The sequence below is a fragment of the Nesoenas mayeri genome, assembly GCF_963082525.1.
Source record: "Nesoenas mayeri genome assembly, chromosome: 6".
Lineage (NCBI taxonomy): Eukaryota > Metazoa > Chordata > Aves > Columbiformes > Columbidae > Nesoenas > Nesoenas mayeri.
In genome coordinates this window covers 5,513,684-5,585,772 of record NC_137545.1, presented here as the reverse complement: position 1 = coordinate 5,585,772, position 72,089 = coordinate 5,513,684, and positions in this window count along the sequence as shown.

Sequence of the window (72,089 nt, the reverse complement as noted above, 5' to 3'; positions counted from 1 at the left end):
CTCATAGAGCAGTTCTAGTTTCTTTTAGTAATCCTTATTTAGATTGGGGACGCAAAACATGTCAGAACAAATCTCCACTGTGTATATATGCTGTAATCAAAGGCACAGTAAAGATGTTCCTGCTCATATCACATTAGTAACTGTGTATATTTAAGGAATGACTAGAACATTCTCCGCAGGAGAAAGACCAACATCTGCTCATTTCTCATCATCCAAACAACTGCCAGCTCAATGGCCGTATAGAGACTGGACCTTAAAAAAAAGTTTTGTAATTGAAACATTACCTACAACACTACCTAATTCTGTTCTGTAATCCTCCTTCCTTTAGTACATGTGTAATTTGTAGAACAAAATGCAGGAATTCACCACCCACCTCCCTCCCTCAGAGCAGTGCAGAGCAAATATAAGCATTTCTTGTTATGCATCTGTTTAAGAGTATCTGGTCTCACTCCTTGTATTCCACCTACTTCTGGAATGGGCTGCGCTCCCATTTATTACAGTAGCGAAAGTACTTTGAGTTACTGCCAGAAAAGGACGCAGGTGTCTCCCACTCTGCTGATCAAGGCTTCGTCCTGGCGGTAGGCTGATGTGAGTTTGAATTCCTTTCAAGAGGACTGAGAGAGAAAGGAACAGAAAAGAGAATTCCCGCTTCCTTGGTGTGTTCTCGAAGGAGAAGCTAAGATGAAAATAGCAGCAGCAGAAGTAGGTTTCTGAGAGAAAACTGACCTCCATTTAGCCTTTGAAGTACAGATGGTAGTGCTCTGGAGTCCAGAAAATGATTTGGGGATGTGAATCCTGCATGTACAGAAGCAAATTTCTATAGCCTCAGAGGAAAGCTTAAACTCCCCGGAAAGTGGCAAGATTTACAATACATGGAAATCTTAAGGCTGACTCTTGGCTACCTCTGCTGGTTCCTTGGTCTGTGTGCTGCCATCTCTGACTCTGACTTTAGGAATGCATTCAAAACCGATTTACCCATTACTCCATCAGTTGTGTAAGGAGGAAGAACGACTGAACTCCACAGGTCTTGGAGCTGGGCAAAGAAGCCTAAACACTTTTACAGACCAAGCTTTACACAGTTCCTTAAAGCTTCCACTGGTGTCAAAGCAATTGTGACGACCTCTGAAGATGAAGCTGAGAGAGCCACTACAATAACATTTTTAGTGAATTTAACTCCTGTTTAACATGTATGCAATTTAGCTTTTGGCATTTACAAAAGGTTTGTCTCAAGTGCTTTTTAACTGTATTGACTGTGGTCAAAGTTTAGAAATGTGTGTGCTGGAAGAACTTATGCACACATTTGCCCAGGGAATACTAATATAATGTCCAAGTAGCTTGGCAGATCTGGACTAGAAAAGAGGAATTTGGCAAAAATTGTTCATAATGAACTTATAACATCTTCAAGTGTATCTTCAGTATCATAACTGTATGATTATTATAATAACATTTTCAATAACCATCAGACTTTGATTAATTCTGTATTTTCTAACAAAAATAAAAAAAATATTTTTATTAAACAGGCTATCCACAAAGTGAAAGAACACTGATTAAACAAATGAAAAATCTTCACTTGCAGAAGGACCTCATGGTTACAATTGTTTGATTAAATCTAGGAAAGACCAGGGAAAAGAGATACTTGCTAAGAATGGAGTGTGCCTAAAATCCACATGAACTCACCACTGAAAGGGACTGCCTGGGATAACCGAACACTTGATACATAGATACAAAAAATTCACACATGGCATGCTTCTTCACGTGGTGTAGGCTGTAAAACACTTTCCAGAATCAAAACTTAAATATATAATAAAATATTAAAGGCTACAACTATAATGTTCCAAACGAAGAGAGTTTAAAATTGAAAGAATTTGAAAGCATTACCAATGTCTTAGGGTCCTGCAACAGCTAGGAGGTGATAAATTAAAATCCTGGAAATTCTAGGAAGCTTACCACATGTAAAGCCTACTGTATGTGAAGTATTGCTGTTAATAAGATCATACAGACAATGCTTTATGATGATCTATTTCTTCTTATTATTGGAATTTCTTTATTCCCTGTGTCTGCCATCTATAACTTTCACAAGTTTATACTTTGTTGTCCCCAAAGTAATGAATTAATACACTGAAAACAACTGGTCTCAGGGCTGTCACTGCCAATGTCTCTATACCAAGAATCATCTTTATAATAGTATTTGCAACAGTGTTGCCTCTGGCCATGCTTCTGGACCGCCTTAGAACTCCCTGCACCCATCCTACCATCTCTGTTCCTATGTTCCACACAAGTTGTGCCAGGCACTGTACCAACCAACTTAGATTTCAGGTAAGCATTAAAAGCCACTCTAGTAGTTCTAAGAAATCAATTATCTTACTATCTCTGACATAATCTTCCTTTGATAAAACTATGTTGTGTTTTATCTTTCCCTCCCATTCTTTCCTTCAAGGCTGTTATTCCCATGTCCCATGCAGGCACAGCAGTCTGTGAAGCAGTCTCTAGGCTTTGCTTTGGGAACCTCTGGAGACAAGGTCAAGGATCATCAGTGAACTCTTGGAAACTCTCTGAGAAACCTGAAGGTGCCTGCTGCTGTCAGGGAAGGATGGAATTAGGGGAGCCATAAGGGTCTTGGCCTGAGGAAGCTCTAGCATCTTCTAAGGAATGTGATCATAGAATCACAGAATCATAGAATGCCCTGGGTTGGAAGGGACCCACAAGGATCATTGAGTCCAGCTCCTGTCCCTGCATATGACAACCCCAAGATTCACACCATGTCTGACGGCATTGTCCAATCACTTATTGAATACTGTCTGGCTTAGGGCCATGACTACCTCCCTGGGGAGCCTGTTGCAGTGCTCCACCACCCTCTGGTTGAAGAACCTTTTCCTAATGTCCAACCTAAACCTCTCCTGGCACATCTTCCTGTCATTCCCTTGGGTTCTACCATTTTTCGTCAGAGACATCAGCTCCTACCCATCTTCCTCCCCTTGTGAGGAAGCTGTAGACCATGACGAGGTCTCCCCTTAGTCTCCTCCATGCTGAACAAACCAAGTGACTTTAGCTGCTCCCCATACAGCTTCCCCTCCAAACCCTTCACCAACTTTGTGGCCCTCCTCTAGACACTTTCCAGTGGCTTTATATCCTTTTTATCCTGTGGTGCCCAGAACTGCACACAGTCCTCCAGGTGACACCGCACCAGTGCAGAGCAGAGAGGGACAATCACGTCCCTCACCTGGCTGGCAATGCTGTGCTGGATGCACCTCAGGACACAGGTGGCCCTCTTGGCTGCCAGGGCACTGTTGGCTCATGTTCAACTTGCCGTTGATCAGAACCCCCAGATCCCTGTCTGCAGAGCTGCTCTCCAGCATCTTGTCCCCCTGTCTGTGTGTACAGCCAGGGTTGTCATGTCTCAGGTGCAAAATCTGGCACTTGTCCTTGTTAAATTTCATGCAGCTGGCGATTGCCCAGTTCTCTAATTTGTCTATATGACGATGCCCTTGACCTAAGGTACCTGGAGCCTTTTTTGCAGCTGCTTTTTAATTACAGAGGATCAAGAACCCTTTCAGATGACCCTGCAAGGCTAGAGGCCTCAGCCCACATGGTGCTTTGGATGGTGGATGCAGCCCTCCATGTTTCAACCTGCACAGAGTGCCTGGACCCTCTCTCTGATGCCAGCAGAGATGGACCTCTGTCCTGTGGGAAGTATGCTGTCTTTGAAGGGCTGTGTCACCAAGCAGAAGAGTTACAGGAGAAAAATCATCAGTCTGCACAAGCTCAGAGAAGATGAAAGAGAGTCTGGGTCTTCTTGCAGACATTACAGTTTGAATAGCCCTGGACCCCAAGGTGCACTAGAGTTGCAGGCAGTGTCCGTTCCACGTTGGTGACCTCTGGCACCAAGAGGAAGGCTCCTGCTCCACCTAAAGGTTTACCACCATGAAAGAGATTCATCACCCTCAAAGTTGAAGAGCAGCCAGATGTACTTTCAAGCAAAATATCTGGGACAACGGATTCTAAACTATTCAAAACCGCCATGAAGAAGTGGCAAGAAATAGTATTGTGTGGCTCCTTGGTGCAGAGAACAGAGGAACCCATCGGCAGACAGGACCTATCATCTAGTCTGCTTGCTGCAGACTTTGATCCAGGATGTTGTGGAGAAAGTGCCAAAGCTTGTCTGATCCTTTGACTATTACCCCCTGTTGTTCTTCCATGTGGGCACCAATGATGCAGACTTGAGAGAATCCAAAGTGACTTCAGAGCTCTGGGGGCAATATTTAGAGGCATGGGGAGCTAGGTGATCTCCTTCCTCCTGACAGCGAGGGTAAAGGCTGTGAGGAGGAGGCAGCTGATAATGCACATCCACAACTGGTTGTGGAGCTGATCTTGACAACAGGGTTTTGGTCTCTACAACCATGGGACCCTGTTGGCAGATCAACATCTGTTTGGAAGAGATGGGATCCTTCTCACTAAGTGGGGAAAAGGTATCTTTGCCAGTAGAATGGCTGACTTGGTGAAGAGGCACTTTGAACTAAGAATGACAGAGAAGAGAGAGTTACGGGCAGCCCTTTGAGGGCATGATGGACAGGGACAGTCAATGAACAAAGGGTCTGGCATGATGTGACCAAAAGGGATCACAAAATTAACAAAACAGGGCTTAAGCAGGGTTGCCTCTGCATATAAGCAAGGAAGAACCTACATGACATCACTATGGAGAAATCTCCCAAATCCCTTCTGGGATATCAGCATGCTGGGGTGCCTCTCTGAAGTGCCCATACACTAATGTGTGCAGCATGGAGAATAAACATGGTGACTTAGATATCTGTGTACAGTTGCAGGGCTATGATTTTATTTGGCTCACAGAAGAGAATGGATGATCACATAACTGCAGTGCTGCAATGGAGCGACACAGGCTCTTTAGGAAGGAGGCTGGGAAGATGAGGAGGTGGAGTTTCCCTTAATGAGGAAAAACAGCTGGAGTATATGCAGCTCTTTCTAGGGATGGATGATGAACCAGCTGAGGGCTTATGAGTAACAATTATTGAGTACACCAGTATGCGAGATACCAGAGTGGGTCAATAATCTTTGAACAATCATGGTGATTGGGAGAAGTGCCTGAAGACTGGAGGAAAAGAAATTTCAGGAAACTACAGGCCAGTCAGCCTCAGCTCAGTCCCTGGGAAGGTGATCAAGCATATTGATTACCTGGATTTCAGCAAGGCTTTTGACATTGTGCTATAATGTCTACATAAAAAAGCTAATGGAACATGGGCTGGACAAGGTCCCTTTCAACCTCAACCATTCTGGTATTCTTTGAACTCCTAAACCACTACAAACATTACTGATGTCCTGCATGTAGTTACCTCAAACAGATATTGGACATCTTCAGATACAGCTAAATCAGATTTAAAGTCATCTCTTGTGCTTTAGAGTAATAGTTTAGGTTTCAGAATGTTCCTATAGTCCATAGGTATGTCTAAACTGCTTTGAAAAATAACAGTTTTCTGGGATTTGGAATTAGACTGGTAATGTCAACTTGAAGTTTTTTTTGGTGCAAGACCAAAGGCACAAGATATGGAAAGAGGAAATGTCTGGTCAATGTGTCCTGATTTTTGTCAGCCATAATTTGGAGTCATTTTCCAAGCTATGAAACTGTTTAGAAAGTCATTTTCATGTGTACCATTAGCTTAGTGCCAGTCACAGGCAGCAAACAAGCTAAGAATATGCCAGCAGCAAACAAAAATTCATAAGAAAAGGTATGGTAATAAGGAATGTCATTAAATTCACCAGATCACATCTCTCATTCAGGACACTTTCTCATTCAGATAAAAGGCATTCTGTTTAAACATGTAGGATACTTCTTACCTGCAAAATACCCCCTACTGTGTAACTGAATGTGCGCAGACAATTTCCTATAAAGTGGGACAAACATAGCCTAAGCCTCTCTGCTTTCTCCACATTTCCTATATCATAATCCTATGACCTTCCCATAGTCTCATGGCCACTAAATATTTACCGTGACCCAGAAGAACCATGCTAAATCTAGTCATTCAGCAGTGTTCAAAACCTCTAGAAGTCATGCAACTATGACAACTTCTCCCTGTTTAATTTCCATCATTTTGTCATCACTTTGGCAAAGAACAAAGGAAATTCACCACGGAAACGCTCTTCCTTAGCAAGCAGAAATACCTAGATCCACTACATGGCCCACTCTCTCTTGGAGGAGAACAAACTTCTCAAAACCAAAAAATGTTTCCACACTGGCTTTCACACTCCCGCTATACAAAAATCTTCACTCTCCACCTTGAGTGATGTCACAGAATCACAGAATGGTTGGGGTTGGAAGGGACCTCTGGAGATCATCTAGTCCAGTCCACCTGCTAAAGCAGGTTCACCAGAGGAGATCGCATAGGAATGTGTTTCAGGCAGGTTTTGAATCAAAGAGACTCCGCAACCTCTCTGGGCAGCCTGTTCCAGTGCTCTGGCACCCCCACAATAAAGAAGTTTCTCCTCATATTCAGATGGAATCTCCTGTGCTTCAGTGTGTGCCCGTTGCCCCTCATCCTGCCATTGGGCACCACTGAAAGGAGTCTGGTCCCATCCTCTAATTATGTCCTATAACTCTCCATGAGGGTGAAGTTCCCATTTTTCCAAAGGACATGAGAACTAAAGGGAAAGTTTTAACCACAGAGCTGGAATTACCCTGCAAATAGAAGATCAGCTTTTGACAGACAAGTTGATTAATGACATGGTGGAATAACTGCTAAGACTGGGTACAACAGAGAAGGCAGAAACTTGGAGGGGGAAGAGGACTGCCCCTTTCATCAGCTGCCTGCAGTTAAAGGAGAGTAAATAAAACAGGAAACTGCACTGGGAGCCAAACTATATGCAGATCAATCTGTTTGCTCCAGACAAATGAAAAAGATGGGCCAGATGTTAACAGCTTAGGTTCTTATTTCTCTGGGAGGCTGTCTGCCTGAGTTACATACTACAGAGTGGTCCACATCACCAGTTCACTCAAGATCCCCAGTGCAACACTGCAACACAAATATTCAGAGGATGAACTGCACCGTATTCACGTCAGGGCAGATACATGTTTTGGGCATGAATGAGAATATGTGAAAAAAAAAAATCTCAGAAAAGCAATATTAATCCTCATCTTGGACCCCTTCTACCTTCTCTACACAGTAAATTAATAACACGAAGAAAGGGCAGAATTGTGACTGTGTGACACTATGTATGTTCTCCTATATTTCTAGAAATGAAGCCCAAGAGGCATGACTGGGCTGTCTTTTCTTAAACCCTTTTCTTAGGGAAAAGTTATGTCCTACCCTGCAAAGGTTCCACTCTCCATACAGGGCAAAAGAAGTTCTGCAATCTACTGAAACTCAATCCTGAACCATCACAAAAAAGCAAAAATCAAGAGAGAGAAAATATGCTATAAATTTCAGTTGGACACAACCAGTATTGAAATAATCACAGTTCTTCGGAAGATATTTTTTTAAAAAGAAAATCTCAGTAAATAAATATATCCATGAACAGGCAACAGCACTGAAACAAAACAAAACAAAACAAACCAAACCAAACCAAACCAAACCAAAACAAACCACACAACACAAAAGAGCACTTGTATCCTGAGCTAATTCTAGCTTTAGTCATTCACAGTGAAAGTGATAGGAGATGGACATGTTTTTGAAATAAAACTTAAGTAATGGCTCCAGTCCTGCAAATGCTAACTTCCAGCAGTTTAAGAGCTGCTTTATTTTCTTGACTCCAGTGCTTGCAGATTACCTTCCACAGGGGAGTGGATTCTATTAAATTTGCATACCTTTCCAGGAAGGTTCATAATTCCAAAAGACATTCCATGACTTTTCCGGGATTTTATTTTAACCTCTTCGCAATCAAGATCCTGAATTTTGATAAATTGTTTCAGAAAATGTTATTTCAGTGAAGTGAGCTTACTCTCTTCTGATTTGGTTAGTATCACGTTTTCCTGCTACTCATCTGCATTATGTGAACAACTGTGCCCACTTTCAAATTTTATCACTGCACCATCAATTTTAATTTGAAAATATCCTGCAATTGCCTGATGAATGGAAGATAATTAGATACTCAGTCAAAACTATTGTGTGTGGGAAATGCTTACAAGCTCAATGACTGTTTAGAATCATATGTCATCCTTGTATTATCATTAAAAAAAAAAAAAAAAAGACAAAACAAAAAAAAACCACACAAGGACCAAAGCATAGCAAAACCCGAAACAGAACTAGGACAATGCTGTGGTATAAGCAAAAACCAATTTCAATGTGCAATCCTAACATCTGTTAAAACAAGCATTGTCTTGAAACATTTTTTCAATATAATCTAAAAGGGATTTTTTTTCTTTGACTCTGGATTACTATTTGTTTCAGATAAAGTGATGATTTTTGTATTAGATCCCCTAGGAGACTCTTAACTATACAGAGGTTCTCAGCCATGAAGTACAAGAAGTATAGAATTTACTTATCATTCTACTCCTTTATCTTGTGTTGCAAATACCAACCTATCACACACACACAATACCAGGTTTAAATATGAAGGAATGGTGAGAAGTTCTCTAAAAAAAAAAAATCTTAAGTTTGATTTGGTTATGTTCAAGACACCTGAAGTTTGACAAGGACTTAGTTCACGGGAACCTTGGGGCCTTTTAGAGTGATAGCAGAGTGTCAGTCTTCAGTGCAGGAAGACACAACCACATAATAACACTGTATAGCTTTCGTTCTCTGCCAAGTGATATTAATTTTTTTTCCTTTTTTTTTTGTTTTTCCTTTTTTTTGGGGTGGGGGGGGGCGGGGAAGGCAGTGGGTGGGTGGTGAGGTTGGTGAGGTTGGTTTTGGAGGCTAAGATGTTTAAGAAATCTCTTTGGAAAAAATAAGAAAAGAAAAATATTAGATAAAATACTACTGCCATGAGAAAAGTGTCCTAGCATGGATGACATTTGCACAGGCCAAAAAGACACTTGTGCATGCCCTATATTTTGTGTCTAAATGTCTCCCTTTCAGATTCAGGAATTTCTTACTGAATGAAATGTCTTGGTCACATCCATCTTAAATTATTGCAGTGATTTTTCCCCCTTAAAGCACTTATAGACACCAGCAAAGATACAGTTTCCCATTTATAAGGGCTATATTTATATATCCTGCAATATTAGCACAAGTCACTTCCAGAGGCTGCCTTTCTGTAAAGATCATAATGTATTAACTTGATCATAGGAAAGTATAATTGTAAGACAGAATGGGAATTCATTCTCCTTTCCAAGCTCGACAGAACTTTAAGTCAAGTTGTTAATACAATTTTGCTGTACAAATGAGGCAAGAACTGGGAACAGGGCAATGTGAAGGAAGATCTTGGGCAATTCTGTGCCTGTACTTCTGCTTTGCAGGACCATCTAGGTACCACTAAGAATGGAACCTCTATATTTCTGTTTATAAAACTCACTGGAACTATCTTTGGGAAAGGAAGATTGGGACTTGTTGAGAATAGGAACCTAAAACACATTGCACACACAAAAAACAAGCAAGCAAACAAAACCTCATTTTTTCATAATGTGTGAAGCTGGATTAAATACAGACTTTGTTTTGCTAGCATTTTTTTACATCAATAGTTCAGAGTTTGAGGTATATATCCAATCTTGGTGAAAATTGGATTTTTCTTTCTTTTAAACCAGTGAAGGAAAAGTTTAAAAATACCTCTTTATTTGATACAGTATGTATTTCAACAAATGCTTAAAGAATATTTAAGGCCATATCAAGGCATCTCAAGCATTCTCCAGACACAAGAACAGACTATGTGAATAACTGTACAGTAACAACAGAAAAGAAAAGATAAGTTCTGCCTCAAAAACTTCATATTGATATTCCAAAGAAGGCTTAACAACTTATTACCAGTTGGCTCTATAAATAGTATTGAATACTGGGCAGAAGTTATCTGCTTATTTTGTCCCAACTATAGAACTTTATATTAGGAAAAGATTTCTCCTTCCCCAAAAGCAGATGAGCACATGGATATAGGAGAAAGACCTGGGTGGCACGTGGAAGGAAAGACCTAGCAGACACAGATCTTTTCTTTTTCTTTAGGGTTCAAAATATGAACCAGTAAAAGCCATCTGACACAATTTGTGAAAAGAATGAAATTACACAGAAAACAAACAAAGAGAGACAGAATACAGGAAAAAAGACACAACACCTTGAAAAAATGATAAACAGTAGGAAGAGACAGTTTGAAAGACTTCTAGAGTTAAACAATAACATTTATAACATTTCCATTTTCCTTCTCTCATTCTCTTCTCTCCATGCTTTTTCCCATATATTTCTTCGACTGCCTTCTGTGTCTCACGTCTCTTATCTTCTACCTCTCTTTACGCTTTTCTGCTCTCGAAGCTGAGGGTACAGGGCTCCTTCCAGGATGAAGTCACTGGGTATTATTCGGAGCTTTCAGCTTAAACATTAATGTTATCTGGTAAATTTGATGCTTCCAAACTCATTCTTGAAGAGAAAGTAATATTTTTCTTGCTGCCATAAAACCTCTTTGAAACCATGATGGAGAGTGGAAATCTCTGCTTTTCTGTCTCTCCTCAGAAGCCAAGCCTCAGAAGACAGAGTGCAATGGCACCTTGAAGTCTGCACAATGTATACCTACAAGCACCAAAAACTGGTGTCTCAAGTTTGCTTTCTGGCTGAAATTTAAAGGTCACCAGATATCTCATTTCTTTTTCCTTCCTAATCCCTCTCAGCCCCTCAGTAACTCACTCATTGTATCTGCTTGTCCAAAAAATACTTATCAGAACTGAGCACTAACTCAGACCCTAGTTTGTAGACTCTACAGTGAAAGTACAAGGTTATAATAAATAAACTTCTAGATTAGACTTCTACTCTGCTTCTTCTACAGGAATAGGCATATACTACATTGAGAAGGCTTGTTTACTAGCTGCTTTTCATTGGAATGATTTTCTTTTTTTTCCAGTATTACATTTCCTAGAATGAGAACTGGCATTTATGGATGCTAAATGCTTTTCAATTTAGGTAAATTGGACCCTGATAACATTTTTGAAGTAGATGTCACTGTGCAAAATGTAGCACAACCTTAAGAAATCCTGCAAGTGTTAATCAAGACAGTCAAAAAAGTGCTGTTTTGTCCACTCGCAGGGGATACTTCTCTTAAGTTTTTGTCACCAAGGTATTTTTAGGTTATTAAACTCCATGAAGACTGTGATAGAGTCACTAGAGAAAATACTTTATCTTTTAGTTTTCATATTGTTAATCCATTTCATTAGCTTACTGCACACTTCTCATTTCTTCTGTCTTTTTGAAATGCCACCTACACTGATGAAATTACATTAGGAGTTCTTAATATTTCCAAGAAGCAGCAGAGAAATCACATAAAGAGATGACTACTAAAAAGTAGAGAAAAACAAAGAGTCACTTGAGACGATCACAATTTAACTTGTTTTAAAAACCATCTCAGACAAGTTACTCAGTGGGAGGGAAAAATATATATTTAAAAAAAATCTAGAAATATCATGAATATGGTACCAAATGTGAAGCTGAAATGTAGTTTCACTGTATTTTAATGTGACAGGGGAGCAAAAAGAAACAGCTGAAAAGAGTCTGGAAGAAGCGTCTTGCCACAAAACAAGGAAGCCAGAATCCTTCTGAGTGTAATCAAGTGCTAACTTGCGGTTTGAAACATATTATGAAACAAAAGGAGTGAATAAATAAAATGACCAATACGCAAGAAAGAACAGTAAAATACTGAAGTAAGATAAACTAGAATTACTCATTCGCAAATACAGCATTACCTGAAAACTAGCACATGACTACATATTTTTCTGTTTCACTGTCATATTCTGAAGCCTCTATATCTTCTATAATACTGGTGGCTCCCAACAGTTTTGAGATATTGATAGCTAAGTGTGGCTTTATTCTCGTGAATCTCCATACCAAAACATGAAGCTCAGCAAACACAGACCACAAGAATGTTGCTTGGTTTGCCTAATTCAAAATACAATGCCAAACAGGTAGTGCTAGACAGCAGCAATATTGGAGGCACCAATTACTGCAAAATCTCCAATCAGCTGAAAACTCACTTGGGAATTGGAAAGAGGAGAGGGTCAGGACTTTTCTGAGAGCTGTGTGTGCAAAAGCTGTAATTCTTCAGAGATGATAATCATTAAAGCTAGCTTAGCTTTGAGCAGCAGGTTGGACTAGACAACCTCGTGAGGTCTCTTCCAACCTAAATTATCCGATGATTATATATCATAGCAAACACTTAAAGCTGAAAATCCTGAACGTATTTTGTAACCTCATTTATGAACCTCTGCCACAGAATTATTAACTTTTTAAACAGAATTTTCTCCCAGAGGATGAGAATAGGGCAGCAGCGCACAAAATCTAGGACATAGAAGCACAATGGCTATGAATTTGTCCTAGATAAGTAACAGAACTGATTCAGTTTGTGTATTACCCTTATACCAAGACAACTTACACAATTTAAACATTAATGCAGTGGAAGATACATTGCTGCTTGTACAAACAGACTTGAATAACTTACAAAGGATACTAACAGTGAGCTGTGGTATTGGCAAGCATGGAATTCAGGTCACCTGAAGAGTCATAATGCTTGAGACCCAAGAAAGGGAGTCTCAAGCCATGCTAGCAGAGTCAGATATACAGATATTGCCCATGTGCTTCAAGAACTGAAAGTACATTGGCAAAGAGAATGGTAGTAAAACATGTACTTTTCTCTTCCCTGAGTAGTTCCTACTTGTTGTATTTTGGAGCTGTATACGTGAAATATGGATAAGACTAAGTCATATAGCGAGTGGCTGCTTTGACTGCAAGAAGTGTGTATGTCAGCTGGTATTTTTGGAGCTTCAGTCCTTATGTAACACAATACAACAAAGACCTCAGCCAATGAGCCAAACCTAAGTCAGATTCAGTTGTATCTCCTTTTCGCGAGCTTCAGCAATTGGATCAAGAAAAAAACGTTATACACGAGATTAGCCCAATTTCACCTGTCCATCAGCCTTTGTCTGAGACATCGAGCAGAAATGAGTTTTATCCAGAAATGAGTTTTATCCATTTTATCTACCTGCCTTTTGTCTCTCTATGTGAACTGGAGAATAAGGAAGATGTACTGTTTATAAGAGAGTTTTTCCACCAAGTAGAAACAATTGGGTGATAACACAAAGTGTCTAGAAATGGTTCCCAAGGGAAATGGCTGAAACAGAAGCAAGAGATCCTCTGTAATTTTTGCCTCCAGAGATAAATTGGAGCAAGACTGATAATCCGAGCAACTGAGACAACTGCCTCATTACAAGGCAAGGTAAACCAATAAACAGCTTTTTGACTTTCAGGATCAGCTAACTTGTGGACAAGCTAGGTAAGCTTTAATTACCAGGATGTAAGATCATAGTACAAATTGCAAAGAGACAGCAAACAATAATCCAACTAAAGAAAAAAGTTATCAGCTCAAAAAACCAGAAGTTAGACGGCAGCTGAAGAGATACAATTGAGTTCCTATTGACTAAACCATACAAGTATGAAGTCTTCTCTATATGACATGAACAAGAAGCCAATATCTAACCCCACATGTGTTTAGGTGGAAGGACAACTGGAAGAAATTAAGATGCAAATTGTTCTAGATTAAAAAACAAACAAACAAACAAACAAACAAAAACAAAAAAAACCCCAGTCTTTCTGGAAGACGGAAAAATGAGAGAGCACAGTTCGCTCTTGCTGCAAAGAGTAAACCTACCTGATTTAGTGCATAGGCTTCTCTTAAGACCCCATTAGTTTATTTTTGCTTATGTTTGCTTATTTTATATGAGAATAAACAGAGATGACATTCAGTTACTTCTGGTCTAGTGGCTTGTAATGCATTTTCAGCACAGAAAAGAAGAATCGTATTCTAAACTCAGTGGCATTTTACAACAAAGAGTGAAATTTTAGATGTTATTCAACAATTTTGTCACTTTCAGAACATGTTAGAAGGATAGTTTTGCCTGACGTTCCTTTAGAGGGAAAATTCTCGTTTCAGCGGATGTACAGAATCAGTCACAGAATACCAGCTTGGAAGGGACCGCAAGGATTATCTGTTCCCACCTATTTTAGCAAAAGCACAATCTAAACAAGATGGCCCAGCACCCTGTCCAGCTGAATCTTGGAAGTGTCCAATATCGAGGAATTCACCACTTTCCTGGGCAGATTACTCCAATGGCTGATTGTTCTCATCATGAAAAACGTCTCCAGGAGTACCTTGTGCCAATTACTCCTCATCTTTTCCATGTGACTCTTTATAAAAAGAGAGTCTCCATCTTCTTTGTAGCCAGCACCTGGAGGTCACTAACAGGACTTTATGGTCCCCTGTCTGGGAACTCCACCCACACCTTTACTCCTGTGTCTTCAGTCTCTGACAACGGATCTGCTCAGCAATCTCTAGGCCTGACTCTAACCTGCAGATTAACTTCCCAGCTTGGCCTCGGACCTGCCTCCTCGCCATGAATTTACTTGTCTGACTGGTCTGCATCCTTGGCTTAGCCTGTCCTCCAGCTCTGGGCCTGCTCTTCTCCCTTGCAGTGGGGCTGGGCTCTGCCCAGCCATTGCATGTTCTCTCCCTCTGTTGCTGGTGGCTCCCACCCCCCACTGCTACCCGACAGCCTACTACTTATTTCCTCCGGTTCTTCCTGTGCTTTCACTGTTTGCACAGGGAAGGAATAAACTCTGCAGGGAGCTGAAAACGAAGGATGGAACCTCCTATAATTTCAAAGACTCAGGACTCAACATGCTCTAGAAAGATCACTCGAATTCAAGGAAGTTTTAACTGAATCGGTCATTACCTGAAGGCTTGAATGAATCACAATAAATTGAGTTTACAGTTTGACACAGAATGTTGTTGCTTACCTTTCAAGAGGAACAGAAAAAACTTTGAACTCAAGTGCAGCACCCTAACAAACCCCTGGAAGCTGCAGTTTTAACATTTAAGCAAACCTGACAGACATGAAGTCCATACCTCTGTCCTAAAGGAAGACCAAGAATCCCTATGTTGTGTTTGCTTGGTCTTAGCTTAATAAACTCTCCATGATGAGGGTTCAACAACCTTCCCAGTCTATTCTACTGTTTTCCACTTTTAATCTTTCTCATGAAACCACTTTTAATATTTATTCTCTTCAAGAAGGAAGTAGATCAGAGACGTCTGTAAAAACATTCAGCAATCTAGAAACATTTTACAGACGTCTCTGATCTACTTCCTTCTGGAAGATGATACTAGACTGAGGTTCCAACTTATATCTGAGAACTAAGAACTGTTGAAGTTCACTCTGTGTGTTTTAAGTGTCAATATTGCATTACATTGAGAGTGGTGAAATGAGAGCTGATTGTTTGCTTCCTTTTTACTTTTTACAGTAGGTCAAGCAGTTTGACTTTCTTGACCCTTACGCAGTTCGTGGTTCATCACAGCACTTCCTGTATCTTCCACTGGAGATCTACTGCCTAGATAGCCATTTGCACTTTTTCACTAACGTATAATTTATATTAAAACATTTCTCTGCTTGTCAAGATCATTCTGAAACCTAATCCTGTCCTCTGCAAAGTGCTTGCAGCTTTTCCCAAGTACATATCAGTTGCAGATTTAATAAACATTTTTTCTATCCCACTATCTAGAGAAAACCTTATCTCTTTCTAGAGAAAAACACTTGACAGAATCCCATCCTTCTTGTTTGACACTGAACCACTGATAACTGCTCTTTGAAATTATAATTCCAAGCCAGAGAAGGATAAAGCATATCTTGCTTTTTGGTGACTTTTTCCTTCAGCATTTGTTTTAAAAGAAAATATTCAACTGATCTGATGTCAAGTAACCCTGGTGGCAGAGACATTGGTTAAATACTACTCTTACAGTATCATTGTCAAGATTAAGTTTCCCTACCTTTTTTTAGGAACACCCTTAACATTTTTAGAAGTTAAAAAACATCACACTTATAACCTACTCCATTTCTTTGAGACCCTGTTATCTTAGCACAGACAGAAACTAGATTTCTTTCCATGATTTATTCTTGTTAATTCCATTTTGGTTATTGCTTAGCATCTTTTTATCTTCTGGGTGATTCCAAACCGATTATCTACTCAAGTGTCTTTCCAGGAATTAAATTTAGCCTGACTGGTCTATAATTCCCGGGGTCCTTATGTGTTTTGGGCAAAAACAGACACAAAGGTTTCTTCCCTCCTCCTACAACTCACTTTTTATCTTTTAATTCTCAAAGCATGTAAGGGAAGACTCTTAAGATCTCTTAAGTACTCCACAATGAATTAACTGCGCCACACGATTTGAAAATATCTGACTCATCTAAGCAGACTCCAACCTACTGTTACCCCTGTTCACTAGTTTCAATTATGCTAGTCTTCAGAACTCATTTTTTTGTTTGTTTGTTTGTTTGTTTGTTTTTTAATGCTGAGGAAGGAAAAGAAAAACAACAACAATAAAAACCAAAACCCACACAACCACAAAACTGGCATGCCTCTATTAATTTTGCCTCCCTGCTAATTAATGGGCCAACTCTTTCCCTTGTCTTGCTCTGATTAATTACTTACAGGATGTTTCCTTTTAACTACTTCTAGTACTTGGCCCATAGTTTATTGCAATCTCTATGACCAAAATGTTGCTCAGGGTAAAGCTCATAAGATCTGGAGGGTGCATAATATGTGATCTTATCAGTTCTGGGGGCTTCAGTCATTTCTGTCTCAGTAGGCTCCTCCAGTATTTTCCACCACAGACTTACCACACTTTGAGCCTTAAAGTTCAGACTGATCAGATTGATGCTTATAATATAGCCAAGGAAAAAAGGAACACAATGACATTAGATTTATTCTCTCTTTTAAGTGAAATGATGTCAGGATACAAGCCCCTTTCAAAATCAAACACTTTGGCAAGCCAAAGAATATAAAGAAACATTTGCTACACAGAAAAAAAATAACAGCTTTTCTTTTGCGCTTGGGTGCAACGTTCTTGGTGCAAAAAACAGTAAAGGAAAAACATTAGTGTTTTTTACTATAGGCAGTTAAATAAGCCTCGGAAAGGAATTAAGTTTACTCAGTATAGCAAATGTGACCTAGTAAGACGAAGACAAACAAGACTGAAACAGTGAGTCTGTTTCTTTTTACTTAATTGCTATTAATGGAGGAACTAGCTCTTCAGAAGCCTGATATTAGTACTTCTCTTTGTGTACTGGAAATATGCGAATCTTACCTCTGAGAACCTTTGTACATCCTGGGTCAAAGTTCCTACTCTCTTCCACTGATAATATTTGAGTAACTTCAAAATAACTGGGTTCACTGCATTATCAGATGGCACTGTCTGGAAGAAATATGGATATTTTTTCTTATCGGCCAACTCTGGCGTTGTTGCTGCAAACGAAAGCTGAAAAAAATAAAACAACAACAAAAAAATGAAAGTCACTATAAGTCATCTATCATCTAGAAGAAAAACATTGTTCTTCTCAGTGCAACAAGACACAGCCCATGCATTGTAGTAATGTACAGAATTTTCACCATCATACAGCTTGGAAGTCCTACCAGAATCACTTACTAATTTACTTTTAAAGTAATTACTTTCAAAAGAAATACCTTAATTATATAAACCACCTGCTACAAAATTAAATGAGGGAATCTTCAAAGTCAATGATGTACAATCAGAGCAAGAAGCTCTAAGGGAGTAAATCTCTATGATTAACTCCCCATAAACTTCCTTCTACATTTTCTTCACAAAAGTTGAGAATTGTTCCAAGGAGATTTTCTCAAACTCTTACATACCTCTGAATTAAAGAGTAAACCTCTAGTAGCCCCTCTTCTTATCTTTGGGTATGTACCAGAAATGGAAAGAATAATTACAGCAGCCAAGGCTGCAGCTCAGAAGTTTACCTGCCTCCCAGTTTCCTCCACTAAAGCAGCCCCCTGTGATCTCTCTTATCAAAGAGGACTCAGTGGCTAATTCTATGCACCTGAAGACACCAGAATTTGTATGTGGTTTCAGAATGCTTATAATAAAAGACAAAATCTGTTAACACTAAAAAATCAGGAAACTTCGCTGAATTCTTCTGCCCGAGTTAAAGGCAGCATATTTTTGTGTAATCTGTTCTATTCTATTTATTTTTGTGAATGGTTTTCAGGCAGTGTTGTGAAGGGAATGCCTTTATATTCACTTTCTGAAAATATTCCTACTCCAGATACTTGTGGTTATTTCCTCCAGTATTTTTTGAAGTTGCTAGCAATGTTTCTAAGTTTATTTTCAGCCATGCATAGCAGTTGAGCTTTGTTTGAAGTACCAATTTAATGCAAATTGGTGCGACTGTTGAGAAATAGGCTCTTTAATACAGTTGTGTTAAGTCTTTCAGAATCAACAGTCAGAAAGTATAGGGGAATTCAAGCCTATATAAGTATCTCCAGCCATAGTATTAAGTTTATACCTTTTTTCAATCAAGCATACAATACATTTGGGCTGGAAAACCTCTTTTGAATTTCGAAAAAGAAAATTTTGATCTGAAATAGAAGCTTTAACTTTTTCTTCATGTTTATAAAATCTAGATTTTGCCTGTCAGAGAGAGAACTCATCCTGTGTTTGACTTTAGACTCACAAAGAACATATTACGTTGTTATAACCTCCTAAACCTGAAGAGAGTTTATTTTCTTAATTAAAATGCCTGAAAGCCAAACAACTTTACACGTTATCATTCAAAAAGAGAAGATTCTTTCTCTTCACCCGTCATTAGCTAGAGGTTTGCTGCCATGTAACTCTAATGTAAAGTATTTTTAATATACCAACTGCTCTTTTCTCAGATTTTATGAAAAAAGCACACTAAGAGGTATGGTGCTATTGCGGTCTTGATTTTCCAAAACCGTATTTATAGGTTTACTTAGAACTTCCTAATATTTAGTAATCACCAGTGAGTTTGTGAAGAGCTGATTTCAAGGGCAAAAGAACAAAGGGCTGCCACATAGACCGAGCCAGTAATGTTGAACATCATGCATCCACTGCATCATGAATGAGGGAATTAAGGACCTCTATCCTCTGACTGAATCAGAGAAAATTTGACTTTGAAATCCAGGTTGAAAAGAAATGCCTCTCAGCAGCCTGGCTACTTGCAGCCTAGTGACTGCAAAGGACTTGTTTTTCAAGTTATTACGGTTTTGGATCAAATCTAATTTGATTGATCCATAAGTGAAAAAAGTCAAGAGCAATGCTGAGACAACGGTAGTGAAAAGCAACATCAGTAAGGTTCACAAAATTGAACAGTACATTTTTCTTATCAAAAAAATCCCTTAGTAACTAGGATCATCTCTGTAGCCACGAGCTGGCTTTGGAGTGGAGATCTGTGATAGAAACAAAGGCAATTCAGATCCATCTTATGACATTTTAGTGACTTCAACAAAGTGCATATATGAGTATCCTCATTGACCACATTTCCTTGGAAAACACTGAAGCAAAACTTTAGCTCTTTTCATTGATTAAAGGAAGATAAAGAAGACTCATAACTTAGATTTCTCAGCCATGTAAAGTGAGGTGAGGTGAGAGGACTCCAGGTTTATGTGTAATACTAATGACACCTGAATTACAAAAGAACATTCCTCTTAACTTTCTTTTTGAAGAATGGTTTTATTAAAATATAAAATGGGAAAATTTCATGCCCAAAAAGGTCTTGGAATGTCGTATATGTTCAGAGGCCTTTCAAGCATCACATATAACATGGTTGGTCTAATTCTGCATCACTTTGCCATTTTAATAAAACATCCATGAGAGATGGATGAATAACCTGAAGTAGATATGTGGTTTTTTTTTTCTTTTTTTCTCTTCTTTCTCACAAAGGTTAAGTCATTGAAAAGATTTAACTTTTCACAAAATCATCCCTATGAGAGTTTGGGGACATGCAATGAATTTAACCCAACAATCACCAGCACTCAATCATATATTTTGAGAGGGAAAAACAAGAAGAAAAAACTTATTACATTTTAAAAAGTGATGATGAAAAGATCTTGTTAATAAATAAACTAACACAATGTAGACTTACTGAAAAAGCCCATGATATAGCATAGTGTCCTGGTTTTGTTAAAAACAAGTTTCTCTTTTAGTGAATTTTGCCTGTCAGCTAAAGCCTTCATATTAGCTGCATTTTCCTGGAGAACCAGATACATGTTTTGGTAAACACAGCAATGGAATGCAAACTTATTGATAAGCACGGATGGTCATCTCGGGAGAGGGACAACGAGAGACAGGTGACCAAGAAACTGACCAACTATGTATAACATTCCATTCACGTTAATACTTCATATAAAAAGTGGGAGATCACAAGGATCTCGTCCCTTTTTTCCCTATGGCCGACATTAGGAGAGGACCTTGCTAGTTGTCCCTGCGAACTGAGGCCTAGTGAGAGACTGAATGCAGCTCCGGTTGGCTGCAGAGTCTAATCCAGGACTTCGGGTGCCGGCTCTGCAGTTGCTGGGACTTTCAAGATTGGGTTTGTATATTTTGTATTATTTTCTCTATTCTTATTAGTAGCATGAGTAAAACATTTTTAATTTTTCCAACTCTCTTCTCTCTGTCCTTCTTTCCCTCCCGATCGCCTGTCCTTAGTGGGAAGGGGGGAGAGGGAGGGGCAATAGGGGGAAGTAGGGGGGAGAGGAGGTTAACAATACATCTGCCAGGGTTTTATTGTCACCCCGCATTATAAACCCTCGACACACAGCTATAAAGACATATCAGTAAAATATTCATAATAAAAACATTGATGAACCTAATAAAACAACACAGTCCACTCACACATGCATTGAGATGGTACAGGCTTTGCTAAATGAACATAAATCCTCTGCATTTTAGGGCTAAAGTTGTTTATTCGTTGCTGATTTGAAACTTGAATCTATTAAAAGGCAAACTTCTTAGAGTTTCTTTACTTCATTCTGTAGGATTGAAAGCGATAGAGATCTGATTCTGCTTTTTGTTGTAGGAATTTCTTCATCTAACTTTTAGTTAGTTAGTCAAGAATCTGGATGAATGGCAACCCTACTGCTCATATAACTTTTTGCAAACCACAAAGGTACTGTTTTTCACATTACTATATTTTCAGAGCATACATATTCATGCATCGTTAAAAAAAAAATCTTACAGGTGTTACATAGCTGCCTCTCTGCAAAGAAGATGAGTGAGATATAAAAAAGTTATAAGCAGGATTATAACTCAGTAATAAATGCCTGTGGGGGGTATGATGTCATTAATTCACAGAAAACTATTTTACAAAACTGTCAAAAGACAAACTTCAAGAAGTCATGAAAGGCAGGAAAAAAGGTGTTTTTCAAATTGCTATAAAATGAAGGACACAGTGGACATATACCAGGTGATAAATTGTAACTGTGTGTGTGGTGTTTGTGTATGTGCATTTGCAAACAGACTCTGTGCATATGTCTGTAGATCTAGAAAAAAAAAAAATCACTCATATTTATTACATATATATCGGTTTTAATAATGTCAGAAAAATTGAAGCTACTTCTCAGGTCATCTCTGAGAAATCTCTTTCTTTAGAATATCTGCCTACAATTTGATGCAATTTGTGAGCAACTGCTTCTGAACTTAAAATGAGTATATGTAGGGAAACATGTAAGCTATCACTCAGATGGAGATTTCAGGGATGAAACAGAGTTTAGAATTTTTAAATTGAAAAGAACATAGCATTTACCATCCAAGTAAGAATAACCATAGTACAAACTCAAAACCAAATAGGCCGAGGTATTGAAAACCTACTGTTTATTACTTCATTAATGTCATAAATTAGTAGAAGTTCTGCTGCTTAAATATGACAAGTCTGCTCAAATTCTAACATGAAAAGCTCTATTTAACAGCTAAAATGCCCTCCTTCTGACTTTTTAAATGATTCTTACTTAGCAGTTTTGTTAGAAAGTATTTTGTCTGCATCTGTTAAAGAAAAACAATAATGTTAATACCCCAGAGATCATTCAAATCTGGAGTGAGTATGAAAGGAATCAGTGTAAAAGGACTTTCAAGGATGTCACCTGAAGCTGAATAACTTCTACAATGTTTAGCTTACTGTGGCATTCTCCCTGCCATATACCCCACAGACCAAGTGGCAGCAAAAGTACAGCTGACTGGAGCAGTCCATAAAGGGTGACCACAAGCTGGTATTTCAGACAAAGTCCCAGTCCCACCAAGTTAGTGTCAAAACTTCCACCAACTGCCTAAGAGCCTGAGTACCCAGAAATCAGATTTAGTTGGTGAGATTTAACTACACCAGTGTAATTGCACCTCTGTAGGTCATCCTGACATTTTGCAGTTTACCTACACTCAGATCTGTAGTAGTACAGATTCTGCATTTTTAAAAATAAAAATATACAGCTGGCTCAAGAGTGAGCCAAGCAGTTGTGCTTCATTGCCAAGAGTGGAGAAGCAGAGCAGGAAGACAGTGAATGGCTTTATCTTACCATGTGAAAAGAAAGGAAGCAACAAATACCAGTTCTTGAATGGGTCCAAAGCAGAAGAATTCACGAAATGGTGTGAAACCGAAAAAGAAGAAGAAACATTAAAGATGATGCAGAGGGGATCTGATGGCACTATGTGTGTAAAAGAGTGTCTTACAGTAAGAAGTTTTGAGGCCAGAAAACATAAGAAGTTTTTGTACTTTAAAAAAGAAAGGGCTTGGAAACGACCCAAAATTGCAAGACTCAGATTCTACTTTCATACTAAAGAACAAAACAACCCACAAAAACAAACAAACAAACAAACAAACAAAACCCCAAACAACCAACCATTATTCCACAGAAGTCAAGGCAATTTCTTTGGATTCACATTGAGAGCCAAAGCAGACTTTGGTAATGGAGAAGAGACAATGTTACACAAGTATTATGAAAAATGCTTCAGCTTAATACAACAGATGGCCAGGTTAAGGAATTTGAACTGGTAGACTTTGCTTAAAAACTGTAAAATATACAGAAGTATTTTTATTCAGGAGGTCTTGGGGTCAGGTATATGTTTTGATAAATTAAATCTTCTCCAGAAGGTGATACTTATTGAAACAGGAAAACATTAATTTTGTTGAAAATCCATACAGTTTCTTCAAAGCACCGTGGGTAACACTAGATAGATCAAGGTGAAAAAAAAAAAAAAAAGTTAAAGCAAAGTGCAGAAAGGAACAATGCTGCACAAAGGGAGTAGAAACTAGCTCTATAACCTCAGATGAAGGTGAAATGAGGCATGGTAGATTAAACCAAAAACATCAATCTAAAACACTTTCACATTGAAGTAAGTATGTTCCTGTTCTAGGGAAGTAACAGTGCATTCCCTTTAAAAAAACAGTACAGAAATGAGAATGGTAAGATGATAAGCTCTAGTATTCATTTAAGAAAATGGGATGCAACACCAATGAAATCAATAGGAAAGACTAGGAGTTACGTAAGAGAGGATGGATATTAGAGAGCCGAAACAAAATTAGAAAAGGGAACAACACTATGACTGTGTATGTTCCATATAGATGTCCAGAGGCTGGAAGCTGGAAGGCTGAAGCCACTTTGCAGTTTCAAGAACTGCAGAAGGAAGTGAAGTTGCCAGAAATGGCAATGTTCTTATGGCTTTATTGTCTCTAAGAAGAATTTATGCTTAAATGTTGTCACTGTAATAATGTGCAGACATCTGGTTAAAATAAAACCACAGAACTATCCCTGGGATCACCCTGATGTAAGGCAACAGGTCTGTTTAAGAGTCACGTATACTTAAGGGGACTGTATTAGCTGAAGTAAATCTATAACAGAAACCCTTTGCAACGTTACTGTAGGTCCACAATGCCAGTGGGGCAGGAAACTGCACCCCTCTCATAGAATAATTTTGGTTGGAAGAGAACCTTAAAATCGAGTTCAACCATAACCTAAATCTGGCACTAAACCATGGCCCTAAGAACATATGTACGTATTTTAAACCCCTCCAGGGATGGTGACTCCACCACTTCCCTGGGCAGCCTGTTCCAACGCCTGACAACCCTTTCCATGAAGAAATTTTTCCAAACATCCAATCTGAACCTTCCCTGGCACAACTTGAGGCCATAGTGTGACCTGTGGATGATCAGCAGCATCTCCCACTACAAACTCCCCAGCAGCTCAAAGGAGCCTCCCTAAAACTTGGAAGAAGGTACCAGAACATCTGGATTTGTTAATCCCAAATTGAGAAAAAGGTGTTACTCTCTCCAATTGCCCCTCCAGAGGCTGTGAAACTAAGATGCATGCTCTGTGCACAGAGTATTAAACACTGAGGGGGAAGGGAAGGAGGGAGGGAGGGTAAGAAAAAAAAGGCAGTCTTAGGTAACAGGGTAATCTCCCTTTAATAAAATGTCATCGGCGAAGACAAGTGATTCATGTTTGCAAATGGGGAAAATTAGCTTATTGAGCACTGGAGAGATTAGCTTAATTTTCCTAGGCTTCTGCACTTGCTTATACAAGTATTTTATTAGTGATCCCTAGAAATTTAAATCTGCCTGTTTCTACAAGACTAGTGTTGATGAAGAGTTTTGTATATATGGCAGATATCACCTGTATTTCCTCTGCCTTTTCTAGAAAGCTAAATTATGCTGATAAATCAACATGGCTAAACGGGATATTAACTGCTGATTCAATTGATTGGTGATATCATTCATTATCATCACAACTGAAGATTGCATGTCATGTATTGTTAGAGAGGAAGCATTATTTCCTGTGAGAAAGGAAAATAATGATTTTCAAAAAGAAAGCATAATGTCAGAAAGCTCCACAGAAAATACTCTTACAGTAGTATAGGATTGCACATATAGAATCTCATAATACAAAAATAACAAGGATGAAACTCGGGAAGATGATAATTTGTGGCAATATGTACTTGTGACACCACATACCATTCCTTTGTGTGCCTTGCCAGGAGCTCTAATGCTTTGACAAGCCTGTGCCAACAATAATAATACTCGAGCGTGGGCATGTGATGACTTGATGGTCCCAGGAGCTAGAAGGACCAGAACGGAAATTAATGAATAATGAAGAGTTAAAAGATTTGCCTCCTGCTACTCTTGAGACAGCCTTAGACAATTAAATAGCATTTTTAATTGAATGGTAACTGATGTTTTGTAATAAATATTAAAAAAAACAAAATATGAAGATTTAGGTTAAATGTTAATCATCATATAAAGATTAAAAGTAACCTTACTATACAAGCCAACTTGCCCACATGCAGTCAGACTATCACTGAACTTGATCTTACTGCTAGCCAAGTTATGAATAAATTTTAATATAATAATAGTACTTGGAATATGAAAATAGTGATATATAATCAAGAATATTAAAGAGAACTTTAAGAAATACATTATAGCATGTAAAATAAAAAAGTGACATACTAGACTGCTCCTTCCCACCCCAATGAACACAATGTATCATTTAATCAACTTTGATGGATGATTTAAAGAAAAGGAACGTGGAAATAACATTGCAAAGATGGTCACAGACACCTATCTATTTGGAAAATATTTCAATATAAGAAGCTAAGTGCAGCAATTTCATTGACAAAGGCATTGCATAGATCTTCAAAGCCAGTGAAAGGAACACACAGCAATACAGACCAAGAAAAAAACATAATGTCTCTTGACAATTTGCATGCACAGCTGTTGGTGACAAGAGTCAGATACAGACAGGGAAGGAGCTGGTTCTGAACCTGACCTAGGAATCAAAGCGGAAGTCTTCCCTCCTACCTGTAGTCTGATACTGATCCTCAAACAACACAGGTGAGGCACTAATGTAAGTTGAAAGAAGGGGGACTAAATAAGAAAATATTAACAAGAAATGATGTTTTTCCAGCAGTGGTGCATCAGCTACCTTTTTACCTGTCATCAATAAGCTTAAATATTTACTTGAATGAAAGCTCTGGAGATTCTACCATACTTACACTCAGAAGATTTTATGGGATTTCACAAACTTCAGTGCTACAACAAATAAATCTAACGATCATTAAAAATGTTCTGTTAACTTTGTGTGAGTTTTCATGACAGTTCCAAGAGGAAAATAGAAGACTGGGGGAATATCTGAGTCCTCCATTTGTGTCACAACAACCCCAGGCAGCGCTATGGGCTTGGGGAAGAGTGGCTAGAAAGCTGCTTGTGGGAAAAGGATCTGAGGTGTTGATTGACCGCCAGCTGAAAAGGAGCCAGCAGTGTGCCCAGGTGGCCAAAAAGGCCAACAGCATCCTGGCTTGTATCAGGAATAGCATGGCCAGTAGGACTAGAGAAGTGATTGTGACACTGTACTCAGCACCGGTGAGGCCGCACCTTGAATCCTGTGTTCAGTTTTGGGCCCCTCATCCTAAGAAGGACATTGAGGTCCTAGAGAGAGTGCAGAGGAGGACAACAAAGCTGGTGAGGGGTCTGGAGCACAAGTCTGATGAGGAGCAGCTGAGGGAACTGGGGCTGTTCAGCCTGGAGAAAAAGAGGCTGAGGGGAGACCTGATCGCTGTCTGCAACTACCTGAAAGGAGGTTGTAGCATGGAGGGGGCTGGTCTCTTCTCCCAAGTAGCAAGTGATAGGACAAGAGGAAATGGCCTCAAGTTGCACCAGGAGAGGTTTAGATTGGATATTAGGAAACATTTATTTATGGAAAGGGTTGTCAGGCATTGGAACAGGCTGCCCAGGGAAGCGGTGGAGTCACCATCCCTGGAGGTGTTTAAAAGGCATTTAGATGAGGTTCTTATGGACATGGTTTAGTGCTAGACTTAGGTTATGGTTGAACTGGATGATCCTGAGGGTCTCTTCCAAATGAAATGATTCTATGATTCTATGCCTCGCTAACTAGTAAATGGGCAGGGTGCTTCATCCAAATGGGGAACATAAAAATACACATTGTATTAAACACAGTGGACAAGAATGGATCTCACAGACCAACATCCCTTTCACCATCCATAACACACTACCAATCTGATTAGAGCTACTGTAGAAAAAAAGTAAGTTAAAGGAATTCCTTGAAGAATATTTCATGTGAAGAGAAAATAGAAGAGTTATTAATCTTCAGAGCAGAAGAAAGTTACAAATCAAATCCAAGGCCAAGTAATGGGATCCATTTTAAGTTCTAACAAATACTGCCTAACAAACCTAATGCGTTCACCTTACTTCTGAGAGATGCCAAGGAAGTGTACCAAGGAGCTATGAAGAGTGTCCTTCAATTCGGTGGTTAACAAGTGCAACCAGTCAAGTTGATAGAGGCTTTGTGATTTATACAGTGTTTCAGGAAGTAGCCAGCTGCACGTGAAGTACGATCATCTCGAACAGATTCCCATATCCAAAAGTAAAGATTCAGCCTCCTTAGCATGAGGCTTCACTTGAGTTTTTCACTATTAATGGAAAATAAACAACTGCTGTCCCTTTTTCAGTCCATATTTCTTCTGACCATTCATTTTAAAAAGTCTATCACAGTTCAAAGCAGATATTAAAAAAAAAAGGTACTAAGGGAATAAATCTGGCAGTCATGAATTGTTTTTTCTACTCTCTAGAAAACATTTTCAGATCCATATCAGGCACAAATCATTTACACCCAACACAGGTGTTTTGCTTACTCCTAGAGGTTTCCCAGAGCACTGAAATTAAATAGCAGATCTACGGAAGCTGCAGCAAAATTTGTTTTCTTTTCTAAACAGAATAAAAGACAAAATCTTCTGAGCATTTTAACAAATAAAACTGCATTGTGAAAGAGGCCTGTACATATCTTTTTCTGTCACACTCGGTTGCTTAGCATTTGGCTACTGGCCTGGATTATAATAGAATTCAGCTTCAAATCCCTGCTCCGCTTCAGTCAGAGCATTATTATTTATCCCAAATCAAGCAGAGTCTTCTATATGCATACTCTAGCTACCCAGCTTGCTTGTTTCTTGTCAGTAACAGAATCTTCTAAATAGTAACTGAAAATCAAGAAATTTGTAAAATATTTCACCTTTAATAAAACAGAATATATTGCCATAATCCATTTAAAAAAATATATTTCCAGAACTATTCCCAATAGCTTGTTCCTGGCTGGCTGCCCCAAACTATTATCATTCTATTAGTATTGTTTGCTTGTCAGATTTCATTCAGCTAATATGTTAATACTACAGCTGTTCTGTCCACATTTGGATTTTAAATATCTGTTTTATTATTTTTCCACCTCTAAATGATGAAAAGCAGGAGAAAACTTCCCCAATAGACAGTTTAATTGTGCAGTATGGGGGAGGTGCCTTGTTCTTCTGAGTAAATCAACCTTACATTCTTGTTGGAAACAGGGAGAAGGACCATTGGTGAGATTTAAGATGATAATTCCCCTCTATTTGTTTACTTTTTGTTTATTGGTGGAGTGGACACCCTGGTACAGTCCCAGTTCTGCCCATTCCATATCTTATTTCTCTTGTTGCAAATATGGCATCTGAAGAAATACAAGCACATGATCTTAACTCACAATGACACCCTTACAAACATATTTTTTGCACAGCCCTAAGTCATTAATTTGTGGTCTGTTTATTTCTTCATTCTCTGGTTTCACACCTCAGCAAGATATCCCAGATTTTTCAAGCCAAAACAGGTGACATCCTCACTAGGCAAAGTAGTGATGCATAAAGAAGCTGTTCACATAGAGCAGCACAGCTCAGAGATGCCTTATCAGGTCCTGGGAGCAATACCATGGCACTAATTCTGCACGTTGTCTGGGCTAATTTGCCTTTTCTTTCAGCTCTGTAGCTTTTCTGATATCTCAGCACTGCATACTGCAGTTAAACCCTAACAGAAGTATTTAGAGAGTAATCTGACATCACTTGCTTGGAATCGCACCTTCTCTAATAACGGATAAAGAGGGGTTATGCTACAGAAAGCAAGGGTTTGATGGCGGGGAGAAGATGAAATAAAACCTGATAAGAAAATCAGGGAACTTCCTTTGCCAACAGATATTGCCAGGAAAATAAGTACTTCTTGCCCAGCAGCAAGGGCAACTTGGGTTACCTTGCAACTAATAACCTTCAACAGAAATGTCAGTCGCAATTATGATTATAATATACTTGGCATTAAAATGTCAAATATGTCATTGATCCTCCTCTAAGAAATAACCAAGGTTATACATACTTTATATTTTCTTTATCTACAGTCAATACAGATTTTAACGGGATGCTCCAGATAGAAAGCTGCATGTAGAAAACCTTTTACTAACATATGCAACTTTGAAATGTTCATGCAGATATATTCAGACAATCTAAATTCCAAAACTATTTGTCAATTTAAACCTGTATTCCATGCTTTCTAATCTATGAGTGGCTGTACAAAAAAAAAAAAAAAAGAAAAAAAAAAAATCTTATGAGGCATTATATAGTCTATTTTCATAAAATAAAAAATGTCAAACAGTCTTGGTTCAAGTGCAGTTACAAAACAAAAATCCCATCTCTAATGTCACTGAGAAAGTGGAAGAAAACACGAGTGTTTCCTCCTGGTGCTGTTGCCTCCAGGACATCAGTTAATTGTTGCCTGAGTAACCTTTAATGTGTTTTTCTCAATACCTATGCCTTCCAGGTCAGCTGTTACTATTAATTTAATAAGCGTTTCTTTATGTTTGCTTTTGATTTTAAGTACAGTACTTGCCCCTGGTCTTAGAATGCATGCTGGGTAGAAAGCGTTATCTACACCATTTAAGATTACATACATTTCAATTAGATCTCTCAACCATTTTTCCCTAGAATGCTGCCATCATCCTAGTTCCTGCAGGTTGAAAGCTGAATATTTTCTTTACTTGGTATCTTTTTTGTCACTTGCTCCATAAAAGTCCTAGAAATTGAATTAATAGGGCATTCTTTTTGTTTTAACGTCTTTGTTGGTGGTGGTGGTTTTTAATTATTTTCTTAATTTGATTATCAGATTCATTCAGCTTACTATCCCTAAGTTAATGGAATGACCACCTTTTCGTTCTACGATAGTATTAGTTTATTTATTCTCCAGCTTCCCAGAATCCTGACTTTCTACTTGCAGATACATTCAGCTTACTCTTAGCAGAAAAGCACCTCCTAGAGTACAGATGAGTGATCAGAAGGTAGCCAGCTTGAATACTACCTCTTGACTCATTCCAAAAGAAGGCTCTTAAGATAAAAAGTGGGGAGGAAACCCTGGCAGGAAATAAACAGCAGTGCAAGAACTGAACAAGAGAACACAAGACAGATGGACAAATGACAAGAGAGAACTGAAAAGATGCTGCTCAGGGCACAGAAAAAGACACACTGCAGGAAACAGAAAGAACAGACCAAAAGAAAACACGGACAGACACAGTGGACAGATGCAACGAATAGGAGTAATCTTAGCCTTATTTATAATATGCTGAAAACTTGGCTTTGTGAGTACTTGGGCTGACTTGTGCAAACTCGGGCATCTAATGAGCTGCACAATTACATGTCCACATGATCAATGAAGGAACTTAAGAAATCTACAGCCTCTGAAAAACCTGCGTCACTTGTACGTCAGAGAAGAGCGAGAAGAGGATAGCATATACTTTCTAAGACTTTCCTTAAGTCTACATGAGCAAGTTTACCTCCCAGTGTATTTACAGCAGTGTAAAGCTTCAAGTTTGATGTGATTTATATTGGTACCTCATAACTTGAATTGACTTGCCTGAGATAAACCTTAAGGTGAGATGAATCATTCCCTAGAAGCATCTGCTTCTCACTGCTGTAGGCACTAATGGGAGACTACAGTGACTGTATCAGATGCAGCCACCTACGCTGCACTTGGTTGAGTGAATCCCATAGGAGTTACCAGATCTATATTGATATTTAAATGTGTGAAGAAGCAGTGAGACACCTAGAAGGCACTTTGGCCTCTTAACCCCTGAGGATTTTTACACACATGTTCTCTTTAAAAGTTTAAACCACATGGTAAGTCAAATTGATGATGCTTTAATTCTTCAAAAAACATATTAAATATAAATACAGTTGTTACAAAATGTTCAAGTGGAACCATATCTTCACCACCTGGAAAAATTCTTACCATAGTGCTAAGGTTTAAGGTAACTGAATTTTCCCTGTAATTTCTCTCTCTCTTAAAAATACCTGAAGATTCCATACACAGAATTCTCCCTTCAACACATGGACTGGGAGAATCAAGAGCCACCCACTGTAGAAGAAGATTAGGTTTGAGATCATCTAAGGAGCCTGAAGGCGCACAAGTCAATGGGACCTGATGAGATGCATCTGTGGGTCCTGAGGGAACTGGCAGATGAAATTGCTAAGCCACTATTAATAATATTTGAGAAGTTGTGGCAGTCCAGTGAAGTTCCCACTAACTGGAAAAGGGGAAACATAACCCTCATATTTAAAAAGGGAAGAAATCCAAGGAACTACAAACCAGCCAGTCTGACCTCTGTGCCCAGTAAGATCATAGAGCAGATCCTCCTGGAAACTATGCTGAGACACATTGAAAATAAGGAGGTAACTGGTGACAGCCTACATGGCTTCACTAAGAGTAAATAATGACTGACAAATTTGGTGGCCTTCTATGATGGAGTTACAATGTTGGTGGATAAGGGAGGAGCAACTGATGTCATGTATCTGGACTTGTATGAAGTATTTGACACAGTCCTACAGGACTTTAAATTGGAAAGCTGTGGATTTGATAGATGGACCACTCAATGGATAAAGAATTGGCTGGATGGTCGCACCCCAAGAGTTGCGGTCGACAGCTTGATGTCCAGGTGGAGACCAGTGAGCAGTGGTGTTCCTCAGAGGTCAATATTGGGGCTGGCTCTGTTTAACATCTTTGCCAGCTACCCAGCCAGTGGGGTTGAGCGCACAGCCAGCAAGTCTGCCAATGACATGAAGCTGTGTGGTGTGGTCAGCATGCTGGAGGGAAAGGATGCCATCCAGAGGGATCCTGACAAACTTGAGACAAGGGCCTGTGCAAACCTTATGATGTTCAACAAGGGCAAGTGTAAGGTCCTTGCACTTGGAGCGAGGCATTGCGAAGCACAAATACAGGCTGGGCAGAGAATCGATTGAGAGCAGCCCTGAGGAGAAGGACTTGGAGATGTTGCCAATGAGAAGCTCAACATAACCAAGCAATGTGCGCTTGCAGCCCAGAAAGCCAACAGTGTCCTGGGCTGCATCAAAAGAAGAATGACCAGTAGGTCGAGCGAGGCCATTCTCCCCCTCTGCTCTTATAAGAACCCACCTGGAGTACTGCATTCAGCTCTGGGGCCTCCAACATAAGAAGGGCATGAACCTGATGGAGCGAGTCCAGAGGAGGGTCACGATGAGAGTCAGAGGGCTGGAGCACCTCTCCGATAAAGACAGGCTGAGAGAGTTGGAGTTGTTGAGCCTGGAGAAGAAAAGGCTCTGGGGAGACCTTATAGCAGCCTTTCAGTCACAGAATCATAAAATGTCCTGAGTTGCAAGGGACCCACAAGGATCATTGAGTCCAACTCCTGTCCCCGCAAAGTTCACATCATGTGTCTGAGGGCATTGTCCAAATGCTTCTTGAATACTGTCAGGCTTGGGGCTGTGACTACCTCCCTGGGGAGCCTGTTCCCAAACCATTCTATGATTCAAGCCAGATGTCTCAAAACATTCTTAACTCTGTCCTTCCCACATCTTTCATCGTAGCATAATACTTCCACTACTAATTAAACAGCTCAAAGCAGCTTATGGGGTAGCTGTTTAATTTGTTGAATAGGAGTTGCCATTTGACCTAGTGATTTTTTGCAGCGTTATTAAACAATTTGTATGTCATCCATATTTAACATCCCTCTATGACCAGCAAGCTCATTTAGCTTAAACCTCAAGCAAGAGTCAAACAAAACAATGCTCATATAGTTGCACCTGCTCCTTTTAAGCTTTTGTACATATATTGATATGGCTAAGGCTGCAGACAGACCTGTGTCACATACAAGCCCAACCAAAGTTTGCTGCTAAGTCTAAATCCAAGACAAGGGGCTACAATTTTACCCTATCCCTTTCCACAATAAACTGCATGGCTTTGCAGAAATAGTGTGGCAAAATGGAGGGAAAGAAGATACCAGACATATACTGCAGTCAAACCTAATTCATTTTTGGTTTCAGAAGTCAGGCATAATTATCCCCTTATGAGAGCCAGCTAAAGATGGATGAGAGGCAGATGGATAGAAGGTTTTCTCACTGTTCCTTGAACAAAATGCTGCAGCATACATGTGAAAATTTCCCTAGACAAAGTAGGAGCCACAGCCACAAAAGAAAACCAGAGTAAAGGCTCAAAAACATATGGTCTGGAAATATTTTGAATTGGTGGATCCAGAAATAAGAAAAACAGATGGACGTATTATACTCTCTTTCCCCATGTTGGTTATAAAATACGTTGATAGTGTCAGGATGCCGTTCAAATCATAGTTGTTTCAAGTCCTTTTGTGTTAAAGTGATGTCTACTTTCAAATTATTAATCAAATTAAAATTGAATGTCCTCATTGCTGATGGAAAGTATTTTTTCAGTCTTCACATAGAGTACATAATAATTCAGAAATTTTGACGCTATTATTTATTGATGTTATTGAGAACCCATAAGCTACACATAAAAATCAATATACATATTTTTTCTGTGCTGAGAGCCTCTATCTCTCACTGCCAACAAAACCACATATTCGCTCAAGTTATGAGCCGGCAGGATGCGGTTCAGTGTGGTGGCTGGGAGCCAGTCAGGAGGCGATGGGGAGGGCAGCAACTCCAAAAGGCATATAGCAGCTTCCAGGTATTTCTGGGTTTCTGGGTGCTTCTTTTGGGTAAGCACAGCACTGTTTCACAAAAGCTTTCAAAGAGCAAGAGGCCACTCTAGTTTTGGGCAGGTGAGGTTGGGAACAGACATGTTCCTCATAAGTCTTCCTATCTCTCCTGTTTCTCCTGCAATACAAGACATTTGCCTCCTTGAGAACAAAGGCAGGAAACAGGCATCTCTCTATCTCTGGCATAACTTCACTTGACTCCTCTTAAGCTGCCTGGAAGACTCAAGAATTGTGAGCTGTTCCCAGAGGAGGTGGGGTAGAAGGTGAGGCTGAAACAAGTATCTGAACAACTCAAAGAGTGCCTGCCCTTGCTGATCTGCTCCCGACTTTCCTCCTGCAGTGTTCCCTCTCCCATCCTGTGCCCCACAGCTTCCCAAAGACCACCGGTCAGGGAACGAGCAGACACCCAAGGACAGCTGGTTCCCATGTCCTGGTGCAGAGGTGAGACAGGCAGCCCTCACAGCACCTCTGCTCCTCACAACTTCCATCCAAATCTAGTGCTAGTGGCATGTGCAAGCTGCTGCTGTTGAGCACGACTGGGATTTGTAACCACAGCCTGTTGTGAGTGTGCAAGCAATGCCTATTTTTGTTTTGTGCAAATGAAGTTGTTCATGATGCCAAACATGGTCTTCATTCTTATAAAACAGAAGTATTAAAAACAACCCTGAGGATTGTATACAATATAAAATACATACACATATAAGATCTCCCCTGAGCCTTTTTCTTCTCCAGGCTAAATGACCATAACTCATGTCTCCCTTGTTCTGGGGAGCCCAGGCCTGGACACACCACTCCAGATGTGGTCTAGCCAGGGCTGAGCAGAGAAGACTCATCCACCTCCCTTGACCTAGTGGCAAAGCTCTCCCTGGTGCCTGGGTGCTGCTGGTCACCTGTCCCACAAGGGCACATTAGTGGCTCATGTTCCACTTGATGTCCATCAGGACCCTCAGGGCCTTTACTGCAAAGCTGCTTTCCAGTCAAACACCCCCCAGTCTGTACAGGTGAGTGCCCACAGTCTCTTCCTCCCCAAAGGCAGGACTTGGCATCTCCCCTTTGCTTTGCTTCAGGAAATTCCTGCTGGCCAAGATCTCCAGCCTGTTGACGTGCCACTGAATGGCAGCACAAGCATCTGGCGTATCAATCAACCCTGCTACTTCTGTTACAGCTGCAAATCCACTGAGGGTGTGCCCTGCCTCCTTATCCAAGTCATTAATGAAGATGTTAAGCAGTATTTGCCCCAGTATCGAATCCTGTAGGCTAAATATTAAATAATGTATTTTTAAATGCATACATGCATACTTGAATTCCATGCTTGTCATCTTCTGAAAATATTTTTTATAAAAAATAAAACAGAAAAAATAAAAACAGTGAAATAAAACAGTCATAAAGATGACTTTTAAAAACCACTAAGGTGCAGTTTCAAGTTAAAGCTCTAAAGTAGAATAATATGTATGGTGTATCCCTCTATTTTCCTCTTTGCCAACAAATTGATAGTAGAGCAAAGACATTATTCTGTACGAATGATGCCCCCTAGCCCTATTATTCATATGCAGTTATACAGAAAAAATCCTCACTAAATCCAAACTAACTGTGTTCAGCCTCAATCCTTTGTATTGTTTCTGTATATGCAGTTACTGTGCAGTATTTCAGGCTCAGGCAGCCAGCTTACTGTCTCATTATTTAGATGGCTGTCATTGAAAAAACAGTGTTATTTGAGTCACATAATTCCAATACATGTTTTCACAAATGCAAATTCACAAATCCCACAAATGCAGTTATCTCCTTACTTCTGCACTCAGAAACTGCCATCCATCTAAGTACTGCAGATAAGAGAGTACTTTAGATTTCACCTAAGATAATCATCCATAAATTGTTATCACTTCACTCCTCTTCATAAAGCTTGAGAGTTGACAGTCTGAGGAGATGAATGGAAAAATTCACACAACATTCAGACTTATTCATTCAAATTTATTCAATCAGGTTGTTCACAAAGGAATGCAAACACCTATGCTAGGGTCCACTGTGCCACATGCCCTGATTTAAAAAAGCTTAAGAACCTATCAAGGGAATGGCCACACCAGGTCGAAGCAAAGATCCGCACCACTGGTTCCTTCACCCCTGCTCTGTGTTGCAGCTAAGTCCCTCAGCAGGGTATATTAGCTCAGGCTCAGCACTGTGCTAATAAAGTCACACAGACTTTGAGCAACGTGAAAATATTGAAAGCTGCACCACCGAGAACACAGGATGCTGAGAACATTGAAAGAGGCTTTGCTGCTGAATACTGAAAAAAGTGAATAGAAAATTTTAATTCACTGTCATTATCCATTAAGATGTCTATAGATTAAAAAAAAAAAAAAAAAAAAAAAAATTGTTAAACTCTTCTTAATAGAAAAAGCATATTACCTTTAATTTCCCCATTTCATTTTGAAAAATGTAAACATTTTCTTCTACAATTCTTTGGTTTGCATTTTATATACTATACATCTAAATATGTTATATTAACATTAGCGGTTTGAGATGCATTAAGTTATCTTATAAAACATGTCTAAAAGTAATTTTGATTTTTTATATTTTGGACAGATGTTGAAGTACACAATTTTACTGCATAACTGACTCTGTTTTCAATATTCTCTTTTTTTCACTGTTGACTCCTGCATTAGCAGCAAATCATGCTAAAGCAGTCAGATCATCTTTTTTGATAGGAAACAAACTTTGTACCTGAAGAATAAACAGGAGAAGCCACACATTTTGTTTTTAACAAGGCTTTTGACACTATCACATGATATTTTCTAAGCAGGATAACAACTACCCTAAGCAGGCTGAACTACTGTTCACTTGGTGTATAACTAGCATAACCTCCCTATTGCAATATAAAACTAGACCTTGATCATTAAATCCCATTTCAGCAATTGCAGGATACCATGTAGTAAGAAGAATCTAGAGAACATGTGCTCCAATAACCCAAACCCACAAAATATTCCCTACACACTTAATTAAACTGAAAACTTGTCGTAAAACTCCCACTGAGACAGCAATGGTGTGCTACAAAACGAGAGCATGGAAAGATGAGAAATACTGCCAATACCCTTGACCTACATAGAAACAGGGAATTTGTTCTGTGGAACTCCTAATGACCTTTGTTAGAGTTGCTGAATCTGATGGCCCAACACAGGTGAGGCTGCCACAGCTTCGTGCTCCCAGGTCTAGTCAGCAGTGAGGCCGAGCAGGTATTCCTTCCGTAGGGAATACGCATACACGCATATACACATGCACATATACATATGGCCAGCCACACAGATGAACACAAAAACGACAGACCTCGCGAAAACACAGACAACAACAACAGCCTCATCCCGTTTCCCTTTCTGGCTGGTCAGAATGAAAGTGCTTTAGTGGCATATATATATATACATATACATATATATACATACATATATATATATATACACATATATATATATATATGTATATATATATACATATACACAACATGGACCCCTTCAGTAGCTGGGCTTAGAAACTCAGTCTGCCCAGCAGCTGTCCCTGGACATCCAGGTCTCCCCAGATGCTGACACGTGGACATATGAGCCCCTGCTCCAGCTGCTGGTGCTCAGCCACATGCATCTCTCCAGCCACTGGCCTTAAACCCTCAACCTACCCAGTAACTTTCCCTTCGATCCTCTGGTTTCCAGGTGCCTCAGGCACAAACACCTCTCTTAGCTGTGCCCCATGTCCTACGGTCTATTTTGTAGTTGGTTTTGGTTTTCAGGTCCCTCCAGTAGTCAGCTCTCAGACCCTTTGGTCTCTCTGATACTCAGCCCAGACTTCTGGCTGATTCAATACCTGGCTCCCCAGACCCGAACACTGCTCACTGGCTAGTCTAGCATGATGTTTGCTGGTGGTCATACACTGCATACATACATTTGCTCCAGTTTCTGACACTGCAGACACATGGGCCTTGTGAGCCATAGTCTCCACTTCAGGTGCTGGCACTCAGACCTTACACACAGATATGAACAAAGAAGAGCGCCCTTAGCTAGAAAACTAGTTAGAAATGGAGTTAAATGAGAAGACACGACAAATGGTCAAGTACAGGGCGTGGCCAGACAAGTGTACTGACCAGCAGCCCCTTTTAACCCCTTTCCCTAGGATTTTCCTATGCTTGTTTCTCCCCAATTCTCCTTGATCCCTCTGTTTTTCCTTGCTTATGGTTCCTCCTCTAAACATCCCATAATAAGTCTTGCACAATCCCAAGACACTCTTCCCTAGCATCCCATAAGGAATCCCACACCCAATAGGCAGTAACCTCCCTCTTTTCAAAGGTGGTCCCAGTGACTCCCAGTGACTGATCTTGATGGGTCTCACATCCGGACAACAGGGCCTATCACCCTCCTGCAGCAGACCCATGAGTGGCTGGGACAGAATGGTCTGTATGCCTGATAAGCTTCTGAGTTTTCCCCACCTGCCATTGTCCCTCTGCTACTGTGCTCATGGACAAAAGCCTTTTATCTCATACTGTAACAACTTGAAGAAGTGGGCCATGTCTCGCATGGCAGAGGAGCAGAGGAAGGGGCAGCAGTCACCACTAGCCTGAGGTGGCATGTTCATGATTCTGCTCCCAACCAAGGCAGCCACCTGCACTCATGACCAGGACACACCAAGTGAAAGAACTGCTTCTGAATAGGAAGATTATTATATCATGCCTTGCCTGGCTCTCTGTCTCTTTCTGTAGCCAGCTTCCAATGCTTAGAAGTAAGGTAATAAAAAATAAATTAACAAGAAGAAGAAACAAAACAAAAAACAAACAAACAAAAACAAACAAAAAGTTTTTTATCTTAGAGGTTGAAATCCTTCCTGGTCCTTAAGGGCATCTAGGAGAAAACCTTAAGTAATATGAATATTTATGTGATATTCATATAATAGTTGCCCAAATCACCACAACTACGAGAGGTCAAAACCTCTTAACCCTTCCTGGGTTTACTAACCAGTCAGACATTCATTGACTCATTCTGAGCCTGGTGGTTTCACTACAAGCTCTCTAGAGTTTCTCACACTTTCCCTATATAAATACAGTAACGCGGTCTACAGAAAGGCATTAAATATTCTCTCTCTGCCCCCACCACCTCCTTTGATGTCAGCTGTCCCAGAGCTTCACTCTCTTCAGATGTTTAGAAACTTATAAAAACTTTCTAACCTAATTATTTATGACCACTATACATGCATTTGCTCTTTCAATAGAAAGAATTATTCTTCCTCCTTGATAACTAGTCTCAAAGCTAGCTGGAAAATACTCATGTACTCTCTCATAATCTTTTCAGTAAACAAGTTAGGACATTTTTAATCTCTTCTCTCAAGATATATCTTCCATTCTCTTATGCAACTCCTTTGGGCTGTTCCAGTTCAAACTCTGTGAACATTTTGGCCAGATTTTTGCTGAATATTCTAATGATTTTATGAGGTATTACTGATGTCTTGAACCATGGTACTAATTGTTTCCTGTTCCTATGAAGACACCCTTACCATGGCAAAACTGAATTACCTTTTGCACGTACATCACACTGGTGGTCTACAGTTATAGACGACTCCAGCCTCACATCTGTTGCAGAATTTTTGAAATCAGTTTCAAAATTTATTATTTTGCACTATTTGCTCTTTCTTGTCATTTCTATCACTCCTTTCAATAGTCCATGTCTTTATTCTGGAACTAAGAAAAGTCTTCTTCAGTAATACAAAATGCAACAGCTTTTGTGAGGATATGTAACTTCCCCCAAACTGTTGAACACTGTCAGTTTAGGTAGTCTTTGCGAGAAGGTGACAGATATGGGTAGGAAATCCTACAAAAGAAGCAGGGCAGTAAATCTGCATATTGCATGTTATGATTCCCAAGAGTTTTAAAGGAGACATGTGTCTGTGGGCAAGCAGAGCAGAGAAAGGATAGCAGGAAACATTCAGGTATGTTGGGCAAACTTACTGATATTCATTGCTAATGTGGAGGCAGCGTAATTTATTGGGATGGTCTAAGTAACATTCTATTTTGGGGGATATTCTGGTTTGCCCATTTTTGAAATTTACTATAGGACATAAATACAGCAGTGGATCAGTGTGATTGGTGTGCCCTTTTATTTTACATTTATCTCTTATAGGAAATTTACAGAATATTTAGCTTTGTTAATATGCACTTAATCGTGGTGCTAGGGAAGATTTGTTGATCTTCGCTCTTGGAGGTTTTATTTTATTTTTATGTTTCCATTTCAGTTTTTGTAAGTCTTCCTAAATTGCATGCTAATAATTTCCTTCAGCAGTATAATCATGAGCAGTAGTCACTGAAGACAACAGAACATACAGCAGAGACAAACATGAATAATCTTTAAGCTAATTAATTACAAATGACCAATTAGAGGATCCATTAATTTCATTTTGTGGCACCAAATCAAATGGCTCATGTGTAAAATGAGAAGAGTGCTTCTTGCAGGAGCAGGAAAAGAACCAGGCCATTAGGTTATAATCCGTTAGCTTTCACATACACAAGTCCTAGTGAGGATAAAGAGAAATCTGTCTAGCATTCAGTGGCAAGATCTGTCCCAAATTTGCCTAAGTGCTTCATACGTGCTATTGAGACAGGAAACATAGCTGCTACTGCAGTTGTAAAATGAAAGGAAGAGAAGGAAGATGGTTATTGAGTCTATTTATAAACATGAAAAAATGCACTCTCGTAGTACAATAATGCAGACATTCAGACATTCTAGAATGGAAATATGAATAGTACAGTGAAAGAACTGGCTTGTGTTACATTTCAAGATAATGACAACCAACCTAGACCTACACATTACAAGAACACAATGGCTGAATAGCTTATAAGGTTTAAATGTTAGTAGAAGCATCCTGCAGATAATATTTCATGTGGAAAATATGCTTTTGGGAATTTAATATTATGTTGCAGTTTAAGAACTAGAGGGCTACTTTCCTGTCAGTTCACATAACATAAAGGTTGTAGATACTTTCCTGAGGTCCCTTTAGTTGGAGAAACAACTTACCTTACTGAGAGTGGCCCTTCCAAACAAAAAGCGTACATTGTGACTTTTATTTAAGGTCCTATTATATTTTAAAAAGTACTCCCTTTGAGAGCCAGGTAGCCTCAGAAGAAATGTTTCTTTTTTCATTACTAGCAACATGAGAAAAATCACAGTAATATACAGGAGAGTCTGGCAAAACCGTTGTGTATGGGTGGTCCTGAAATGCCAAGGTACAATAACAGAAGTGACCAATGAACTTTATCACAGAGCTAATCCCCCCCAAAATGGCGCTGACACATTGTAATGCCACTGAAGGGTTTCCAACTACCATTCAGAAGGGCTTTTAAACAAAGAGAAACTGTCTACTGGAAACAGATCACAATCTCCCCAGGGCTATTGCAAAATGCTTTTTCTGAGTGGTTTACAGGGGATGAATCTTGACTGACATGGGAAAAGCATTTTTCCTTAACAGAGGTATTACCTAAAAGAAGCCATTTTAGCAACTAATCTGTTACAATTAGTCTACCACTACTGATGGAGATAAGCAGATCAGGAAAACAAACCCTCAGTAATGTTTACAGTACTACCAACACCAAGCATTAAAAAACCCTCTTTTTCCCTTCCTCAATTAAAATAAGATTAAAAATAAATTATAGTGGCATTTGACATTCTCTTTTTTTTCCCCCCGCTCTGTTCTGTAAGTTAATAGTTCAAAAGCTTGACCCACTCATTCTTTTTGTAAGGAGGATGGAGATTCTTGCATAACAACAATGCAGAAATCAGGGCGTCAAGTAAAACACCAAATGTCACAAGTATTGCAATTGAAACTTGAGGGCTGATAGCTCTGTTCAGTTCATGTTTCCAGGGCCAGTGGCAGCAGACAACCTGGGGCTGAAAATGAAGGTGTGTTTGTGTACAAATGAGGATCTGATGATATGTACCCACTAGCTAACTTGTGGGTAATGACTCAACTAAGTTTGCTAATCGCTTCCTAAGAATAAGGCCTTAATTAACAAGTTAGTGTGAATGTGGATTTATGGCTTTACAGCAGTCACCAAACTACAAACCTAATGTCTATATTTGAATAAAAAACCCCATCATTAAAAAAGCATGCTTTTTTTCCCCTTTGGCTAAATGATGAAATTCCACTTTAAGTCAACCCTTATCTTCCTAAATTACTTACCCAGATTTCAGAAAGGTATCTTAAAATTAAAAGAGCATCCCTTCACGAATGCTTATCCTCTTTGTGGGCTCACCGAACCAGCAGATTGAATCCTGCAGGGTTGAAAGAGTCCTTTTTCCTCACACCTCCCCCAAATCCTGCATCTGACACTTCTACAACTTGACTGCTGGTCACTGTTGTCAGGACATTTATGCAAAAAACAATGGGTTTTAGCAGGACCCAGGTGTTACACCACTCAGACTAGAGCAGTTCAGGAATGAGTACAAGCAGAAGTGTCAGTGCTGGCAGAACTTTAAGCTAAATGGGAACATGCCAACTGACTGTAGACAGAGCCCCTGTGAAAATTCAACTTCTACAGCTTTTGTTTTAGGTACTCAAATCCTTCCTACATCCAACATTAGATGTACACACTATGCTATATTTGAATTAACCCATAAAACTGTTGTAGTAACTCACTTCATGTGATAAGTGGTTTTCTATTGCCGTGGTAGAGTTTATCAGTTAACTAATTATGTCGAGAGCAGAGAAAGAGATTTTGCTACTAACTCTCCACTTGGTTTGTGACAGCCATTTCTGTGGTAACTAAGTGGAACGACGAAAATGGTGGCTTTATAAATACTCAGCAGAATGTACACTAATACATCGTCCACTGGAGGATTTCAGTCTTTGCCACTGTAATGCTGTTCTACGCCTAAGAGAAGTTTGGGAGAAACACAGAGCATAACATTTGAAAAAAGTTAGCTGATATTTCTAATATCACTAAATTGAAGTGTAAGCTTATTTTTGCCCATTTTATTACTCAGGTACTGCTGGAAAGATCCATAGAGATTCTGACCTAATAGACTTAAAAGAGATCCACATAAAGCAGTGTGTGTGCTGACCATCAGTAGAAAAGCCATAGATAATATCACCTGCAAGATGTCTAGGAGGAAACAGAAAACATTCCACCCATTGGAGGAAAAGGACCATACATACTAAAGGAGACAAAGGCAGAAGAAATGAAATTATAACCCAAGAACCAGGATAATATAAGGAGAATACTAGCTGCTTTTGTAAATGCTGTAAAAGGGTAAAGAGGGAGTAAAGAATCTGCAGTTTTGCCAAGCAGGATTTTTTGTATTTCCTCGCTGTAAATGGGAACTTGGTACAGCCCACAAAGCAGAATTTTTTTGAGATAATAAGAAAAATTGATTTCTGAAGAACATTACTCAGTGACTGCAGACTTCCTGTGAAATGAGGCTAGAGTTTTAAAAAGTATTACAGAAATGCATCTACAGAAGAAAAAGAAGCTGAGGAACAGACTTTAAACATGCAACAGCAGGAACAAGATAGAGAAGGAAGTCAGGTACAGGAGGATGGTCTAACAGGAGCCAAGTCAGAGAATCCTATGCCGAACTGGAAGGGACCTTAGCTCTTCTGGAAGACAGACTGATCCATTTCCTTAGATAATCTGACAAAGACTTAATAAATTTGGAAAGTTGTTGCTAAAATCTAAGCTGAATCTTTCTCTGTGCAGTGGAGGAAAGAACCTGCCTCTGCTTTCTTTCTCCTGGCAGTCACCTCCTTCATGCTTGAAGCTTGTCTCCATTCTTTCTTCCCATCCCTCCTTGAAGAACTTCACTTCTTCGGGCCTTTCTTTGCAGGTCAGTTTTTCTGGACTAATAATCATTCTCACTGCTCACCCCTGAGCCTGTAACCTTCAAGTGTCATGCTCATTATTATTTTTACCCGAATGTTAATTTTTTAAATTTTTGTGACAAATTGTTCTGTTGCTTACTGGGAAGAATGTCATACATAGTTATATGTTTTGAAACGTAAAGGTCTGCTTTCTCCCATCTTTCTCATTTTTTCTTTTTTTTTTTTTTTTCTGTGTAGTCATGGCCAGCCACAGCATTAAGATCTTTTGTTTTATTTCCAAGACCGGCATTGGACTACTTTGGAAGTTTTGCTCAAGGAGCACACTGTATCCTGTAATTATTTGTGGTGGCCTAGCGACTAGTTATGATGAAAGTACAAAGATGAAAACATAGCAGGTTTTTAACTCAATCACACTGAAGAGATGCCCACAAGTTATTGTACATAATTTGGATTGATCAGTAATATCACCAGTGTGGACTTTTCACTTTGGGAGAGATGAATAATGCTTTCAGCATACCTTCCCAAGAGACCACTGTGTGATTGAATAAGTGTTGTTTTCATGCAAGTATTTTTATAAACATGAAAATTAAATAAATAAGAAAGAAAAAGCATTATCATAATAGCCAACATTCAAGAGAGAGAAAAAAACCTTGTTCTGGATTCAGCTTCATGATGTATAACTCATTTTATGCGCCCAACTTCCAGCAAGTATAAGTCTCCCATATTGATATAGGGCAAGTTCACATGTTAGAATGGGAAAACTCCTTTAGTTCTCAGGCTCAATATAACTGAGTATTAAAGAGCCTACCCTGAGACTTTTATTATTATCCCAGAGATCCACAGGCATTCAAGATCCCATCTCTGAACTAGCAGAAAGACTGACAGTGTTTAAGAAAATTAATGATGTTTCTTGTCCTTGGTTTTCTACTGAAACAAGGCTGATACGATTTCATGGTCAGTTCCATCTAACAATTTCTGACCACTATCCAATTGCAACCAAACTTTAACAAAGGATTTCCCAAAGTTTATTAGCTTCTATACATATCTGTGAAAATGAACTGCTGAGGGGAGGGATCCACATGAACAGAAGGGAGGCTACAGCATGAGCACAAAGATAACTTGGAGCCAGCCATGATGTGCGGTGCTCCCTGTCCAGCTGCAGCTTATGGGAAAGAAACTGATTGTGTTGAGAAGAGAGTTAAAAAAGAGAGAAACAAAGCTGAGAAAATACAAAGGAGAGGTGAGGCCCAGAAGGATATGAAATAGGAGCTGGTTTGTGTGTTTAGAAGCTTAAGCCACATGTATCTGTAGGAAACCAGGCTTGATTAGCTGGCTCTTTTACTCATCAAAATACTTTTTAATACAGAATTTCACAACTCTATGCAGGTTTTAAATGGTATTTTTTAACACTTAAATAATGCAAGTCATCACAGAGATTTCTATACTGGCCACCAAATCAAATTTCCTCTTGGCAATATCTGGATTTTCTAAATCTTCATGTTCGTTACCTGGAGGCCTGGCATGGTCATTTATTTATTTGTTTGTTTGTTTGTTTACTTACTTACTTATTTATTTATAAATATTCTTTATCATGTTTGTTCCAGCACAGTGAGTTTGTGCTACTTTTGCCTTCACTGCACAATTTCCATGTATTATTAGTCTGAGCAATGAAAATGGCATTTAAACTAGTCTTTGACTAAGAAGATTAGCTACTTGTATCTGTAAGATGCAGGTGGTCCCACTTGAGCAGGCCTTCTTCCCACTGGGATGACCCAATGCACCACAAAACTAGTCTTCAGCTTCTTGGCCCACAATTCACTATCATAATCCTCTTTTTTTTCTTTCCTTTTTTTTTTTTTTTCCTCCTTTGCTTTCCTATTTTATCTCCTGGGATTGGAGGGATTTTTTGTAGATTTTCTGTACCCATGCTGTTCTTCTAACAGACAAAGTGTGTGAAGGGAAACACCTCTTAAAGTCTTATTATCTAAGGTGCAAACCTGATGATGTTCCTGTCTTGCTTTCCGGACTTAGCTGAGCACATAAGGAAGTTTTGCTTGCCTCACCATAGGAATGCTTGGGAGCTCCTGAATGGGAAGGAAACACAGCAGGCCTGACCTTCATGCGTAATTTCATGTGAAGTTTCTCCTCATCTGAGAGAAGCTCTGGTGAATTTGGAGGGAGACAGACCTTTTAGTTCTGCCAGTCATCCCCTTGATAGAAGCTGCCAGCAGAAGCTCTGCTGTTATTGATTTGGCCCTCCTGAAGCTCTGTGGTTGCTGCTGAGAAAGAAAACACAAGGGGAGTTGAAAGAGATCATTAGCACCATTCCTCCTAATTAGACTATGTCTCTCTGGGTGTGGATGGATGTGGACATGCCTGATGTAGAGCAGACTTAGATTTGGGAAGTTAGTTGTATGTTCACCCTTAGACTTAGAGAAATGAATGTTACAGTGCATAGGGGAGACTAGTCTAGGGCAGAAGAATGAATTTAGTGGCGAGTGTTCTTTCATAGTGATAAAACCACTGGCCCTGATTCCCAGTGCATTATTTCAGTTGTTTCCCAGAGAAGACATTAGCATTACGTAGTCATTAACAGTAGAAATTTGGTCGACAAAGATTAAACTGAAAACTTCAGAAAATTTCCAGGCTGAGGTATGGTAAGAAATGCATATCCTGTATTCCAAATGGGCTGCAAGATTTAGTAGAGCCTTCCTTTTCTTTTTTTCTGTCTTCTGCTTAAGTGTATGAAATTGGTTTATAGGGAGATGAGTTGGCTTAACCTGGCTTTCCCTCACTTTGAAATTGGCTTTTCTCCAGCGTTCACTTTATTTAAATATGATTAACTGTTCTTTTTCATCTCATTTGTCTTGCATTTCTACTGTTGGAAAAAACAACAAACTACAGTAAACACTCTACTTTTTTCCCTTTGATCTAACATCAGCACATTCAGTTCATTATAGAAAGGGTGAATAAAAGTATTTTAGTATGGTTCTTGAGTTAGGTGAAAGCTGTTAAAGTCTGAACTTGTATATTTATTCCAACTATGACTGCATGTTCTGACAGAAAAAAAATAATCTTTTTTGTTATTTTTGTTCGTAGCTCTTTTCCCATAATTATTCATCCATTTCTGTTTAGTGTTGGATCAATGATATGGAATGAATGAGTGATGGACTAAGGAATAGACCCAGACTTGAAAGGCAAGGGTGTCCCTTTGCTATGTAGTATACTTTAGGTTTGGGAAAACACATTTAATTCTGAACAAATCAGACATTCCCTCTTCTCCATATACTCCTTCCTTGAATCTGAACAGTCTCATGAAGAAAAATAAAATACATAAAACAAACAAGCAAACAAAAAGCAACCAACAACCCATCCCCATAGTGTTTGGTGACAAGCATTGGTGTTTTTCCAAACAAGGTGTTTACAATATCCCAGCTTAATTTATTATCAGAATAAATAATGGATGTGTGTGCTTTGTTTTGTTTTCCCTTGTGTAATTTTTATCTAAGTATTCTGTCTCACTTCTTGTTTGTGTTTTGGGGTTTTTTTTGTATTTTCTGTAAAAGAAGGCTGAAGTCTTTTATTCTATGGCTTTCACAGGCCCTCAGCTGGGATAGACGTGCCAGGTAGAATCTTACTCAGTTACCAAAATGTCTCAATATTGCACCCTGCAGCTATTGTTGCAAATTCCTTCACTGCTACAAAAGATATCCCTTCATGTCCCCTCAAGTTGGTTTAATTCTATTTGCTGCTACTTTTTATGGAGGTGTTTTGGAAAAGTAGATGGGTAGCTTTGGTTGCCATCTCTTCCTTCTCTCCTCCTCCCTTTCCTGATACAATCCGAAGATTGAGGTTTGCTTCTTTGGGAAATGTCTTGTGATTTGGCATCTTCACTAGGCTGAATAGGGAGGACTGACTTCTTTTTCACTGACTTCTTTTTCAGATTTGAGATCTTTTTCATAGCACGTTTTCTAGTACCTTGTCTGATGTCCATTTCCTGTATGGTCCAACCCAGTGGACAGTAGTGCTACTAAATTTCCTTCTAACCCACAGCTGGTCAGTGTGTCTTCTCTCGACTTCCTTTGGGAAATGTCATACAATGTGTGGGGATATAACTATGTGGCACCAACAGTCCATTAATGACACTCTTTGATTGTACCTGAAGTCCTGCCAGCCCAAAGAATCACCCTTGGTTTCTTTAATCCCTTAGCTTTTATTACTCTGGGACCCACAAACCTGGCTTGTAATCTCCTATTGTTAGGTGGGAGCATTATTAAACCTTTTCGGCAATTGCAGCACTGAATTTTGAGGTCCCTTTTGCATTTTTCCCAGTGCATGACTTTATACAAATCTTGGTTTTACGTTTCTTATTTGAAAGCTAGCTCAGGGAAAAGAGATACTAATTTGTTGCCCATCTATACATGATTTTTCTGCTTTAAAGGTTATATTGATTGAAAACTGTCTCACTTCACTGAGAATATGATAACTTTTTCACTTTTTGGTTGGTTCCTGGCAATCATTATTAATTTACTCAAAAACGTTCAGATTGTGGTATTGCATTTCTGTGAATATTGAGACATTTGGAATATTCTAGAAAGTGGGTTTCAAGCTTCTTTTACCATTACTGCCCCAGATATGGTCCTTCTGGCTATTTTTACCATACCTGTAATTTCTGGAAAGCTGGAGTTGGTTATTTTGGTATGCTGTTTGTCAGAGTGACTGCTTAATTTTTTTTTTTTCTTTCTGAAAGGCAACATTGAGTGTGTTCTGCAAGACCAGCTTGCTAGTCTGTTTCTTAACAGCTGCCTTGCAAAGCCCAAGGATTGTTTTCTCTCCAGTCTCTTTGACCAGCCTGGATTGAGTGGCCCTATATGAAGTTAAAAGCACTCTCTGCCATAGCTGTTGCTGTCCTTGGAACATAAAAATGTGGCCACAGTAAGGAGGTAAATACATCAAGTTAAGGCAAAATTGCTTTGATAAAATTTATCGCTTCGTACTATAGTTCCCGCAATCTTAAATCTACTTTTTCATTTCATTCTCTCTTCCTTTGACGTTTTTCTTCATGTTACTGTCCTAAAACAGGGCAAAGAAAGCTTTCTCATGTGGTAAATTAACCTGCTTTCCCCTGTTTATAGAAAAGTAAGCGCTGAAGTACAAATCCTCATATAATAGGAGCTTTTCTAAGGGCCTGATTCTCAAGTGCACTGTAGTGTTCTTGGAATGTGATTTGTCTAGTATTATGATCAGTACAGCATCCATCTTAATTTTTGATATTCACAGTGCTCCATACCTCTAGAGCGGTTCCTGGAGACTTATAGAACTCGAGGCATCAGTTGAGTTTTAACACAACTGGGGAAAAATAAGGCCTATAAAACAAGAGATAGTAATGTTTTAATTGAACTTACGGAAACACATTTATTTCCTTTAGTCTTAGTTACCACAGGTAGCAAAAACAGAATCTCAGTGCCTGAAAAAGTAAATACGATCACTGTAGCAGAAGAGCCTCCAGGTTCTTTTGGAAAAGCTCAAATGAATGTATTCAAAAGTGCTGCTGAAACAATATGTGTTTGGAGTAAGAAGGTTTCATCCTAGGATTAGACTGAGAACAGGAACATATTGCACAGCTCTTAAGCACAGACTTGTAATAAGGCATTTCCTTTTACTTCTCATCACATTCAAGACTTATAGCTATAGAAAGCTTAAGTTACTGAGCCTAAACTGATTTTTGTTACTGAGAAATAGTTCCAGAATTACACCTTTCTGGTCTTTCAGAATCTTGTGTTGTAATTCCTAACTGGAGTTGCAAATCCGGACTTACTTTGATTTCTTGTCTTTCTTTGGTTTCATTCTTTTTGAGGAGATGAGTAGCTTGAAATTTCTGACCTCTGTGTCAAGCTGTGACACATTCTGCTTGTAATTCTCAGAGTAAAGGAAAGCATTGCCCCAGGGAAGTGTAGTCCTCCTCTTTCATTATTTTGCATAATTCCATTAGACTTTGCTATCCGATAGACAGGCTGTCACAAGCTGATTGATAAGCTATGGCAGGTTTGGCAATATAATCACTATGAGCTTTGTTTGTGTTATGCCACCACACTAAGCTAGGAAACTTCTATGGTCATTTATAACTGAGCTGCCATGAGGGCACAATATGTATCAGGATGTGGATTCATTATGTTGGTTTTATTCCTGTAAGTAAAAAGATTAGTTACCAGAGCTTGTAAAAGGTTTCTTCAGATCCTTCAATATTCAGATGAGGGAACAATAAAATAGGTGATTGGCAAGTGAGTGATCTCAAGTTCAGCAGTCTAAAGTATCACATGAAGTGCTTGGGAGCTACAATTCTGTTTACATTACTAAATGTTGCCATGTTGACATAAAAAAGATTTAATTTGTTCTTTAAAACAGAGCAAGTTCTTTGTCATAACCCTTTTGAAAATAGGAGCTTTTACAAAAGTGATGACAGTCTCAATTTGAAATAGTCTACACTTATATATAAAAAGCTGAATGCTTTGCAAACAAACTCTCAAACTGGATCCTTTATTCTGTTTAAGAATATCTGTAGCTGCAAGGAAGAGATCGGTTCTAGGACAGACTTGCACCAGTGATAATAATGTGGGGTTTTTGTTGTAAAGACATACTCATGCTAAAGAGATTATTTTCCTAATGTCTCCTGTTAATTGAAACAATCAACCCAAAGATTTGTTTAGGTAAGCAGATATTTATTGATTCTTTTTTGAATGCTCTGAATGCTACTGAGGAAAGATTGACTGAGCAAACAATAGAGAAGATCAGTATTATGTTTCTCTCTTATTAACAAATTAGAATCAAATAATAACAAAAAGGATGAAAACTAAGGTGCTGATTCTCTTAGGTGTGTACCTACATATATATGTACACACACATACATACATTATATATATATATCCTGGAATAGAAGACTGAATTGCAAACTATCTCCTCTGTTTTGCACTACGTGGATACTAACAGGAAAGTTCCAGTGTATGAAACAAAAATGTGTAACTGGCCTTTTACAAGACATTGTAGATGCTGTTAATGATTCTTCATTCTGCTTAATGGCCTTGAAAACACATGGAAATGGAACAAGGCTAAGACAAATCCTGATGTATTTGACATTGACATATTTGTATTTGACTTACTGGGTAATTGCCCGATATTAGACCTTCATGCCTGTATGACCTAATGTCAGATGCACAGAATATTATTGGCACTTTTTAACTAAAATACCAGAGGTTCAAACTGATTCCACACTATCAACTGGACATCAAAGCTGCATGTGCAGCCTCCAGCCCGTGCTCAGACTGTCACTCAACAAAGGTCTGCTGGCACACAGAAATTACTTACAGGGAAGCTTCTCATTTGAGAAGCTAAGGAATGGGGGTCTCTATCTGTCCTACTAAGAATGTGCGTTCAGCAAACAGTTGGCAGGTTGTCACCTACCATCCCTCAGTGGAAGTCCTTAAGGATGACTTCAGTGTTTGCAGGCTAAAGCAACTTGCTCTTTGCACAGATAGAAAATGCTCCATTAAAAAATCATTAATTTTGTTACAGTAATAGATAATTAAATCAGCCAGCAGTTGAAGGCAGACAGTTTAGAACAGAATCTCCCGTTCTGTTGCTGATCATAAGAAAATTTATCAAGGTGGGGGAAGAAAAGTAGCCTCTGTTTATATTTGGTACAGATATAAACCAAGTCACCTTCAGAGTGAGACTCTTCTCAAGCTCTGATAGTCTCCCCTATTTCACATTGTTACAGGCCACCAGTGAACTGAATTAATCAGTGAAGTCAAAAATGCAGTGTCATTATCAACAGTGTACAGTAAGAGGAGTAGAGACTCAAGCTGTCCTGCAAAAATTTATTTCCTTTTTTTTTTTCATTCCCCTCTCATCACTGCTGTAACATTGTCTGAGTAGCAAATGCAATGTGATTATTTCCAGCACATTTCTACTCTTTGCCTTTTACTTTGTTGCATGTTTTTGGAGTCTTTTTACCACAGAGAATGAGGAAGAGGCAGAAAAGAAAAGAAAAATTACCCCAAAGAGAGGAAAAGTAGTCACACAGAAGCCTTGAATTAAAAGCCTTTCAGGAAAGGTTAAAAGCCTTTCAGGAAAGTTTTACAGGCAATCTCATCTCATCTCATATCATATTTGCTAACAAAACTAATTTTTCAGTTTTATATTCTGTGAATCTCTTCTTGCCTATTCCTCCCAGTACTATGAGTATCATCCTGCATTTCTCTTGTGTGGAAGAGCCATCACTTTGCTCAACCACATGACACCTGTGTAAATCAAATCAAATATTCCTGCTAAGGTTAAGAGCTCAGGTTTTTGACTGCCTGCATAGGAAAAAAAACTGATAGAGTCAGACATCAAATGCATATCCTCTCTTAAATAATACATCAGGTTAGTTTTTGTCTATATGCTTTTTTTTTCTTCTTGATTGCAACATAAAATGCATGAATTTGTGATTGTGAAGTTAAGTAACTACATGACTTTGCTGTGATTACCTGAGGTGAAGTTTCAAATTTTGAGGGAGGACAGTCTTGTCTTTTATTGGTCTGAATGTTATTGCTTCACTTCCAAGAACTACAGATTTCTATTTCTCCTATTCAAGCTATGCTTTTAATCAAAGATGCTTATGACACTCAATCTAGAGGAGTGGAAGGATTTGTACTCCATTTCCCCATTATCTTATGCATGTTATGTGTGCTGATTTGCAGATGCGCATATTGCTGTCACCATAGGACATAACACTTTCACAAGCTGTATTTAGGCTGTTTCCTCCTATATCATCCAATAAGTTTCACCACACTTCCCAGCCATGCCATCATTTGTGTTCTTTCATCATTCAGTCAATCAATTTATAAAAAAACTGACACAAAGTGGAGTTATGCCATGTGAGGATTTATCTAGTGCCTGCAGGATGCTAAGCCCAAGCAGCGGAGAATCCCTTGATGTACTGATATCATTAATAATGTTTAAGACTTAGTCACAGCTGTAGTGGTTAAATACAAAGAAATAGATGCTGTCTGGTAGCAATGCTTCATATCATTATATAAGTTAACACATATATTGACAAATTCAGGCATTTAAAAGCAAACAGAGGCTTTCTACTTGCCCTTCCTTATTGACTGGGCAACTGCATTAGCAAATTGATTTTCAGACCTTAGAGCCAGAACTTGACTGCAAATGAAAAGGATTTAGCACAATGAAATCCAACTCCTTAAAACATCCTACATCATCTCAAAGTTCCACATGACAAATTCCAAAAAACACAGAGCCCCAGACACATATTTTCTTACAGGCCATGGACTAGGCCATTTTCAAAGGAGAGCATTAAGCTAGTAGTTTCAAGTTTTCTGTTGTTTTATCCATTCTGCCCCAGAGATACACTGTTATTTTGTTTCCATAGTAGAACTGATGTTTTTCATATCAGAAAAAATCCTGAAGCATAAGAAAAAAGCATCTGATATGACAAGCATTGCAAACACAGTTAACAAGCTACTTTAATTATCCTCCTAAGATTTTCCCATTTGTACTCCAATCATCATCATCTTCACAAACTTAATTATGCCTCATTTGTTCATTCTGCACTAATCTCAGTGAGTATTCCAGGTGGAAAAAAGGAGTCTGTTTGTAACTGAAACCTCAGGTAATTGTTATATTTTATTGTTTTATTGTTTTGCTATAGAAAGTTTTGTTTATTTTAATAAAAATGATACAAGCTTATCTTTAGGCAATACAAATATTGAGTAAGAAGCCAGGGCATTTCCACATATGAAAAGCAAAACTGGCTGCCTACCATGCATGAACAGCCATCAATCAAAAGATCATCACTGGTCAAATGATTGAAGAAAGGAAGAAAATCATGCTGTTATCATCTGCCTTTTAAAGATTAGTATTAATAAATTCTGATTCCTCAGTAGAGGGAACCTTTCCACAAACTTGACCTTTGAGAAAGTCAGAAAGAACAGCTGGGAATAAACGTGCTTTGTGAGTCAAATACTGAGATACATACCCGGTTACTACTTACGATCCATATACTTCCAACACTTTTAATGTAAATAGGAATTAATTCATTATGACTGAGTAAAGATCCCAGCGTATCATAATTTAAGGCTGTCGAGTTGTTTCCTCTAACTTTGGATAATTCCTAGATTTGCTCAGCTACTGTTACTGAACTTCATTTCATTTACGTTGTGTTTTGAGATACATTAAATTAATTTAATTTATTAATCTACTGAGACACACAACTTCTGCCCCATACTCACAAGCCTGAAAATCTAGTACTATGTAAAAGTAGCTGTTGTTCTTTACACATAACTTCAGTGATCTTCAAAACTAAGATATAGTTATTACACAAAATATTAAGCTTGAAAGGCATCAAATACTAGGTTTCTAAATTAAAAACACAAAACGAAACAAATAAACAGAGATACAAGATAATCAACACTTGAATACATTCCACTTCATGCCTTACCTGAACCAAATTCCATCCCTTTAGAGATTCAGCAAAGATAGAAGTAACTGTTGCACATACAACACCAAAAACCATCAGATGATTAGGTCCATATTTTATTGCATCATAGAAGGCTTTGAGTCCTTTTGCATTGTCACACTGGGGAAAAAAAAAAAATAAAAAGGCAATGTTCAACATCACAAATAACATAATTAACTAAGAAATAAACTACTGAGCAGGAAAAAAAAAAAATCAGGGGTTGCACTGATGTAAAAACTGTACAATAAATAACATCTTAAGAATCGAACATTAAAAATTGGAGCATTCAGTTCTGGACCTGTAATGTGCTGTGGTCAAAGAACAGAAAAGCCTTTCCTTACATTACTCAAAACCCCTTATTTCTTCCTTCCAAGCCGCAGCTGCACCATCTGAATTTTGATACCACCATTTGACAAAGAATAAAAAAGCCCCAACAGAAAAGGTTGACTGAAACCTCTTCCTCATTCAGAACTACTATTTCCTAAAGCAAAATTCAGAATGTAAGACCAGAGGTCAGCAGGACTTCCATAGCTGGAGGAAAGATTTACACTACTCATGGTCTCTGTAAAGAAAAGCTCTGTCTCTAATGAAGACTGCCAAGTAACCTCTCCTTAAGGTCCAACTTCAGTATTCTGTTCGAAAGCATAAAGTAGAGATCCTGTTATTTAGAAGAACAACACATAGTCTTCAAAAAAATATCAAAAAAATACTCCTTTAAATTGTTAAGAATTTGTTGGTCTGCTCTCATAGCCCACCCTGCTTTGAGCAGAAGACTTGGCTAAATGACCTTCTGAGATGCCTTCCTGCCTGACCTATTCTGGGCTTCTCTGATAATTAGTTTGACCGTTATTTCAGGTGTAAAGAATTTTACCATAAACCAAGACCAGGACTGAAAACTAAGAAACAAAGAGTGATGCTAGTCAGTATGTCAAAAGATTATTAATAACATGCCTTGAATAGAGTAGCATCAATCATTTATAACTTATGTAGTCATGGTTTAATTCCTGATCTTGCAGCAGAGTATCAATAAAACATACCTGAAGTTAAGAATTTGATTCCAAACTGTACTGGAAGAGTACCAACAAGCTATAATGGTGGCTCCCACTGCTCCAGCAGCAGCCACTTTTTTCCTCTCTCTTTTCAAAATGAAATTTTCTGCCCTCTTTTGCCTCCTCTACAAAGTACCCCTCAAATATAGTCTTTATGAGAACTTTCACAGACCTGCCTCCAACATTTCTTTGTGATGATTCAATAAAACAGTTCATTTACTATCAGCATCCAAGTAGTAATTGTATTGCATTCTGCTGAGAGAATAAAGATTTTGACTAAGAAGTTTGCAAGCTTATATTAATCTTCTTACTGAATTAATATGCTAAAAGAAAAACTATTCTATTTGCATTCTATCTGCAAGAATAGAATTATCACTCCCACTTCTTCGAATGGATACGGATTTTTACCACACAGACTTTTAAAAATTACAGAGTATAACACCAAAAAAAATCCCAAACCAAACCAACCAACCAAACAAACAAAAAAAAAACACCCACCAAAAAAAAAAAACCCAAAAAAACCCACAACAAAACAACCCACACAGACTATTCAGTATGGCAGAGGCTCCCTTTGTAGAGAAATTAAGATTGTGATTACCAGAACAAGCAACATCCTCCAGTCCTATTTCTCCACTTCCTTAGTTAAAGATCAGTTTATTCCAAGCAGAATTAGAAGGCTCAGTTACTTTTACTTTTTTAAGTAGCCAAGGTCCCTAGGGTTTTTAGCATCTGAACTGAACTGACATTTAGCCAAATCTTTGACTTCATTCCACTCCACCATTTCAAGCTGTAGCAGAGATTGTTCAATTGCTTTTCATACAAACCTAAACCCAGATAACACTTTTTAAAAAAATTATTTAGCATTATATCATGTTTTCTATGTGTCACTCTGTAACAGTTTAAGAAGAATACAAGTCATATATGAAATAAGGAAGACCTTGATAGTAAAATAACACTCAGAAGCTGTACCCCATGAAGTGTTAACCACATAAAACGTTATGGAGAAATAAAATTATATATTCTAAAGTATAAAGGCCTGCGATCTGCTAAACGAAGTAAAATTCATATAAAATTCAGCCTTATATAAAAAACCACTGATGCATCTTTTAACTATTATTTGCCTGAAGATTGTTTCTCACTACAGTAGAGTAACCTTACACAGTTAAGGATCCTCATAGGTTGATTTGCTGGAAGGTCCAGAATTGCTATTATGATAACGCTTTTTCTTTCTTATTTATTTAATTTTCATGTTTATAAAAATACTTGCATGAAAACAACACTTTTTCAATCACACAGTGGTCTCTTGGGAAGGTATGCTGAAAGCATTATTCATCTCTCCCAAAGTGAAAAGTCCACACTGGTGATATTACTGATCAATCCAAATTATGTACAATAACTTGTGGGCATCTCTTCAGTGTGATTGAGTTAAAAACCTACTATGTTTTCATCTTTGTACTTTCATCATAACTAGTCGCTAGGCCACCACAGATAATTACAGGATACAGTGTGCTCCTTGAGCAAAACTTCCAAAGTAGTCCAATGCCGGTCTTGGAAATAAAACAAAAGATCTTAATGCTGTGGCTGGCCATGACTACACAGAAAAAAAAAAAAAAAGAAAAAATGAGAAAGATGGGAGAAAGCAGACCTTTACATTTCAAAACATATAACTATGTATGACATTCTTCCCAGTAAGCAACAGAACAATCTGTCACAAAAATTTAAAAAATTAACATTCAGGTAAAAATAATAGCCCAGTCAAGCCAGACAGAGAAGTAGCAAGCAGTTGGAAAGGTTTCTTCCTGCCTCTAGTCTGAGGAACGTATCCGTAGCAAGCTCCTGAAGCCCTTTTAAGAATCTGACTTCTTCAAGAGACCCCAGAAGGCCACCATTGCTGCTCATGATCTTCTCTTGTCAAACCCCACATCTATAACCTTAAAAGTGGGCAACCTTTTTGAAAGACAACAAGCAAAGATGTCTCTGAAATTCCCACCATATAACAACAAAATAACTTATTGAATCGAGTCGGCAGGTGACTACAGCTAGGTACAGGAGCAATGGTATGGCATCAGTGCAATTACAGTAAAACAAAAGACTGTAGAAGAACCAAAATCCACATTAAAAAGCAGAGGCTAGAAAATCCTGGCCACATGTAGATGACAAGAAGCTGACAGGCTTATTAATCGGAGCATGACTAACAGCAATGAAGGGGAAAGAATCCCTCATAAAAAGTCACAAACTTAAATGATGAAAAATATCACCAAAGGAGCCAACACTGCTTTTGCTAGATAGTTTTGCTCTTTCATCTAAATTGTCATCAACATCTCTATTTTGCTGAGCTGAACTCTGGCCAGCTTACTTTCCACTCATATAAAATCAGACAGCCATGCTGTGCTGTTGATCTTGGCTGCAGACTGGAACACTGAGGATGTTTGCAATACCTTTCATTGGAGAAATGTGGCCTTTACCGTAACTTTAATTTCAAATACAGTCTGTTTCAAAAAGATGGACCCAGTTTCAAGGAGCATAAAAACAAATTGGGTCTTTACCATTTGATTTGGTATGTGCTACAATTTTCTTCAGAGGAAAGGGCTGAGAACTAGTCACCCCAAATACACTCATCACTGTGTTAAGTCTCAGCCAAGAACCAGTAATAGGTGAGATATTAATAGCAAACATACATATTAATGAGATAATGAAACGTATCTCTTAACACACTGATTTGACACAGATTGCACAATTCACAATATCACAAATTGTGATATTCACAAGGAGAAATACCAGCAAACCCCTCAAGCAAAGGTCCGTAAAGGGTCCTATATCACACCATGACAAAGTGATTAGTATCACAGGTGGCACGTGACAAAGGCATAGTTTCCACTTCCAAGGAAACAGAACCGCTTATTTTCATTAAGAAAAATAGCCAGATGAACTGCTGCATAGGAGGGGAATTGAATGAGTTTGGGAACTGAAGCGTTGACCTTCCTGAACCATCTTCAAAGTGGAGGCTGGCAAATAAAAACTCTCACCCTCCACCAAGAAAGGGATCTGGATGCACAGGGAGGAATTTCTGCCTGAAGCATACAGGGTGCTCAAGGACAAGAAATCTTTCCAGAGAGAACAGACAGGCAGCCGAGTACACGAGCAAGACCTTCTCCAAAGGCCCTCTGCAGGTGAGAGGAAGGATGTCCCATGTGAAGGACACACGACTCAAGTCAGGAGAAGCAACAGAACTGACTTGTCGGGGTTGGTGGCTGCCAAGAAGGCTGTTTGGCAGACAGAGACAGACATCAGGGTGCGTCCTCAAACCCTCAGGGTTTGAGTGTGACACACTGCAAATCCTTAGTGCACAGAGTGGGAATTCTTATGGGTCTGATACATAAAGCTTTGAGGACTCCTCTAACATTGACCAGTGTGAGTAATTACAGGAATAGCAGATACTTGTAACAGGAACTATTGTGAACTGATGCACTGGTCAAATGCATGATTATATTTGGATTTCTAGCTGTTGGACAGCTATGCCCAGCTATTTCCCAGTTAGCTACATTCTGGCACAACTGCTTGTCTGAGTAAAAGTAAACCTGAGGAACAGTTTTGGTATCTATTGAGCTACTGACTACTAAGGTTAGAATTCCTTCATGATAAGAGAGAATAACCAACAGCTGCATCTGCATAATGAAATATCAAACTTTTTCAAGTGATACAAGAGGTTTCAGCAGCGCTGAATATCATCAGAAAGAGAAGCAAGTCCTCATAAATATATGATGAGACTTCCTTGAAGAAAGACAGATACAAAGCCTTATTCCTATCCTCTGTGAAATCTTGCTTGGGAACTAACTCCACATTAAACTATCAGCATGAAAAGGACTGGGAGACGAGAAACACCAAAATTATTTTTGTCCCACTTTCAAAGTGATCAAGTAATACAGATAATTCAGTGAAAAACATATGGACAACTGTGCTGAGCTACAACAAAGGTCAATAAGGTTAACAGCCAGTGCTTGGGTTTACAGGCATGCTTCTCCTGAGGTATCTTCTTTGTTTTCAGGCATCTGCATTTTAGGTACTATCAGAACCAGCAATTCTAGTTTTGCATCTAATCGCTGTAGTGGGATTTTTCCTTCTGTGAGTCTGTACAACTGCTCTTGGAACTGCCACTTTGACAACCATGACATCCCGTGACAATGTAATTATCCAGCAAGAGAAAAAACACTTCCTTTCATTTGTTCTAAACTTCTTCACACTGTGAGAAGTAGATGTGAAACAACTTGCCGGGCGATGTTATGAATGTTACAGAGATAAATAAAAAGAAATTGGACTCATTCACAGATCAAAAAACAATCCCAAACTTCTTAATACAGAGACAGTGATTTCCTCAGGAACCTCCTGAACCACAGATCATGGGTGGTTAGGACAAGTTAGTTATGGGCAAGCAGGATTAAATCCTTGCCCTGTCCTACAGATCATCTGGTCCAGAACAATGCTGAGTACTTGCACTAAGTTGTGCTCTGAACCACTGTAGCCATGCCTGTGTTCTCGATTTGAAAAACAAAAGCAACCTTCTCCAACAACTACAAGCTTCTGTATCTTAAAACTGAAGTTAATTCATCCCAAACCATGGACTCTTCTGTATATGATTTTTTCTGTCATTTTTTAACTACTACTAATCAGATTCCATTTTGGTTTAGAAGGAATAGACACAGCAGAGGAGAACTCAAATTCTTCAGTAAAATATTTCCCAGTAAATTAACCCACTCACCTTGACAGCTCTTGGCACACTTTAACACACTTCACCTAGCAACTCCCTTATCTGATCCTGCCTGATGTACAGGGAGCAATTCACCACTAAGTTATGGTGCTTGGCATCCCATTTAACAGCTTATCTTCTGCCTCTTAAGTGAAGAACTCCACAGCAAGGCTGGCCACTCACCCTTCTGTCACCTCGTTCCCTCAGAGACTGTCTAAACACCTTCTTATTGAGCTTCTTGCTCAATGTCATTTTCTTTTTCCTGGGTCACTATTTGGGAACTGAGTCCACCCAGCAAGATAAACAAAATTTTTCTCCCTCTCATAATAAGAGGAGTATATATACTTTTCTCATTTTTTTTTTTCCATTTAACCTTTATTTTGGTCATTTATATGACTTTTTCTTTGAGTATATAACATTTACACTGGAAGATGCCAATTTAAGAACTGCAATATGAAATAGAGTTGGAGTGTAGCAAGTGGCTAAATCCTGTGTAATCAAAATTGATTCTGCTTAAGTTTCCACCATAATTAAATATGTGGCATTAGCAGAGATCAAATTAACTCCCCCTTTTCACAGTAAATTCTCATTTACCTTGGAGTTCGAAGTCTTTCCTCAAAGAAAGTTAAAGCCTTTCCTTGATCCATAACTGTTACACAGGGAAGCTAAGATGACCATCAAGGAACATTTTGCATCTTTGTGATATGAAGATCACTCCCTTTCATGATTCTGTATTGGCTTTATGTGGCAGGGTTTTGGTAGCAGGGGGGCTTCTGTGAGAAGACATCAGGAGCTGCCCCTGTCTTCAGCAGAGCCAGTTCCAGCCAGCACCAAAACAGACCTGCCACTGCCCATAGCTAAGCCCATCAATGACATTGGTGGAACCTCTGTGATAACACATTTAAGACAGAGTAAAAAACACTGCACAGCAGCTGTAGGAGAGGAATGAGAAAAATGAGAGACAAAGAGACTGCAGACACCAAGGTCAGTGAAGGAGGGCAGGAGGTGCTCCAGGCACCAGAGCAGAGGTTTCCCTGCAGCCTGTGGAGATGACCAAGGTGATGCAGAGGTTGTCCCCATGCAGCTCATGGAGGTTCACAGTGGAGCAGAGATCCACCTGCAGCCCATGGAGGACCCTACACCTGGGAAATTTTAGATAGGGTCTGCTGAATCTTTTTTTTTTTTTTTCTGGCAGTAACACTGATCAAATGCAGAAGCTGTTCTAGGGCTGTACAATGAAGAAATTCGTAATTCAGGTAACACTGGCCAAGACTTCTGTAAGCTGGTGAATATTAATTCAAAACATTAACATCTCATTCTGAATTGCTAATGGAAAGCTAACATTTGGGCCTTAGAGAGTTTCTATTGTGGAACCTGAGCAATTAGTCAGATCCCACAGTATAAGTTATTGAGTTCTCCTGGATTGTTCTGCAGCTGGACTCATCATCTAATCAGAATCAAATTGGTGTTGACTCAAATATTCCTGGGTCAGAAGGGATTTTATAACATCCACACTATATTTGCTCACCCACAGCATACAGTCCATTTCACTTAACGCATTCATTTCTGCATCAGTCCAATAATATTACACAAGATGGTTTTACGGATGTTTTCTAATTACTAGCATTGATTAAAATGGATGAATGTTCACATACACAATGCCATTTTGAATTAGATTTTTTTCCAAATATTCTTAAAGCTTCATGTGGACATTCTCATTCACAGTTTTATAGCATAAATGTGTAAAAAGAAGAACTATATCTTACTACTGTATAGTTTTCTCTGATGTTCCACTGCTCACTTATGAGATATTTTGGTACATTCAGTATTGATGGCGAGACCAATGCCTTGCTCACTTCTGCTTCTTCCTCCCTATACTATACTGCTCCATTGCTATTATGTTTTATGAAAATAAGTGGAATTACGGAAAAGTATAAAAATCCAAAGGAGTAATTTTCATAGCTTCTGAAAGTCATTTACCTGGAAAACATGAGAAGATCTCTTAAGCTATCACAAGGATGTCTGTGATGTTTTTGAAAACAAATTTGAATTTTAATCAAAGGTCAGAAAGTGTCTGCTATTTTTGGAAAATAAGATTAAACTCTTTTCCTTTAGAGGATGATATTCTTCATACAGAGTGCAAAGTGGTACAAATAGTTCCCAGTATGACTTTTTCTGAAGCAATATTGTCTAACTTTTTTTTTTTTTTTTCCTTTTCATTCCCCAACAAGAATTTTAGAAACACAGACACAGGTCAGAAGAACAATACAACTGAAAAAGAGTTTTTAAAAGGGCTTAATAAATTAAGCATAGCAAAAATAAATTTCTTGACCCAAAGGTCAAGAAAATCTGGTGTAATATTCTTCAAAACATATATATGATTTTTTATTCTTCAACACACATCTATGATTTTTAATCTCTCTTTGAGGTAAAACAGTTGAACTTTGTCTATAGTGAATAAAACTCTGCTAAGCTAATTTATTTAAGGAGGAATAACATGTGATGATTTGGATATGTTACCATTTAAGTTAGCCCATAAAGGCCAAATTAAGTTCTTGTATGTTTTAATTTGGTTTAAATTAAGGTAGCACCAGACTACAATAATTCATCATTTTACAGAAGTCTCAGACTGGAAATGGGTGGATTGCATACCAGCACAGGTAAGCATCATACATGCTTTTCATTTAATGCCTGGTAAAAGACACAGTGTGGAGAGAATATAATTTTATTTTTCACAACTGCCCAGATGGCTTGACATTCACTGTGTGAGTAGGCACAGTGCTTCACAGTTGGGAGGTATCAAAAATCCTCAAAATCCAAGTATCGGTTAGGACCCTAGTTCCTTTTTCCCAAAAAACAGAGTATCTTTTTCTTCCCACAGACTGAAAACGAGATTTACGAATGGTGACTTGCGCTTGCCTTAGCTATGCTTGACAGTGGCTTTCTCCAGTAAGTGGAATATGCCTGCAATGGCTACCACACTCTAAAACTTTCTCCTGACCCCATGGGCCATCATATTTAGAATATAATAGAATCATTTCAGTTGGAAGAGACCCTCAGGACCATCGAGTCCAACCACAACTTAACCTAACTCCAGCACTGAACCATGTCCCTAAGAACCTCCATCTAAACACCTCCAGGGATGGTGACTCCACCACTGCCCTAATCAGCTTGTTCCAATGCCTGACAACCCCTTCTGTGAAGAATTTTCTCCTAATACCCAATCTAAACCTCCCCTGGCACAACCTGAGGCCATTTCCTCTCGTACTATCAATTGTTACTTGGGAGAAGAGACCAACCCCCTCCATGCTACAACCTCCTTTCAGGTAGGTGCAGACAGCGATCAGGTCTCCCCTCAGCCTCCTTTTCTCCAGGCTAAACAGCCCCAGTTCCATCAGCTGCTCCTCATCAGACTTGCGCTCCAGACCCCTCACCAGCTTCATCGCCCTTCCCTGCACTCTCTCTAGTACCTCAATGTCCTTCTTATTTCATGCAGTGCAAATTGTCACAATAAACTCCGTTATTCACAGGAGAACTACACAGTCCAAACATCTTCCCATTTCTTGGAATGTTTTGAAAAAGAGGGACTTTTTTAAATTTAAAAAAAAGAAAAAAAAAAGGTAGCAAATTGATCTGTAGCACATGAGAGACTGAATGCACTCCTGATTCAAACCCACTGTGACAAATGGTGTCACCATGTGTGACATCATTGTGCTGCAATGGTGAACTATCAATTTCCCACACAGACAAGCAGTTGCTGTGTGCAGAACAAGGCAAGAAGGCAGAGAGAGACAGAGGGACTCCTACATGGAACTGGCAGACTGACACAAGCCTAAGGTGTCACAGGCTTAGCTGCAACAAGGAACATTGCCTCAGAGGCAAAGGGAAGAAAAAGAGCAGCCCTGGAATGACAGAGACATGTTGGAATGGAAATATGTTTAAAAAGGATTCAAATTTCATGAACTTATTGGGCATGGTCATCACACATATTTCTTTAAGCCTGTTATTTAATAATGTGCCCAGCATCATTTGAGTTTTCCCTACTTAAAGGCTCACCTTGGTCTAGTTGGGTTTTATATTCCAGGTAAGTAATCAGTAGAGAGATTAGAAACCACTTCAAAAACATGGAATGATGGTTATGTCTGACTTGTGGTCCTGTCACACGTGGACACTGTATTTCTCTGGTTTTAAAGGTAGGCAAGAAAGATATTGCCTCCATGCTGCAAACTACAACCTGGTTTAAAAAGAGCTGTTCCTTTGCAAGATCAAGACAGGCTAGCAGACTGCCAAATAAATCCTCAATACTCACACTGAACAGCATAGTATAGAATTTCTGTAAGCAGAATTACCAATGCTCTTCCCTCTTAGGGAAGTAACTGAGCATTCTAAATAAACTGATCTTTAACTTGGGAAGTGGAGGAATAGGACTGGAGGATGTTGCTTGTTCTGGTAATCACAATCTTAATTTCTCCACAAAGGGAGCCTCTGCCATTCTGAATAGTCTGTGTGGGTTGTTTTGTTGTGATTTTTTTTTTTTTTTTTGTGGGTGTTTGTTTTTGGTTTTTTGTTTGTTTGTTTGTTTTGGTTTGGATTTTTTTTTTTTTGGTGTTATATTCTGTAATTTTTAAAAGTCTGTGCAATAAAAATCTGTATCCATTCGAAGAAGTGGGAGTGATAATTCTATTCTTGCAGATAGAATGCAAATAGAATAGTTTTTCTTTTAGCATATTAATTCAGTAAGAAGATTAATATAAGCTTGCAAACTTCTTAGTCAAAATCTTTATTCTCTCAGCAGAATGCAATACAATTACTACTTGGATGCTGATAGTAAATGAACTGTTTTATTGAATCATCACAAAGAAATGTTGGAGGCAGGTCTATGAAAGTTCTCATAAAGACGATATTTGAAATGAAGTTCAGTAACAGTAGCTGAGCAAATCTAGGAATTATCCAAAGTTAGAGGAAACAACTCGACAGCCTTAAATTATGATACGCTGGGATCTTTACTCAGTCATAATGAATTAATTCCTATTTACATTAAAAGTGTTGGAAGTATATGGATCGTAAGTAGTAACCGGGTATGTATCTCAGTATTTGACTCACAAAGCACGTTTATTCCCAGCTGTTCTTTCTGACTTTCTCAAAGGTCAAGTTTGTGGAAAGGTTCCCTCTACTGAGGAATCAGAATTTATTAATACTAATCTTTAAAAGGCAGATGATAACAGCATGATTTTCTTCCTTTCTTCAATCATTTGACCAGTGATGATCTTTTGATTGATGGCTGTTCATGCATGGTAGGCAGCCAGTTTTGCTTTTCATATGTGGAAATGCCCTGGCTTCTTACTCAATATTTGTATTGCCTAAAGATAAGCTTGTATCATTTTTATTAAAATAAACAAAACTTTCTATAGCAAAACAATAAAACAATAAAATATAACAATTACCTGAGGTTTCAGTTACAAACAGACTCCTTTTTTCCACCTGGAATACTCACTGAGATTAGTGCAGAATGAACAAATGAGGCATAATTAAGTTTGTGAAGATGATGATGATTGGAGTACAAATGGGAAAATCTTAGGAGGATAATTAAAGTAGCTTGTTAACTGTGTTTGCAATGCTTGTCATATCAGATGCTTTTTTCTTATGCTTCAGGATTTTTTCTGATATGAAAAACATCAGTTCTACTATGGAAACAAAATAACAGTGTATCTCTGGGGCAGAATGGATAAAACAACAGAAAACTTGAAACTACTAGCTTAATGCTCTCCTTTGAAAATGGCCTAGTCCATGGCCTGTAAGAAAATATGTGTCTGGGGCTCTGTGTTTTTTGGAATTTGTCATGTGGAACTTTGAGATGATGTAGGATGTTTTAAGGAGTTGGATTTCATTGTGCTAAATCCTTTTCATTTGCAGTCAAGTTCTGGCTCTAAGGTCTGAAAATCAATTTGCTAATGCAGTTGCCCAGTCAATAAGGAAGGGCAAGTAGAAAGCCTCTGTTTGCTTTTAAATGCCTGAATTTGTCAATATATGTGTTAACTTATATAATGATATGAAGCATTGCTACCAGACAGCATCTATTTCTTTGTATTTAACCACTACAGCTGTGACTAAGTCTTAAACATTATTAATGATATCAGTACATCAAGGGATTCTCCGCTGCTTGGGCTTAGCATCCTGCAGGCACTAGATAAATCCTCACATGGCATAACTCCACTTTGTGTCAGTTTTTTTATAAATTGATTGACTGAATGATGAAAGAACACAAATGATGGCATGGCTGGGAAGTGTGGTGAAACTTATTGGATGATATAGGAGGAAACAGCCTAAATACAGCTTGTGAAAGTGTTATGTCCTATGGTGACAGCAATATGCGCATCTGCAAATCAGCACACATAACATGCATAAGATAATGGGGAAATGGAGTACAAATCCTTCCACTCCTCTAGATTGAGTGTCATAAGCATCTTTGATTAAAAGCATAGCTTGAATAGAAGAAATAGAAATCTGTAGTTCTTGGAAGTGAAGCAATAACATTCAGACCAATAAAAGACAAGACTGTCCTCCCTCAAAATTTGAAACTTCACCTCAGGTAATCACAGCAAAGTCATGTAGTTACTTAACTTCACAATCACAAATTCATGCATTTTATGTTGCAATCAAGAAGAAAAAAAAAGCATATAGACAAAAACTAACCTGATGTATTATTTAAGAGAGGATATGCATTTGATGTCTGACTCTATCAGTTTTTTTTCCTATGCAGGCAGTCAAAAACCTGAGCTCTTAACCTTAGCAGGAATATTTGATTTGATTTACACAGGTGTCATGTGGTTGAGCAAAGTGATGGCTCTTCCACACAAGAGAAATGCAGGATGATACTCATAGTACTGGGAGGAATAGGCAAGAAGAGATTCACAGAATATAAAACTGAAAAATTAGTTTTGTTAGCAAATATGATATGAGATGAGATGAGATTGCCTGCAAAACTTTCCTGAAAGGCTTTTAACCTTTCCTGAAAGGCTTTTAATTCAAGGCTTCTGTGTGACTACTTTTCCTCTCTTTGGGGTAATTTTTCTTTTCTTTTCTGCCTCTTCCTCATTCTCTGTGGTAAAAAGACTCCAAAAACATGCAACAAAGTAAAAGGCAAAGAGTAGAAATGTGCTGGAAATAATCACATTGCATTTGCTACTCAGACAATGTTACAGCAGTGATGAGAGGGGAATGAAAAAAAAAAAAGGAAATAAATTTTTGCAGGACAGCTTGAGTCTCTACTCCTCTTACTGTACACTGTTGATAATGACACTGCATTTTTGACTTCACTGATTAATTCAGTTCACTGGTGGCCTGTAACAATGTGAAATAGGGGAGACTATCAGAGCTTGAGAAGAGTCTCACTCTGAAGGTGACTTGGTTTATATCTGTACCAAATATAAACAGAGGCTACTTTTCTTCCCCCACCTTGATAAATTTTCTTATGATCAGCAACAGAACGGGAGATTCTGTTCTAAACTGTCTGCCTTCAACTGCTGGCTGATTTAATTATCTATTACTGTAACAAAATTAATGATTTTTTAATGGAGCATTTTCTATCTGTGCAAAGAGCAAGTTGCTTTAGCCTGCAAACACTGAAGTCATCCTTAAGGACTTCCACTGAGGGATGGTAGGTGACAACCTGCCAACTGTTTGCTGAACGCACATTCTTAGTAGGACAGATAGAGACCCCCATTCCTTAGCTTCTCAAATGAGAAGCTTCCCTGTAAGTAATTTCTGTGTGCCAGCAGACCTTTGTTGAGTGACAGTCTGAGCACGGGCTGGAGGCTGCACATGCAGCTTTGATGTCCAGTTGATGGTGTGGAATCAGTTTGAACCTCTGGTATTTTAGTTAAAAAGTGCCAATAATATTCTGTGCATCTGACATTAGGTCATACAGGCATGAAGGTCTAATATCGGGCAATTACCCAGTAAGTCAAATACAAATATGTCAATGTCAAATACATCAGAATTTGTCTTAGCCTTGTTCCATTTCCATGTGTTTTCAAGGCCATTAAGCAGAATGAAGAATCATTAACAGTATCTACAATGTCTTGTAAAAGGCCAGTTACACATTTTTGTTTCATACACTGGAACTTTCCTGTTAGTATCCACGTAGTGCAAAACAGAGGAGATAGTTTGCAATTCAGTCTTCTATTCCAGGATATCCATCAATTTTTTACCTCTCCATGTGAATTTCTTTCAGTGGCATAAGTGTCTAATTTGTATAGATTGCTGTTTCTCCTATTTTCCATTTTAATCTCTCACTTTTCCTGATTGCTATATTGACACTAACATTTAACCAGGGTGAGGTTTTTTATCAAACTGGCCAGCTCTCTTAATTTGGGAAACTCTTCATTTTGGAGACTTGCTGTTCTCTTCTGTTGTGATGTTTTCATTTCCTGCTTCTTTTCCAATTTCCTTTATCACTGGAAATAAGCCTCTGCCAGAAAAAAACATAAATATTACCCTTTCCTTAGAATATCCTGTGTTTCTACATATTTAATGTAATCTAGTCTTAACTGCTGACTTCTAGGCTGGTAACTGATACAACTGATCCAGTGATTAGATTATAACAACATTCAAGAGAGAGAAAAACCTTGTTCTGGATTCAGCATCTCATGCTGGAAAATTTTCTAGGAAAATTCTAGGTGCCATAATCATGATGTATTACTCATTTTATGCGCCCAACTTCCAGCAAGTATAAGTCTCCTATATTGATATAGGGCAAGTTCACATATTAGAACAGGAAATCTCCTTTAGTTCTCAGGCTCAATATAACTGAGTATTAAAGAGCCTACCCTGAGACTTTTATTATTATCCCAGAGATCCACAGGCATTCAAGATCCCATCTCTGAACTAGCAGAAAGACTGACAGTGTTTAAGAAAATTAATGATGTTTCTTGTCCTTGGTTTTCTACTGAAACAAGGCTGATACGATTTCATGGTCAGTTCCATCTAACAATTTCTGACCACTATCCAATTGCAACCAAACTTTAACAAAGGATTTCCCAAAGTTTATTAGCTTCTATACATATCTGTGAAAATGAACTGCTGAGGGGAGGGATCCACATGAACAGAAGGGAGGCTACAGCGTGAGCACAAAGATAATTTGGAGGCAGCCATAATGTGCAGCGCTCCCTGTCCAGCTGCAGCTTATGGGAAAGAAACTGATTGTGTTGAGAAGAGAGTTAAAAAAGAGAGAAACAAAGCTGAGAAAATACAAAGGAGAGGTGAGGCCCAGAAGGATATGAAATAAGAGCTGGTTTGTGTGTTTAGAAGCTTAAGCCACATGTATCTGTAGGAAACCGGGCTTGATTAGCTGGCTTTTTTACTCATCAAAATACTTTTTAATACAGAATTTCACAACTCTATGCAGGTTTTAAATGGTATTTTTTAACACTTAAATAATGCAAGTCATCACAGAGGTTTCTATACTGGCCACCAAATCAAATTTCCTCTTGGTAATATCTGGATTTTCTAAATCTTCATGTTCGTTACCTGGAGGCCTGGCATGGTCATTTATTTATTTGTTTGTTTGTTTGTTTGTTTGTTTTTAAATATTCTTTATCATGTTTGTTCCAGCACAGTGAGTTTGTGCTACTTTTGCCTTCACTGCACAATTTCCATGTATTATTAGTCTGAGCAATGAAAATGGCATTTAAACTAGTCTTTGACTAAGAAGATTAGCTACTTGTATCTGTAAGATGCAGGTGGTCCCACTTGAGCAGGCCTTCTTCCCACTGGGATGACCCAATGCACCACAAAACTAGAGTCTTCAGCTTCTTGGCCCACAATTCACTATCATAATCCTCTTTTTTTCTTTCCTTTTTTATTTTTTTTTTTCCTCCTTTACTTTCCTATTTTATCTTCTGGGATTGGAGGGATTTTTTGTAGATTTTCTGTACCCATGCTGTTCTTCTAACAGACAAAGTGTGTGAAGGGAAACACCTCTTAAAGTCTTATTATCTAAGGTGCAAACCTGATGATGTTCCTGTCTTGCTTTCCGGACTTAGCTGAGCACATAAGGAAGCTCTGGTGAATTTGGAGAGAAACAGACCTTTTAGTTCTGCCAGTCATCCCCTTGACAGAAGCTGCCAGCAGGAGATTTGGCCCTCCTGAAGCTCTGTGGTTGCTACTGAGAAAGAAAACACAAGGGGAGTTGAGAGAGATCATTAGCACCATTCCTCCTAATTAGACTGTGTCTCTCTGGGTGTGGATGGATGTGGACATGCCTGATGTAGAGCAGACTTAGATTTGGGAAGTTAGTTGTATGTTCACCCTTAGACTTAGAGAAATGAATGTTACAGTGCATAGGGGAGACTAGTCTAGGGCAGAAGAATGAATTTAGTGGCGAGTGTTCTTTCATAGTGATAAAACCACTGGCCCTGATTCCCAGTGCATTATTTCAGTTGTTTCCCAGAGAAGACATTAGCATTATGTAGTCATTAACAGTAGAAATTTAGTCGACAAAGATTAAACTGAAAACTTCAGAAAATTTCCAGGCTGAGGTATGGTAAGAAATGCATATCCTATATTCCAAATGGGCTGCAAGATTTAGTAGAGCCTTCCTTTTCTTTTTTTCTGTCTTCTGCTTAAATATATGAAATTGGTTTATAGGGAGATGAGTTGGCTTAACCTGGCTTTCCCTCACTTTGAAATTGGCTTTTCTCCAGCGTTCACTTTATTTAAATATGATTAACTGTTCTTTTTCATCTCATTTGTCTTGCATTTCTACTGTTGGAAAAAACAACAAACTACAGTAAACACTCTACTTTTTTCCCTTTGATCTAACATCAGCACATTCAGTTCATTATAGAAAGGGTGAATAAAAGTATTTTAGTATGGTTCTTGAGTTAGGTGAAAGCTGTTAAAGTCTGAACTTGTATATTTATTCCAACTATGACTGCATGTTCTGACAGAAAAAAAATAATCTTTTTTGTTATTTTTGTTCGTAGCTCTTTTCCCATAATTATTCATTCATTTCTGTTTAGTGTTGGATCAATGATATGGAATGAATGAGTGATGGACTAAGGAATAGACCCAGACTTGAAAGGCAAGGGTGTCCCTTTGCTATGTAGTATACTTTAGGTTTGGGAAAACACATTTAATTCTGAACAAATCAGACATTCCCTCTTCTCCATATACTCCTTCCTTGAATCTGAACAGTCTCATGAAGAAAAATAAAATACATAAAACAAACAAGCAAACAAAAAGCAACCTACAACCCATCCCCATAGTGTTTGGTGACAAGCATTGGTGTTTTTCCAAACAAGGTGTTTACAATACCCCAGCTTAATTTATTGTCAGAATAAATAATGGATGTGTGTGCTTTGTTTTGTTTTCCCTTGTGTAATTTTTATCTAAGTATTCTGTCTCACTTCTTGTTTGTGTTTTGGGGTTTTTTTGTATTTTCTGTAAAAGAAGGCTGAAGTCTTTTATTCTATGGCTTTCACAGGCCCTCAGCTGGGATAGACGTGCCAGGTAGAATCTTACTCAGTTACCAAAATGTCTCAATATTGCACCCTGCAGCTATTGTTGCAAATTCCTTCACTGCTACAAAAGATATCCCTTCATGTCCCCTCAAGTTGGTTTAATTCTATTTGCTGCTACTTTTTATGGAGGTGTTTTGGAAAAGTAGATGGGTAGCTTTGGTTGCCATCTCTTCCTTCTCTCCTCCTCCCTTTCCTGATACAATCCGAAGATTGAGGTTTGCTTCTTTGGGAAATGTCTTGTGATTTGGCATCTTCACTAGGCTGAATAGGGAGGACTGACTTCTTTTTCACTGACTTCTTTTTCAGATTTGAGATCTTTTTCATAGCACGTTTTCTAGTACCTTGTCTGATGTCCATTTCCTGTATGGTCCAACCCAGTGGACAGTAGTGCTACTAAATTTCCTTCTAACCCACAGCTGGTCAGTGTGTCTTCTCTCGACTTCCTTTGGGAAATATCCTACAATGTGTGGGGATATAACTGTGTGGCACCAACAGTCCATTAATGACACTCTTTGATTCTACCCGAAGTTCTGTCAGCCCAAAGAATCACCCTTGGTTTCTTTAATCCCATTGCTTTTATTACTCTGGGACCCACAAACCTGGCTTGAAATCTCCTAT